The 72089-nt window shown below is 35.1% G+C and overlaps 1 protein-coding gene, 1 non-coding gene and 1 pseudogene across 2 annotated transcripts; 1 reads left to right on the forward strand and 2 right to left on the reverse strand.

The window, feature by feature from the left end:
* Nucleotides 1-9606: 9606 nt before the first annotated feature.
* Nucleotides 9607-17307, forward strand: LOC112702944 (terpene synthase 10). Its single transcript, XM_025754185.3, has 7 exons — nucleotides 9607-9978; nucleotides 10666-10927; nucleotides 11402-11798; nucleotides 14526-14744; nucleotides 14871-15009; nucleotides 15359-15598; nucleotides 16449-17307. The coding sequence occupies exons 1-7, from the start codon at nucleotides 9724-9726 to the stop codon at nucleotides 16773-16775; spliced, it is 1839 nt and encodes a 612-aa protein (XP_025609970.1). The 5' UTR covers nucleotides 9607-9723; the 3' UTR covers nucleotides 16776-17307.
* Nucleotides 17308-37696: 20389 nt separating this feature from the next.
* On the reverse strand, nucleotides 37697-37804 carry LOC112704398 (small nucleolar RNA R71). The gene has a single exon (XR_003155024.1). It is a non-coding gene; the product is annotated as a small nucleolar RNA R71 (small nucleolar RNA).
* A 12056-nt stretch (nucleotides 37805-49860) lies between these two features.
* LOC112701389 (uncharacterized) lies at nucleotides 49861-51459 on the reverse strand (annotated as a pseudogene).
* Nucleotides 51460-72089: the final 20630 nt, after the last annotated feature.

The raw sequence follows: 72089 nt of genomic DNA on the forward strand, positions 1-72089 counted from the left end.
CAAAAATCTGATTCAGAGACTAAAAAGGACTGCAGATGCTGTTGGATTCTGACCTCCCTGCACTCGAAGTGGATTTTCTGGAGCTACAGAAGCCCAATTGGCGCGCTCTCAACGGCGTTGGAAAGTAGACATCCTGGGCTTTCCAGCAATATATGATAGTCCATATTTTACCCAAGATTTGATGGCCCAAACCGGCGTTCAAAGTCACCCTCAGGAATCCCAGCGTTAATCGCTAGAACTGGCACCCAAATGGGAGTTAATCGCCCAAACTGGCACTAAAGCTGGCGTTTAACTCCAAGAAGAGTCTCTGCATGAAAATGCTTCATTGCTCAGCCCAAACACACACCAAGTGGGCCCGGAAGTGGATTTTTATGTCATTTACTCATTTCTGTAAACCTTAGGCTACTAGTTTTCTATAAGTAGGACCTTTTACTATTGTATTAGGGGGATCTGATCTTTGGAATCTTTGGATTATTTTAGATCCTTTGATCACTTTGGGAGGCTGGCCTCACGGCCATGCCTAGACCTTGTTCTTATGTATTTTCAACGGTGGAGCTTCTACACACCATAGATTAAGGTGTGGAGCTCTGCTGTACCTCGAGTATTAATGCAATTACTATTGTTCTTCCATTCAATTCCGCTTGTTCTTGTTCTAAGATATCACTTGTTCTTCAACTTGATGAATGTGATGATCCGTGACACTCATTACCATTCTCACCTATGAACGTGTGACTGACAACCACCTCCGTTCTACCTTCGATTGGGTGAATATCTCTTGGATTCCTGATTGCACGATGCATGGTTGATCGCCTGACAAACGAGCCAACCATTCCGTGAGATCAGAGTCTTCGTGGTATAGGCAAGAACTGATGGCGGCATTCAAGAGAATCCGGAAGGTCTAACCTTGTCTGTGGTATTCTGAGTAGGATTCAATGATTGAATGACTATGACGTGCTTCAAACTCCTAGCAGGCGGGGCGTTAGTGACAGACGCAAAAGAATCGATGGATTCTATTCCGGCCTGACCGAGAACCGACAGATGATTACCCATGCTGTGACAGAGCATAGGCAACGTTTTCACTAAAAGGATGGGAGGTAGCCATTGACAACGGTGAAACCCTACATGAGCTTGCCATGGAAAGGAATAAGAAGGATTGGATGAAGACAGTAGGAAAGCAGAGAGACGGAAGGGAAGGCATCTTCATGCGCTTATCTGAAGTTCCTACCAATGAATTACATAAGTACCTCTATTTTTATCTTTATGTTTATTTCATTCATCATCATACATCCATCTGAGTTTGCCTGACTAAGATTTACAAGATGACCATAGCTTGCTTCATACTAACAATCTCCGTGGGATCGACCCTTACTCGCGTAAGGTTTATTACTTGGACGACCCGGTGCACTTGCTGGTTAGTTGTGCGAAGTTGTGTAATGCCATGGTATTGAGCTACCAAGTTTTTGGGGTTCATGACCGGGGATTATGAGAGTTGTGAAAAGTATTGTTCACAATTTCGCGCACCAGTGCCACAAAACTCTGAATGTCACTCCTAAGGCCTCCTTCATACTTTATACACTTCCACTCAGCAAAGTCCTCAGGAACTCCCTGACAGATGCGTGAGAAGCGGCACAATTCCTCAAACTTACTGGTATACTCAGTGATGGTCATCTGTCCCTGTTTAAGCTGAAGTAGTTCGAGTTCTCAAGCATTTCTAACTGAGGTGAGGAAATATTTCTTATACAATTCCTCCCGAAACAACTCCCAAGAGATCACAATCCCATCAGGCTACAAAATGCGCCTCATGTCCTGCCACCAGTGCTGAGCTTCACCATACAACTGGTAGGTTCCAAATTCAACCCAATGTTTATCAGGAACCTGCTGAGCCTGTAACGCTCGCTCAATGGCCTGTATCAAGTTATCGGCATCGGTAGGATCCGATGTCCCTCTGAAAGTTGGAGGGTGAACCTTCAAGAAGGAACGCAGTGACATTGGACCATTCTCATCATTATTTCCATTATTTCCATTATTAATTTGGTTTCCCAGGGCTTCAGCTGTCGCTTGCATAGCTGCTGCCATATTGCCTAATGCAGCCATGAAGTCTATAGGGTTAGGAGTATTTCCTGATGCATCAAGCATAGCATTGCCTATTCGGCCTCTACCTGGCCCGCGTCTGTGTCCGCGAGTAGACATCTGATCTCTATATACACCAAACAGATGATATTAAGTTGATCAGTCTCAATATCTCAAGTTCAGTGCTTTAAGTCCCAAATGCATGTTCATGAACGTTTATGCCACATATATCAGTTAGATATCCTAATAGTACATAAACACATACATAGAGAATGTATAGAAGCACAATTAGTCTGTCCTCAGGCTCTATATGCATGAACTGCTCTGATACCATAATGTAACACCCTACTACACAGATTTTTATGCTTAAGTGGTAGAACAGAGGTAGTGTAGTGTTACAGACCTCTAAACAGCAGAATAAATACATAATAAAGAAGAGGATAATATACTAAGAGCCTTGAAACAAAACGGATAAAACAAAGATCGCAAAATAAAAAGCGCAACGCTCAGGAAAGGATTACTTGCATGCTAAGAAACCTAATAGGAACATGGTAAAGATAAGCAAATGAATAAATGAAAGCCAAAGAAACAACATAACTAGCCCCTGACCCAGCCTGCGAAGCTAAGGCTATATATATATATATATATATATATATATATATATATATATATATATATATTCCCCAAAACACACCAAAATACCAAAGTAAACTCATATCTCTCCTTCAACCTCTAAGAGGAGCAGCATACACAAGGTATTTGGGGAGTAAGCTAAATACATATATACATATATACAAACAGAAAACCAAAATACACCCAAGTACTACTTCGCTTTCCAAGATCCAGATGTCTAACGAGGAGCCTCTTGACCTGCATCTGAAAATAACAATACAATATGGAATGAGAACCGGAGGTTCTCAGTATGGTAAAAGTGCCACGCGTATAATAAATAAGGTTCTGAGAATGTCATAGGCAATCCTAGAACTCCGTTATTCAGTTATCCAACTTAAGGACTAAACAGAAGCTATAAAGAGGGATAGGTAATCTAAATCTACCTAACTCTTTCAATTTCAATCCTAATCTAACACCAAACCATTTTCTCCATTTCTTCCGTTCCTCCGTCATCCATATGCAACAGAAACAAGCAATCAAACAAGTTCACGCACAAATAATGAGCAGATAATACAATTAGCAAGTATAACAGGTAGCAAGTGATATATATCAATTAGGCAAACCCAGGAAATGCATAACAATTAAAAACAAACAAATGCATATGATGCATGCCTGTCCTATGGCTGATGGGGCCCATCTGTCAGTTATCCAGTCAACCTGACAAGTCCGAAAACTTTAGATTGTCCCCCGTCGCGCATCTCCAAGAGTCTATGCATAGAGTTCACATTCAATCATCATATAATCACTCAATAGGGGCTATCCATACCCGGAAATTTATATGTGCCCGGTCACCCTCACGACGTAGGGTCAACAGAGTATCGAGATTCAACCTGGAACACGTGGTGGCGAGCCACGACTCTTACCCAGGGAACTCGTATCTCTAATATCATCATTCATAAGCCATTTCATATTTATAATCGTTATGTCATCATTTATCAAGCCATGGCATTAAACTTCCTTTAACATTCTCATCTTCTTTATAAAACTCCTTATTTTACCTCTTACTTCAATCTCAAGTTATCTTATTTTCCTAGCTTCAGCTAGCTACTGGTCTTAGTACCATACCTTAAGCCTAAAAGGGAAGAAAATAGAGGTTTAGAAGTGAAAAATTGGTTTAAAAACAGTCAAAACCGGTTTGGTCACCCTGAACTCAAATTTAAACACTAAACTTGCAACGTCCATAACTTTCTCGACAAAATTCCATTTTCTACAAAGTTGATACCAATCAAAAGCTTTTGAAACCATCTTTTATTTGCAACAAACCACAACCCAATCCAAAATTTGAGGAGAATATTATGGACATCCAAAGTTCATCAAAATTTGGTTTTAACCACTTTCAACAAAACCTCTTTTTCTCCAACTTAAGTTTCTTACCATTTAAAACTTGCATTGTAAAACCATATCAACTCAATTCATCAACAACCATTACCAATATAAGCTTTAATCAACTCAACCAACCTTGATCATAAAAATTATCTACTTTTACCTCTTACATCAATAACCTTTCCTTTGTTCACATCAGTTCTTCACCTATACCAATTTTTATCATATATTTATCAACCTTCCATCAACATATACCAATTAAATGCCATTAACATAAATCAACTCTTCATACATGTTAATCCATCAACTTGACATAACAACTATTTATTAACAATTACCAACCATAATTCATCAATATCAACATCAATACAACCCATTATAAGCAAGTCCAAAAGCATGAAATTAATAACCTCAATACCTCATAATTCCAATCTATGTTCTTCAACAATTTGCTCCAACAACATTACAAACTACTCATTAAATGCAATTAACAATTAACTTATCATATGGTTCCTCTAACCTAAGTTTTCACAACACTGTAAATATTAAATGTGCGAAACTTAAACCATACCTTGGCCGATCACTTAGTTCACCCAAGGCAGCCTCACAACTCAAAAGTACAGCCCCTCCAAGCTCAATCAAACAGTCCAAATCAAGCTTGATCACCAACAAGTCTCCAACAAGCATCAACATTCACATACACACTACCTAAACCACAATTAACACATCTAAACATAACAACTCTATACACAAATGCCTAAATTCATAAATTTCATTAGGGTTTGAGATCTCTTACCTTTACCCACTGATCCTTGGGCAATACCCACAAGAAATCAAGTCTAGTGGACCCCCAAAACATGAAAATCATCAAGGAATTGAGTTTCTCAAATCTTAAACTCGAAATCCATATACCAGCAGAAATGGAGCTAGAAAAACGCAATTTACTTACTGTTTTGTTTAAGTAGAATTGAAGAGCTCGACAAACCCGACGCGGGGCCGTAAACGACTCGTCAATCGAAGCTCCGGATCAAAAGTTATCAAGGTTTGAAGATGAGGTTAGGATTTGCTTCTTCTTCTCCCCTCCCATGGCTGCATTCAGAATGTTTGATGATTAAGAGAGGAGAGAGGGGGTTCTTTTAGGTGTTTTATGCTGAGTTGGGTTGGGCTTTGGGCCCATTTTGGGTCCGGTTCAACCGGTTTGACCGATTTGGCCCAATCTCAGGCCAAATTCTTTAAAATTAGTGTCGAAATTCTCGTTTTGAAGAGGTCTATCCTATTTTAGTATTAGTTTTGCAATTTTAGGTTTCCTAATTAAAATTCAATTTATTAACTAATTATTTACCGATTTTAGCGGGGTTTACACACAACAAAGGAAAGTTTGGCAAAGTGTGCGTACGCACAGGAAGAACAAAAATTGTGAATGTAACACCTCGTTATCCTAAGCCTTATCTCGCGTCGTAAAGCAAAGGATAACAAAGTGTCACAATAGTTCTAAACCTCATATAATATTATATATATAGAAAGAAATAGTAATACTAGAAGCCCGATGAAGGAATAAAAGCCCAACTTGCATAATGCGAAATTTCGAAACGCGAAACGTTCACACACGATAACAAAACGTATATACGAACAAAACAAGACATAGTATATGAAAAACCTTGTAGACAGCTTTAAAATATTTAAACCGTTTTTACAAAAAATATTTAAACCTCAAATTTACCAAAACTCTCAATTCGAAACCAATTATTCACAACCCAACAATACTAACATCACTCAAGAAACCATACCAAACATTTCTCAACCATATAAATCATTCAATCATCTAAACCATCTAATACTCACTCCATCCAACTCTGAATTCAACCTAAATCACATCAAAACTCCTAAATTCCATCATTTTTCAACTATACAACATCCAAACCTTACTATCCCAACTTATCAACTCGTTCAACCCTTCTCATCCATTACCAACAACATCAATATTCATCATTAATCATCAACACCCACCATCATAATTCATCAAAGCCATCATACCCATTAATAATCATTATCTACCATCCTACATATATCATTACATACAAACTCATTCAACCCCCCTCCAAACCACCATCAAGCATAACATATACATACAAATAATCATGCAACCACATCATTCAAACCTATCTTAAAGGCTACTAATCTAAGTGTACCAAAACATTACATATTACATAAAGAAAATCGAAAGCATACCTTGGCCGATCCCTAATCTGCACAAAATACCAAAAGCTTGATTCCAACAAGATCAACAAGCCTCAAACATCAATACCACTTCCGAAACTCATCAACTATCAAACTATACACATATAACATAACAATAATCAACACTATGGCTAACCAAAACATCAAACCATAAGCGTTTGAAGAGACTTACCTTACCCAACGATATTAGGGACAAAATCCAACAATATTCCAATGCTAAATCACCCCTAAACAAACAAAATACAAAAATCTACTCAAGAACTAGAACAAAAAATGCACAAAAGCTAGGGTAGAAAACTGGAGCTTGAGTTTTATTTTTTTACCAACAAAACTTAGTTATAAATGACGGGCTCGGCAAGAGCGATGCGTAACCGCAAACAGCTCGTCAATCGGAACTCCGTAACTCAAGTTATGATCAAAACAAGGTTTGGGTGAATAGTAAAACCCCAAACCCTTCTCTTCTCTCTTCTCACCGTCCCTCGCTCTCTCTCTTATGAAAAATGAGGCTAAATGCCTCTTAGTTAGGGTATTTATATGTTGGACATGGGCCCAACTTGAGACTGGTCCAATCCGCTAAATATTTTTGGTCTGTTTGGTCTATTTTGGGGTAAAACCTTTAGAATTAGTATCCAGTTTTCAATTCTAAATTATTTTTGTTCTTTCAAAACAATAAATTCAATTTTCAAAATCTCATTTTTCAAAATACACGATATCGGATAGACTAGAGCCGGTACTACCGACTTAAGCACCTTTACACATTTTTACAAAAAATTTTCATAAAAACTACATTTTCCAACTCAGAAAAATTCATTAAATTCAAATTTCACCTTTTTATTTTCAAAATATAATTTCTACATTTTCAAACCTATTCCGGACAATTAAAAATTATTATTTTATTAAAGCGATTTTATGTAAAAAAACTTCGGTTCTTACAAGTGTCTTGATTTCCACATTTTGCACGCATCAAAGGCACCTCCGAAGTAACGCTTTTGAACTTGAGGCGTTACTAACGCTTTGCATGCATGCTTAATTTTACTCTTAGTTGTTACTGGCGTTGCTTGAAGTAACGCTTTGTGCTTTTGGGGTAACTAACGCCATGTAAGGTTGGAGAGCTTGAATCTTGGATAGTGTTGTGGCGCCTCTTTTGATAGTGCTTCCTCAAGGCTGCGTTACTAACGCCATGCAAAGGCTAGAGAGCTTGAATCTTGGAACTGGAAGCCTAGTTGCATGCGTTGTTGAAAGTGGCGCTTCAATAATGACGCGTTACTAACGCTTTGGTGTGTCTCTGGGGACTTTTTGCATGCGTGAATACACAATATAATCTTTAATGCCATTCTTTGTTCTAGACTAATTTCATCTTTGAACAACTTGAATCTCACACCATTCATCATCATTCTCCAAAAAATCATTAAATATAATTGTATCAAAGCTTCTTCTTAATCTCATGAATTAACACAAAATGAACTAATCTACATAAGTGCAACCAACTTAATTCTATTAGTCACAAAATCACCTAATATACACAAGTGCATTAATCTTAATTCTTATATTCATGAATGAACATAAATTCAACTAACGTTAATTGATTCTTTGCATGCAAATATAATTGAGAATTAACCACAAAAACACTTTATTAGTAAACAAGATTCATGATTTATTTGATGAAAAAGAGTCTTAAACTAACTAGTTAAGATGCACATGTATCACATACTCTAATCCAGGAACTAAAAGTAATGTAATTAATTTTTTTATTTATAAAAATTAAAGTATTAAATTTTAAAATCTCAATTATTTAAATTGATTCATATAAAATTCTTATTATTTTACAACTACAAAACTTTATAATTTGAATATAAAAAATTATCCATTATAAAATTGGCTAAAAATTTTAATTTAATTCAAACTCAATTTGTCCAAATTTAATTTAATTACTTTTAATAAAGTTATTTCTAAAATTAAAATCTTTAATGAATAAATAAATAAATTAAAATTTGCTCATAATAAGACTTTTTAAAAATTTTGGGTCTTACACACCACATGTTCGGGGCTTCGGGAGGTTTGCCGACCACTTCTACCAAGAAGTCGACTATTGCCTAGGTTTTGATGGAGAGATCGTTTAAAGTGAGGATCAGGACCTGAATGAGAGGATTGAGGTGAGGAATCGAACCTATGAGTCGTCGGTTGGTCAGCGGATGGAGCCACCTGCAAGAACACTTCCATGTTAAAGTAAGAGTCCATATGATGATGAAGCGGCTAATTGAGGTTGTAGTGGCGTACTTGAGAAGAGAATAATTCTCTCTCCTTTTATCCCAAATTATTTGGATGGACCCTCTTTCGCCAAGACCTAACCCCTCGAAAATATCCACTAGTTGTCAAGATCTCTTCAAGAGATCAAAACACGTGCGGGACGTCATGTTATACAGATGAAGAATGGGTTCATTTAATACTTTGGTAGACCCCATTTAGGGGTGACAATGAGTAGGGTAGGGTAGGGTTTGGATCCAACCCTAACCCTACCCGCAGGTTGAGATTTTTATATAAACCTTATTCTATTCGCAGGTTGAGAATATCCCAACCCTAACCCTACCCGCTCTTAACCCGCGGGTACCCAACTCTACCTGCGGGTTACAAAAAATATACAACATTATTATATAACTTAATGATAATTTAAAATAGAATTGATTTTTATGTAAAAAAAATTAAATTTATCAATTAATGATTTTTTTTAGTGACTAAGAATCTTTTGCATTTAATGAGAGGTCTTTGATTCAACATTTACTTAAAACATATTTTTATATAAGTATATAATATAAACATATATAGAGTGCGGATTGGTCGAGTAGGGTTAAAGCTCAACCCGCACCTCACTTGACCCGCACGAGAACCCTACCCGCACCTTATCCTATCCGCTGCGGATCGGATTGGTAATCCTACCCGAGCGAGTAGGATCGGATTGAGTACCCGCGGATAGGGTACATATTAACCCCATCTGTTGGGATGAGTCAAAACACATTTTTTATATATCATTTTAAACGTTTATTAAATATTTTTTATATATCTTATATTCATTAAAAATAGTAAACAGTAAATTGAATAATCAATATGAAAACGTTTAAAACGTTTACCACATACAAAAGAGAAGAGACCCACAAAATCTACATTGAGTTAATTTTGAAGTGATGTGATTGTAGTTAATCATTATATATACAGTGCGATTAACACGCCTGATAAACGAGGAACACGATATTATATATGAACATATAAAGAAAGTTCTGTTTGCATTCATCACCTATATAAATGGTTGATTATGCTGCCAAGTGCCAACATGCAAAACACACAATAATAATCCACTCACAAAGTAAAAAAAATCACACCGATATTCTACAATTTGAAAAAAAAAAAATATCTTATTCAGTTATAATGGATCTTTCACTTGTACTTGCTTCTTCAACTCCATCTATGTCCACCAAAATGTTGCTTCATCCTCCGAGGAGAAACTCATCGTCATTCCTAGCAAACAAGAAATTCAGAGTCCCTCCTCCAACTCAATGCAATATTAATGCATCAACTAAAGTTTCTGATAATAGCCAAGCAATTGTTCGTCGATCTGAGAACTTTTTTCAACCCTCTATTTGGCATTATGATTATATCCAGTCATTGAGCAGTGAATATAAGGTATGGTTTCATACTTCAAGAAATTAACGGTAATATTAGAGAAAAAAATAGTTAAATATTTAACTTAATACTCATAATTTTATATATATAATATTTATAATTATATATTTATTAATTTATAACTATATAATTATTTTAATAATAATTAATAAATATTAAGTAAGATAATTTTTTATTATTTAGACTATTTTTTATTGTCTTTTAAATATTATTAGAAATTAAATACATACATGATTTATTTTGTAATAAGACAGTTAAATATATATGTGCTTTGATTTTATATTTCATGTTCAATATTTTATATTTTTAAAACATGAAAATATGGAAATAAGATTTTATTACCTTCACACTATCTTTTACTTTTTAATTAAATTTAAAAATAAAAAACAGTTAAATAAATGGTCTATAATAACAGCTAGGAAATGTCTGCTCAAACACAGTATAGAATTATGTTTTATTTTTTAATTTTTTACCTAAATTATAAAAACAAAAGACAACTAAGCAGAAAATTAATATTTTTTCAATAAAATAAATTAAACCCTTAAACCAAAAAGGTCTATTTTATTAGGTTTTTTTTATGGTTTTTCCGTATATAGTTCTATTCTTCGAATTGTTGAGCCGGAAAAAGAAAATCAATTTTGCTATTGATTAAGCTAATTAATCAATGTGGTCAATTTATGAATGCAGGGAGATGTGTACGTAGAGAAAAGCCAAATGCTAAGGGAAAAAGTAAGAATGATGCTTTTCAAAGTGGAAAATAGTGTTGATCAACTTGAGCTTATTGATGTCTTGCAAAGACTTGGAGTGGCCTATCATTTTAATAATGAAATAAGGAACATGTTGGACAATATTTACAACATGATGGATAACTCAAAGAAGGATAATAATTTATATGCTACAGCACTTGGGTTCAGACTCTTAAGGCAACACGGTTATGATGTATCAACAGGTTCTTTTCTTTCTCTTTTTGTTAATAGTGATGGCTAGACACTCCCTTATCAATTTATACATACATTATATTCATGCTTTTAAATTGCAGACCATAATTAAAAATACAGAAAATATAAGAAATTAATTTCTAGTCCATATTAACTAATTTTTTAGTCAATATTTGAAACATTTAGAATCTAACATTGAGGGTTTAATTATGATGATTAAGGATCTAGAGTTTTGGATAAAATAATTTTTGAAAAGTTAATTGATATTGACAAAAAAATTTTAATTTTCTAAAATTATCTATATATTTGATTTATTAATATTCATAATTTTAGTCCCTTCAAAATTTGTGTGTAGTAGGATCAAAAACAAATTAATATCTTCAATTTTTCAAAGATCAAAACTAAAAAAATTATTTATAGCGTAAAAAAAAGTATATTTCTATATGAACTAAAAATTTATTTAATTTTTTTAATGGATATTGTAGATATGTTTCTGAGCTTTCAAGATGAAATGGGCAACTTTAGTCAACACTCATCAATTGATGTTGAGGGAATGCTATCACTTTATGAAGCTTCATTTCTTTCATTCGAAAATGAAACTATATTGGATGAAGCTAAAGATTTCACCTCAAAATATCTCAAAGAATATTTGAGCAAGAATAATGATGAAAGTAATGATCATCATGACCACTACTTATCACTCCTAATTAATCAAGCTTTGGAGCTTCCATTACATTGGAGAATTCCTAGATGGGAGGCTCAATGGTTCATTAACGCATATGAACAAAAGAAAAACATGAATCCACTTTTACTTCAGTTAGCTAAATTGGATTTCAACATTCTTCAGACAATATACCAAGAGGAACTCAAAGTCTCATCAAGGTATGATTAATATAGACTTCAATTTTTAGTATAAATTGATAACTAAAGATACATATTAACTAGAATTTGTGTATATTTATACATATGTCTTCGGATCAAGATCTTTTAAAATAAGGAAATTGATAAAATAGTAAATTAAAAAATTAATCATTCTTAAATTAAGATAATAAAACACACATTTCATAAAAAGTTATAACATTAATAATAATTAACCTTTTATTTTTTATTATTTTACAAATTTTTTCACTTTAAAAGATATAAATTATATGCATTCACATATTTACTAATTAAATAATCAACTACTAAAATTTTTCATGATAACATAATAAACTTACAATACATGAATAATCAAATTTGTTTGCATACACAGTAGCATAATAAAAATAAAAAACTATATATTAGATGTAACATTAAAAAATAATTATAAATTAATCATTATATTATTTATGTAAAAATATATTTATTTTATATATTATTAAAGTATATTTTATATTCTAATTTTTAATATATATATGCAGTGACGGACCCGAAAAATTTATGTTGAGGGGTAAAAATAATACATATTATTATCAAAATATATATTAATTTAAATTTAAAATATAAAGTGCACATTTTATCTCTGTCATTTAGATCATAATTTGAAATTTTGGGTCGTTGTCTAGGATCAGTTACTAGACTTTTCACATTGAATTCTAAGAACTTCTTTTTATTAGAAGAAACTAATGAAGTGACTTCAGATTCTAGTAGTAGCTTTCTTTTGAAATATTTTTCATTACTATTTCTAAAAATAAAAAATATATATTCTAAATTATAAGTAAATTAATCAATTCACTTTAAAAACTTATATACAACATAATTATATATAATAGAATAGAACGAAAGATAAACAAATAAATAATAAAAATCACTAAATTGAGAATAAAATAAAATATATAAATTCATGAAGAGAATTAAAAAATAGATTAATACCTAAATTATAATTGTTTGAATTAAAATTTGTAATTGAAAATATCAAAAAGAGAAACAATGAAATTGAAAAATACATAGAGTCATAGAGAGCTATATAAAACAAAATAGAGAATTTGAAATTTACTTTTTGATGAAGAGAAGATGACCACTAAATAAGGAATAGAAAAAGAAGATTAAAAATATGAAACTAAAAAAAGAGTTTAACAAAATAAATGAGTAACAGTTAGAATTTGAGAATAGAAGAAGACTAAATTTAATTAAGTTAATTAATAATTAGAATAATAGAAAAATAAAATAAATTTAGAGCTTTTAATAATTAGACTTAATTTATTTGTAGTTTATTTATAAAAAATCATTTAAAAAAATAAAATGGGAGTGGGGCAAGTGCTCCCTCGTTACTATGCATGGGTCCGAGCTTTTATATATATAATTTTTTATATATATTTGGTTTAAAAAAAATAAAATGGGAGTGGAGCAAGTGTCCCTTCATTATTACTATGCATGAATCCGAGCCTGTATATATATAGATGACTAATTTTTAAAATATACGCAGCAAAATTATAAAAAAAATTTTATGAGATGTCAAATATATATTTTTGTATACAATAGTTGATTATAGCCAATTTATAACGTATATGTAGTATAATTGATTTATGAGTATCATATAGTTTAAATTAATTCTTAGGGATAATACAAGAATAGAAAAAGAAAATCTACTAATTTAAAAAGGAGAGCAAAACTGATGAAATGATAGTTTTAGTGGAATGAAAATTATTTTAAAAATTAATAAAAAATATCAGAATTTATTATTTTTAATTAATAATTAATTACTAATATTTAAAAATATAGGATAAAATATATTATTAGGTTAATAAATTATAAAAATTGAGTTAATAATTAATTGATGATAAAAAATAATAAATTTTAATGATTTTTTAAAATTTTTTATTAAAATAATTAGTATTTCTTTCTCCCTGCTGGCAACCACTCTGCATCGTAGTCACTTCGTGCTTGTATATATAATAAGTGGTAATGACTAATGTTTGTGATGATCTTTTTCTAGCAAACTCAATCATTATTGCTGCATTTTTATTAGTTTATTTGAAAATATATTTGGTGCTTTAACACTGTTTAATCTTCAATCATTTTGTTCTATTATTAACTTATCTTTATCTCTAAAATTGATTTAGATAAGTGCTGTCCAGTATGGAAAAATTATTGTTGAATATTATATTACACAAGTAGAATTTTTCTTAAATAAGACAGAATAACTACTTTTCATGCTTTTATTAGAGGAGTGTGGAACAGTCTTTCGATAAAATATACATATTTTCTTTACATAGTGACAATTATTTTATATGAAAAAGTACATAAGGAGTGATTATTAGATCAAAAGGTGATAATTACAAACTAATAAAAGAATTGGCAAATTGGTTCTTAATATTTTAGAATATTAAACAAATTAATTTTAATAAAAAATAATAAAGAATTTAGTCTCTAATATTTTGTTTTTTGAAAAGTGGCAATACTTTTTTCTAAAGATAGTATGGATAACAGATTAAATTGTCTAAAATTATAAAAGATAAAGGAATAATTTGTCAAATATTCTAAAATATTAGGAACCAATTTATCATTCTTTTCATTAATTAAAAATTAATTTGTCCAAAACAAAAATTCTGAGAGAGACCAATTTAATAATATAAATTAAATATTCCAAAACTTCCTAATACTAATGCCAAAACCTTTGTTGTTTTAAAGATGGTGGAAGAACACTGGGCTTGGTGACAAGTTAAGCTTTGCAAGAGATAGGATGGTAGAGAATTACATTTGGACTGTTGGAAACAATTTTGAGCCACAGTTTGCGAATTTAAGAACGTTCATAACAAAGGTCAATGCCCTAATCACCACCATTGATGATGTTTATGATGTCTATGGAACCTTCGAAGAGTTGGAGCTTTTTACAGATGCAATTGAAAGGTTAGCAATGATTATTATTACTCAGTCATATCTTTTGGCGTAGCTACTAACAACCTTAGATTATTTGATTTGAAATTTTTACAATAGAAATTAAATAAAATGCTTATAACTTTGTTATTTTTTCAGATGGGATCCATTTACCATTGATAATCTCCCAGATTACATGAAATTGTGTTTCCTAGCACTTTATAACTTTGTGAATGAGTTGGCATATGAAATTTTCCAAGATCATGGGTACAATGTCACTCCATACCTACAGAAATCGGTAAGCTATTAATTAGTTATTACCATCCCTATTAGTTTTCTATTAGTTTCAAATTTTTGTTTTTCCAATTTGCTGAATTAAGTTTCAAAATGATTCTTAACATTAATTCCTAATAACGTAATGTATCACTTGAGGAAAAAGTCACACATCAGATATAAGTCATAAAACATAATGTGAATCCTATATATCATTCCTTCTTTTTTCTATTGGATGCTTTAACTTTTTACTGACTATATATATGTATAGTGACACCAAAAAGTAGCTCAAAGAATATTTCTAGAAATAAATATTGTACATAATTTATTCATAGTGTATGTGTTTGAACTAATTGAAATTTTAAAATTTTCAGTGGATAGATCTATGCAAATCATATTTTATTGAAGAAAAGTGGAATCATAGTGGATATACTCCAAGCTTCGAAGAATACATAGAGAATGCATGGGTCTCCATAAGTGCACCTGTTATACTTGTTCACACTTATGTTCTGATTCCACAATCATTTAGAGAAGACGAATTGCTTCAGTACTCTGACGTCATCAAATATTCATCAATGATTTTACGCCTTGCTAATGACCAGGGAACATATGAGGTATATCCTTAATTAATTCCTGCTATATATATCTCTCAATCATGTTCTTTACATAATTCTTAAACCGTGTCAAACAATAAGTGAACGTCTAAGACCAAATAGTTACGAAAACAAGATTAAAAAATAATATAAGTTAACACACACATGTCATTTATTCCCAAATAACATAGTATTTTTTTTTTCATTTTTCTTGGTGAAATCTATTGGTTTTTATTACCTAGCTCTTGAATTAATAACTGGACTAATTATTTGACTAGACCTAAAAATTAAAGTTCACAAGATAAGAGTTGTTTAGTTTCTCAAAAAGAAAAACTTTTGCAATTCATCTTATCTACATACACTATTAGAAAATAGATCCTCTTAAGTAAAAAAAAAAAAAATTTAAGAGAATAAAGTGTAATCTTTTATTTTTAATTGTATAAGTGGACCAAAATTAAATAGGTGAAAAAAATAATAAATAATTAAATTAAATAATTAACAGTATCCAATTTTTTTTACCGAAAGAGATCGCTCTCTACACTATTGTACTTTTTTTTTTGGGACAAATTATACCCTAACACACGGACCCTTTTTTTTCCTCCACATGTGTTTTATAACCATTTTTCATTCTCAATTAAGATTTAAATTACACCCTAACACACTATTGCATTTTAGTTTGCACATCGGGTTGGAAGTCCCCGAACTGCTGCCCATCGCGTACGAGCTCTTTTCTAATTGGACTTGACACACTCAATTTGCTATAACTTAAAAATAAAATTATTTTTATTTATTTTAAAAACAGATTAATTCGTTTTAGAAAAATTTCTTTTAAACTATTTCAATAAATTCTACGTTTTGTTTTCTTCGACAGCGTGAGAATGAGACTGGTGACTTCATTAAGTCAATTCAATGTTTGATGAACGAAAATGAAGTTTCTGAAACAGATGCACGTGAGCGCATAAAATCCATGTTAAGCATAGTATGGAAGAAGATGAACAAAGAAGCTCATGATTCTCCTTTGTCTAACCGTTTCAAAGAAATTGCTATGAACCTTGGAAGAATGGCACTATGCATGTACCAACATGGAGATGGCCATAGCATCCAATATTCTCAAATCAAGAATCGTATATTATCATTACTTATTCAACCCATTCAGGATAATATATATATGGAAAAGTATAGGGAGCCAATAGTCTAAGCGTACAATGTGTACAATGGAGGTTTAGGAAGTATTAGAGATATGACCATTAGTATTACATTGTCCTGTCAGCTTATGTTTTTGGGATGAGTGGGTTCATGACATGGTATTAAAATTTTAGATCCGAAAGATCAAGGGTTCGCTCCTTGGTGAACTCCAAAATCTAGGATGAGTGATTTTATGACATGAGATGTTTATTATCCTTGGTATTGAATAGTATGGGTGATGTTCATTTTATTCATGGACCAAAAATTTAATTCATTGTACACATTATACACTTAGGCCATTGGCTCCCTAACACTACCCTATATATATGTATGAAGGGCATGCAAAAAAGTAATTATATAAATCTCATAGGTGAATAATTATATAACATTATCTAGAATGACATTTTCTTTTCATTTCAAAATCTGAGTGCTATATATGTATATCCATTTGCTATTGAAATAAATAAAGAGACGAGCATTAGCAGTTGTTCTCTCCATCATATGTGGTATAATATAATTTGGCAATACAATTTCTTTTTCTATAATTTCTCCAAGTTAGTTAATGAGTTACATTCATATATGTAGGATTTTTTTATATAAATAAATTAAATATTTTATTTATTAAAGTATATAATTATAAAAAAATTATATTTTTACGGTTGATTATACTACAAGCCTGATAGATATATATATATCTCGTTTATACTTTAAACGAGATAATTAAAAAATTAATTGTTCACATTTTATTTGCAAACGAGATAGATAGAATTTAAAATAAATTTTGTTCTCACTATAAACGAAATATCTATATATTTATTGTAGTTGCATTATCGTTTGGATCAATTTAAGAGATATAATAAATCAACAATTCTATGTGCATACTAAAAACAACCACCATATCAGTCACTATCGGTAATGTTAGAAAGACAAAAAAAAAAACAACAGGTAGAACTTGTCTTATTTAGCATTTATTAATTATTGCGGCAGCAATTAATGAATGTTAAATAAGGTAAATTCTGGTTAATTTTGGCTAAATTTTTTTGTTACTAAATATTTTCGAGTTGCTATATATTTATCTATAAATATATGTGTAATTTAATTTACTTTTAATGTGTATTTTATACTAATTGCTTATTTTAGTGTATACCTTAACATGATTGATAATAAATATATATTATTATTATTATTATTTGAATTATATTATTTAAGGGTAAATAATCATGCTTTTAAATTGATTTGCTTCCAATATTACAAGATTATCTTATTTTAATTTTCATTTTCAAATTGTCTTTTTATATAAATTGATGTAACTTAAAACGATTTTAAGTTAAATTGATTTACAATATCCTACTAAATCGTTCTAACATAAATGGATTTATTAGGAAAACAACTTTATATAATAATTCAATTGATCTTAAATAATTGATTTACTAGGGCCAAAAAACGTGGATAAATTAATAATTTAACTTAAACCGATTTACTGAGTCACCACTTTTACATAGATCATTTTTACTTAAAACAATTTACAAGCAACAGTCGTCTATATAAATTAGTGAAATCGCATTGTGTATAATAAAAACAGAATTTTGCTATACTTATAAAGCGTGTCAAAAAGTACAAAAAAATATAGCGATAATTTTTTGTCATGTTTTTTGAGCTATCGGCACGCTTTTAAAAAGATCACATTTGCAAACGTGCCGGTTGTTCTATCGTTACGTTTTTGTTGATCTATTGGTACATTTTATATTTTGCCACACTTTTATCAATTGTCATGCTTATATATAACCCTATAGCCACGCTTTTAAAACGTGACTATTGGGTTAGTTTTGGCTACACTTTAAAAGCGTGCCAATAGAAAAAGATACAGCTATGCTTTCTTAAACGTACCTAAATTTGAATCTATTGCCATGCTTTTAAAGCGTAGCTATATCTTGATTAAAAAAAATTCTAGTATTTGCTTTTACATGTATTCTAATGTACTACAAAAACAATAAAAAATATTGACAAAAAATTGTGAATATCATTTAAAAAAATTAATCAATAAAAATTAGTATCGCATTAGCAAAATTCAAACCAAATTAGCCATATCAATCTCTTATAACCAAAGTAGTTATAAGCATGTAAAATTAATAAAATCCTCCAACATGTCTCTCCTATAAAGTGGTAAAAGAATAAAAGTTGAGTTATACATATTTTCCTGGACCATACTCCATAAATATCTTTATTTCCTCCTCCACTTCAAATATTACATATGTCATGTGAGAAACTGCCATCGTTGTCTTTCAACTCTGTATCTGTATTATGCTTCACTAAACACTCAGATATTACTTCTCGCTCACAGGCAACAGCGTAATGCAGTAGTGTTTGTTTATCATTATCCTTATAAAATTACAAAACACAAGACAATATAAGCAAATTTCAATTTCAGCATTCGGAAAATAACTAAAAATGCATAGAACGATTTTCTACTGCACATGCTAAACTAAGAGTTAGAGTTAAGCAACTATTGTAATAAGGAATAACAACTTAATTTAACATTCAAGCTAATTCCATTATGTTTCCATTCCAGAAAAATATTGTCAATACCTCTAAAACTCTAAAGCATATAAATTAGCTCAAATATCTTAAGTACTTAAATTGAAATGTTTTGAATTGCAATATATGAAATACCTTGGCATTAATATCAGCATTCCTGCTAACAAGCAACTCTGTGACATTAAAGTGGCCATGATTCACAGCCCAATGTAATGGTGTCCGACTTTCACTTCCTGTAACTACTTTCATTAATCAAATATTGAGAAAGAGAAAGTATAATAGCAAAATAAATGATTTGGTATAAGCATAATAGTAAACTAAATGATTTGATATAGTGTTAACATAGAAAAATGATCTAAAAGATCTTTTGTCTCTAGAAAACTGATGGTTAAATCACTGTGGATTTACCTTTAAGAGTGGAACTGGGGGTTTGTCTTCACCAGGCTGAGGATGCCATTCAAGAAGAACTTGTTTCTCGTTAATTGTGTCACGAATATATGGATACATATTCATTACAGTTCTTGAATGAAAATCTCCGCCGGCTTCAAAGGCTTCCAACAGCTTTTACAGTTAGCAAGATGTGCAAGGATCTTAAATTCCAACTAAAAAAAAAGAGAAAGAGAAACCTACATCAGCTTAATGAATTTTCTTCTTGCTTTGTTAAATTATAATGGGAACGTAAACTACTAACCTGACCGTAATCAACAACTATGAGAGAATTCCCAGGAGCAGCTATGAATGCTTGACGGATTTGGTAACGATCCTTTTCTAGAGTGGGTTAATTCTGATTACGAATTATATGTCAGTCGGATTAAACATGTTGCATTAAGAAAGCCAATGATCAAACTAGAGTCCATGAGATATCCATATTTGAATGTTGGTTCAAATATTCATAATGCATCTAACTAATTCTAAGCTCAAATTATTGTAATAAATTTGCTGAGAATGCAACAAAACCGAATAGGCGAACAACTAAGCTTTGTCTCACTAGGTGATATCATCAAACAATGCTAAAACGACCTATCATATATACAATATAAAACATTAAAAAAATCTTGTAAATCTAGGGAGTTAGAAGAATGTGCAAACTCGGCCTTCTTGCTGATAAGCATCCAGCCTCTGTATTGATATTTGTGGAACAATAAATATTGTGGTCCTTTCCTAATATATTGCTTCCCTGCCATGGAAAACAAATCAAGCTAAGGCAGAGAAGATATAGAAAATAAATAAAATTGTTCCAAAAGAATTAAAGATACACATACAATCTATGAAATGAGTATCATTAAAAATATAAATCCACCACTAAAACAAGCAGAACAGAACAGGCAAAGCAGTAGAAGTTTAGCACCACATAGTAACAGTTGAGCACTACCATAGCTGTAATAGAACAAAACCAAATATAAAAAATTTTAGAAAAAAAAACTAAATCAAATATCAGAATAGAGCAAAAAATAGCTTAGAAAAACCAGAAAAAATGAAGAACTAAGAAAATCAAAACAAAAAATCAAATTCAAAAACAAAAAATTATATCAAGGAAAAATTTGACCAAATAGTTGATGTAGAAAAAATCGTGAATATGCTTAAATTATGAAAAAATAAACTTGCTGATAGTTGACGTAGAAAACTAACAGAACGAAAGACATAAATCCAAATAAATTCATAAACATATTGCTATAGCACAAATCCAACAAGCAATAAAATTTTTGCTGCATTAATCAGATTCATAATCTTCCTCTTCTATTAGTAGGGGAGTTGGTGTAAATCTCACTTAATTAATGAATAATTAGCCAATAAATTAATTATTATTAAATTAGAAAATTAAATTTTCATAATTTAGAGAAGAAGAAATATTAAAAATATGAATTTCGGCACTAATTTTAAAGAATTTGGTTCAAAACCAGACCAACGGTTTGATCCTGTTGGACTGGATCCAAACCGGACCCAAGCCCAACATATAAAATCCATAACTCATCCTTTCTTTCCCCAAAATCACATTAAAGCACGCTGAAAGGGAAGGAGCAAGGAGGAAACCCCAAACCCTTTTCCCTTCAAAATTTCTATCTCACATATCTCTCAATCTGGAGGTCCGATCACTGCACCGTTTGCGGCCATGCAACCACTGCGTCAAGTTCTTCGAAACCATCCAAACGAAGTGGTAAGGAATTAGTTATTTTTCACCCAGTCACTTCTCCCTTCAAATTCAAAATTTTGGTTAGTGGGTATTGAAGATTTTGATGTTTTGATGTTCTAGGGTTGAATTAGCTTGAGAAAATTGTTGGGTTGTGTCAAATTGAAATGTGGGTAAGGTAAGAACCCTAAAATCCTCTGTGAATTATTGATTAGTGAGCCCTTGTATTGATTTTTGTGATGTCATGTGAATTAGAGTAAGTATCATGTTGATTTGAAGTCCAATTGGTGGCTGAGCTTGTTATATTAAACCTTGGAGGCTGGGGATCCAATTTGGTGTGGTCATGGAGAAGTGAAAACATGTGCACTGGTGGAATTTGAGATAGTCCGAGCATTAAGGAGAAATCGGCCAATGTATGGTTTTGGTTTCTCATAGATAATGTATAATGTAACCTAAAACTTAGGCTACTTGACCGTAGGATAGGTTGAATTATGTGAACTTGTTAAGGTTTAGTGATTTTTGGTAAAAATGTTAAGTTTTTAGGAGCTTGTGATGATCATTGATGAGGATGATGATTATGAGTTATGATATATATATATATATATATATATATATATATATATATATATATATATATATATATATATATGTTGATTGTGGATTGTTTGGAATGAAATTGATAAAATTGAGATTTGATATGTTGTGGAAGATATGGAAGGGATATGTAACTATTCTAAACATATTTAGTATTATTTTAGGGGTGTGAAACATTGGTTTAAATTGAGGTTTTGGTAAGAATAGAGGCTTGGTGATTTTGGTAAAAGTTTGATTTTTGACCAACTTCGGTGGTCATAACTTAGCTTATGAACTCTCAAATTTTGTCAAACTTATTTCAAATGAAAATTGAATCCGTGAAGTTTAATTTATGTCGTTTGAAGGGTGGATTAAAAATGACTTTTAATAAAAAACTTATGTGCGTTTGAAGTTTGGTGTGCAAAGTTGATTTTTGCAGACTTATCAGCTTTTCTGAAAAATGCAGGGCATGAGTACATGGACACATGCATGCATACGCGAGAATTCCTTTTGTTTCAACACATTCAAGTACGCGAGTTTGGAAAATTTTATAATCATGCATACGCATGATGCATGCGTATGCGAGAATGCCCAGTTTTGAACTTACACGGAAGGGTGGACGTGTACGCGAGCCTCCCCTTTGTTCTGAATACCCGCGTATGTGGGAGGTGCTTGCTTATGCAAGTAAGGAAAAAACTACATCCGTGTGTAACACCCTAACTTTTAGCACCTCATGATCGTACTAAAAGTTTAAGCATTACTTACCTCTAACCCTTTTTATTTTATACTATATTTAATATTAAGTCTTCGCGAATACGAATTGGAATTTTATCAAGAAAATGAAAGGTCTTTACTTTAAACTTTTAATCACAAAAACATATATACTCACATAACAATATATACATAGACTTATTCCAAGATTTTCAAATACAAGTCCTACCCCTCTAAAAAATCAAAGACAATAAATAGCAAGGGAAAAGTCTAAGGCTAAACCAACTACAGAAAATACGGATACATATTTACATATAGCTCTGATGTTCAGTCGCGGCTCTGCGCCAAGGATTCTTGAACCTGTTGCTGAAAGAGAAATCTGTAAGGGGTGAGAACGTCGTTCTCGCATGTTCTTAGTAGGGAAAGTGAATGCCGTAAAAGTAATGAACAAAATGCGAATAATTGACTTTACTCAGTAAAATTATTCTTTTATCAAGTCTTTGAAAATACTTTTTAATTTTACTTTAGACAATTAATTGCTTTCTTTAAAATTTCTAGACTTAAAAAGAAAACTCATTCAACATTAATTCTTAATCACTTTAATGCATAAACTAATAGTACTAGAGACCCAATTGAACAAACAAGCAAGACAAAATAAGCCAACCAGCACAATCACAGAGAAAATACAACAAGCAAAACACAACCAAAAGCAAATTCGCAAACAATATGATGCATGTCTATCCTAAGCAGGCCATGAGCTCACACGTCGGTTGTCTACCCGCAACCCGACGTTACTCGAAGCGAACCCTGAATATGGTTTCTTTACTATGTCAGTCAGGCACAATTATCATCATGGGTACGTCAGTTAGGATATCTTGGCATCACGGTAGAAACAGGCTATCAGTTAGGTGAATATTCCTGCATTAGCAATTTTAGGCTATTAGTTAGGCGGGTCTTTTCGCATTAGCAATTTGGCACAAGGCTCATTCACATTCCATATGCTATCAGTTAGGCGGACATTTCTACATTAGCAGTTTGGCACGAGGCCCATTCGACATGCACTTTTCATGATTATCTCTTTCATACATGGCTTCTTATTTTCTTTCTCTTTATTATGCCTCCTCATCACCAATTACATACACATACCTCCACATCACCTACATTATTAAACATACCTCCGCATCATCGCTTAATTACACATACTTCTGCATCACCAAATAATCAATCACTCTTACATCCACATCACCTCAAAGGTATACTTTCAGTCTTAGCATCAAAATCTTTAATTTTCAAATACCTGATGAGCGGATAATTTATACGCTTTTTGGCATTGTTTTCATATAGTTTTTAGTAAGTTTGAGCTACTTTTAGGGATGTTTTCATTAGTTTTTATGTTAAATTTACATTTCTGGACTTTACTATGAGTTTGTGTGTTTTTCTGTGATTTCAGGTAAATTCTGACTGAAATTGAGGGATTTGAGCAAAACTCTGAAGAAGGCTGACAAAAGGACTGCTGATGCTGTTGGATTCTGACCTCCCTGCACTCGAAATGGATTTTCTAGAGCTACAGAACTTCAATTGGCGCGCTCTCAACGGCGTTGGAAATTAGACATCCAGGGCTTTCCAGCAATATATAATAGTCCATACTTTATTCGAAGAATGACGACGTAACTTGGCGTTAAACGCCAAGTACACGCTGCTGTCTGGAGTTAAACGCCAGAAAAACGTCATGATCCGGAGTTAAACGCCCAAAACACGTCATAACTCAAAGTTTAACGCCAAGAAATGCCTTAGCTCGTGGAATGATCAAAGCTCAGCCCAAGCATACACCAAGTGGGCCCCGGAAGTGGATTTATGCATCAATTACTTACTCATGTAAACCCTAGTAGCTAGTCTAGTATATATAGGACATTATCTATTGTATTAGACATCCTGGATTGTATTTTGAATCCTGTGGAATCTGAGGCTCACCTAGAGACCATAGAGATTCCATTAAATCTCCTTCTGCCATTCATGAGCTCTGAAGAATATTCATCCTCTGAAGAGGATGAAGATGTGACTGGAGAGCAAGTTGCTCAATATTTAGGAGCTATCATGAAGCTGAATGCCAAGCTATTTGGTAATGAGACTTGGGAAAGTGAACCTCCCTTGCTCATTAGTGAATTAGATACTTGGATTCAGGAAACTCTACCTCAAAAGAAACAAAATCCTGGCAAGTTCTTAATACCTTGCACCATTGGCACCATGAGCTTTGAAAGAGCTCTATGTGATCTTGGGTCAGGGATAAATCTTATGCCACTCTCTGTAATGGAGAAGCTGGGGATCATTGAGGTACAACCTGCCTTATTTTCATTACAATTGGCAGACAAGTCCATGAGAGAAGCTCATGGGATAGTAGAGGATGTGCTAGTAAAGGTTGAAGGCCTTTACATCCCTACTGACTTCATAATCCTAGACACTAGGAAGGAAGATGATGAATGCATCATCCTAGGAAGACCCTTCCTAGCCACAGCAGGAGCTGTGATAGATGTCAATAGAGGAGAGTTAGTCCTTCAATTGAATGGAGAATATCTTGTGTTTCAAGCACATGGCAATCCCTCTGTGACAAAAGAGAGTAAACATGAAGAGCTTCTCTCAGTTCAAGGTCAAGAAGAGCCCACACAGTCAGACTCTAAGTTTGGTGTTGTGAAGCCACAACCAAACTCTAAGTTTGGTGTTCAAACCCCATATCCAAACTCTAAGTTTGGTGTTGGGACAAGACAACATTGACTTGATCACTCTGTGGCTCCATGAGAGCCACTGTCAAGCTATTGATATTAAAGAAGCGCTTGTTGGGAGGCAACCCAATTTTATTTATCTAATTTTATTTTATTTTGTTTTGGTGTTATTTTTGTGTTGAATTAGGTACATGATCATGAGGAGTCACGAAAAAAAATCAAAAAAATTAAAAACAGAGTCAAAAACAGAAGAAAAAAATTTTTACCCTGGAGGACGCACGGGCCGGCGTTCAACGCCCAGAAGATGCATCTGGCCGGCGTTCAACGCCAGAACAGAGCATCTTTCTGGCGCTGAACGCCCAAAACAAGCAACATCCTGGCGTTTAACGCCAGGATGCGCACACAGAGGACAATCTGGCGCTGAACGCCAGAAGCAAGCATGAAACTGGCGTTCAACGCCAGGAACAAGCATTACATGGGCGTTTAACGCCCAGAACATGCACCAATGGGCGTTTGAACGCCAGAATGGTGCATGGAGGCAATTTACACGCCTATAGGGTGAAGGAATGGTATTTCTTTTTCACCTCAGGATCTGTGGACCCCACAGGATCCCCACCTGAGGATCTGTGGACCCCACAGGATCCCCACCTACCCTATTCCCACCTTCCCTCTTAATCCTATTTTTGTGATTTGAATACCCCATGTCACAATTCCCAAAAACCTTCACCTATCACCTCAATTCCTCTTCCCAATTACCCCATTCACCATTCACATCAACCCACTCTTCCCCATAAACCCCACCTACCTCCACTACATTCAAAATTCAATTTCCCACCCATTCCCACCCAAAATGGCCGAAACCTCACCCTCCCCTCTCCCTATAAATACCTTTCCTTTCTTCTTCATTTTCACACAACACAAACCCCTTCTTCTCTAATATAGCCGAACCCCCTCTTCTCCTTCTCTACCAAAATTCTCTTCTTCTTCTTCTCCTCTTCTTTCCTTTTTGCTCGAGGACGAGCAAATTTTAAGTTTGGTGTGGTAAAAAGCCTAAGCTTTTTATTTTTCATTCACCATCAATGGCACCCAAGACCGGAGTTTCCTCAAGAAAAGGAAAAGGGAAGGCAAAAGCTTCCACTTCCGAGTCATGGGAGAAGGAGAGATTCATCTCCAAGAGCCACCAAGACCACTTCTATGATGTTGTGGCAATGAAGAAGGTGATCCCCGAGGTCCCTTTCAAGCTCAAAAAGAATGAGTATCCGGAAATCCGACATGAGATCCAAAGAAGAGGGTGGGAAGTCATAACCAACCCCATGCAACAAGTCGGAATATTGATGGTTCAAGAGTTCTATGCTAATGCATGGATCACTAGGAACCATGATCAAAGTATGAACCCGAATCCAAAGAACTATATCACAATGGTTCGGGGGAAATACTTAGATTTCAGTCCGGAAAATGTGAGGTTGGCGTTTCATCTACCCATGATGCAAGGTGATGAACACCCCTACACAAGAAGGGTCAACTTCAATCAAAGGTTGGACCAAGTCCTAATGGACATTTGTGTGGAAGGCGCCCAATGGAGAGTAGACTCCAAAGGCAAACCAGTCCAACTAAGAAGACTGGACCTCAAGCCTGTAGCTAGAGGATGGTTGGAGTTCATCCAAAGATCCATCATCCCTACAAGCAACCGATCTGAAGTTACTGTGGATCGGGCCATCATGATTCATAGCATCATGATTGGAGAGGAAGTGGAAGTTCATGAAGTCATATCCAATGAACTCTACAAAATAGCCGACAAGCCTTCATACATGGCACGGCTAGCCTTCCCCCACCTCATATGCCATCTATGTTATTCAGCCGGAGTTATCATAGATGGAGATGTCTCCATTGAAGAAGACAAGCCCATCACCAAGAAAAGGATGGAGCAAACAAGGGAAGTTCCTCACGGCCCTCAAGAAGAACATGAGGAAGTTCATCATCAACAAATGCCTCAAGGAATGCACTTTCCTCCCAACAACTATTGGGAGCAACTTAGTACCTCTTTGGAAGACTTGAGCCATAATGTTGAACAATTAAGGGTGGAACACCATGAACACGCCCTCACTCTCCAAGAAATAAGAGAAGATCAAAGAGCAATGAGGGAGGAGCAACAAAGGCAAGGAAGGGACATAGAAGAGTTGAAGAACATCATTGGTCCTTCAAGAAGAAGACGCCACTAGAGGTGGATTCATTCGTTGTTCTTTATTTTCTTTCTGTTTTCGGTTTTTAAATATTGTGTTTATCTATGTTTTTGTGTCTCTACTTCATGATCATTAGTGTGTAACCATGCCTTAAAGCTATGAATAAAATCCATTAGTCTTTCACCTCTCTTAAAAGAAAAATGTTTTAATTCAAAAGAACAAGAAGTACATAATTTTCGAATTTATTAGTGAATTTAATTTAATTATATTGATGTGGTGGCAATAATTTTTGTTTTCTGAATGAATGAATGAACAGTGCATATTTTTGATCTTGTTGTTTATGAGTGTTAAAATTGTTGGTGCTTGAAAGAATGATGAACAAAGAGAAATGTTATTGATGATCTGAAAAACATCATGAAATTGATTCTTGAAGCAAGAAAAAGCAGTGAAAAAAAAAGTGGCGAAAATTTTAAAGCAAGGATCCAAGGCTTTGAGCATTAATGGATAGGAAGGCCCAAGGAGATTAAAATCCAGGCCTAAGCGGCTAAATCAAGCTGTCCCTAACCATGTGCTTGTGTCATGAAGGTCCAAGTGAAAAGCTTGAGACTGAATGGTTAAAGTCGTGATCCAAAGCTAAAGAGTGTGCTTAAGAGCTCTGGACACCACTAACTGGGGACTTTAGCAAAGCTGAGTCACAATCTGAAAAGGTTCACCCAGTTATGTGTCTGTGGCATTTGTGTATCCGGTGGTAATACTGGAAGACAAAGTGCTTAGGGCCACAACCAAGACTCATAAAGTAGCTGTGTTCAAGAATCAACATGCCTAACTAGGAAAGTCAATAACACTATCTGAAATTCTAAGTTCCTAGAGACACCAATCACTCTGAACTACAAAGGAAAAAGTGAGATGCCAAAACTGTTCAGAAGCAAAAAGCTACAAGTCCCGCTCATCTAATTAAATTAATATTCATTGATATTTTGGACTTTATAGTATATTCTCTTCTTTTTATCCTATTTGATTTTCAGTTGCTTGGGGACAAGCAACAATTTAAGTTTGGTGTTGTGATGAGCGGATAATTTATACGCTTTTTGGCATTGTTTTCATATAGTTTTTAGTAAGTTTGAGCTACTTTTAGGGATGTTTTCATTAGTTTTTATGTTAAATTCACATTTTTGGACTTTACTATGAGTTTGTGTGTTTTTCTGTGATTTCAGGTAAATTCTGACTGAAATTGAGGGATTTGAGCAAAACTCTGAAGAAGGCTGACAAAAGGACTGCTGATGCTGTTGGATTCTGACCTCCCTGCACTCGAAATGGATTTTCTGGAGCTACAGAACTCCAATTGGCGCGCTCTCAACGGCGTTGGAAAGTAGACATCTAGGGCTTTCCAGAAATATATAATAGTCCATACTTTATTCGAAGAATGACGACGTAACTTGGCGTTAAACGCCAAGTACACGCTGTTGTCTGGAGTTAAACGCCAGAAAAACGTCATGATCCGGAGTTAAACGCCCAAAACACGTCATAACTCAAAGTTTAACGCCAAGAAATGCCTTAGCTCGTGGAATGATCAAAGCTCAGCCCAAGCATACACCAAGTGGGCCCCGGAAGTGGATTTATGCATCAATTACTTACTCATGTAAACCCTAGTAGCTAGTCTAGTATATATAGGACATTTATCTATTGTATTAGACATCCTGGATTGTATTTTGAATCCTGTGATCACGTTAGAGAGGGCTGGCCATTCGGCCATGCCTGAACTCTTTGCTTATGTATTTTCAACGGTGGAGTTTCTGCACACCATAGATTAAGGGTGTGGAGCTCTGCTGTACCTCAAGTATTAATGAAATTCTATTTTCTCTTATTCGGTTTCTATCTTATTCTTATTCCAAGATATTCATTCGTACCCAAGAACATGATGAATATAATGAGTTCAATTACCCTCATTATTATTCTCACTTATGAATGTACGTGATTGACAACCACTTCCGTTCTACATGCAACAGAGCTTGAATGTATATCTCTTAGATTCCCCAACAGAATCTTCGTGGTATAAGCTAGATAGATGGCGGCATTTATGAGGATCCGGAAAGTCTCACCTTGTCTGTGGTATTCCGAGTAGGATCCTGGGAATCCGGAAAGTCTCACCTTGTCTGTGGTATTCCGAGTAGGATTCCGGTAATGAATGACTGTGACGTGCTTCAAACTTTAACCTGCTGGGCGTTAGTGATAGACGCAAAAGAGGGATTCTATTCCAGTAGGAGCGGGAACCAACCGGTGATTAGCCGTACTGTGACAGAGTGCGTGAGCATTAGTTTTCACTGCGAGGATGGGATGTAGCCATCAACCATGGGTGATGCCTCCAGACTGGTTAGCTGTGCGAGTGACAGCCGCACAGGATATTTCCCCGAGAGGATGAAAGTAGCCACAGTTGATGGTGAACCCCTATACAAAGCTTGCCATGGAAAGGAGTAAGAAGGATTGAATAGAAGCAGTAGGAGAGCAGGCGTCCCTGGGCTCTACAGCATCTCCATCCGCTTATCTGAAATTCCTACCAATGAATCTGCATAAGTATCTATCCCTTTTATTATTCCTTTTTATTTCTTTATTCCAATAATTACAATTCCCCTTTAATCTCCCTAACTGAGATTTACAAGGTGACCATAGCTTGCTTCATACCAACAATCTCTGTGGATTCGACCCTTACTCACGTAAGGTTTATTACTTGGACGACCCAGTACACTTGCTGGTTAGTTGAACGGAGTTGTGAGAATAAACAGTGCCCTAAGAGTAAATATATGCTAAAGCTCAAAAGATAGAAATCACAATTTCGTCCACCAATACCCAAACTTCTTTAGCTTTTAATCAAGATAAAAGTTACTTTCTTAATAAACCGAACTCAATTCCTAAGTTAAAACAAAATCTTTTCTTAATAGATTGAACTTAAAATATTATACATTTTTTAATAAACCGAAATCAATTAATATGATTCTTAAATCAAATTTTCTTTTAAATAATGCTTTAAACAAGCTTAAGAGTTTTATAAAAATTTCTACAGCATTTTCTCTAAAATTCGGGTTTTACCACTCTTCAAGGGTTTCTGCCAAACCATCTTCAATTCTCAAAAACCCCTTCTTGATAATTCGAACAACTCAAATTCAATATTGTAAATCCATTTTCAATTCTCAAAGATCATTTTCAATAAGTCAAATTTTTAATACAAAAACCCTTTTCTTAATTATGAGTAAATATGTAAACCAAATCTTTTTCTAATATAGAGTCATTTTCAAAATAAGCTTGTAAATCAGGTTTCCAAAATAAAATCACTTTTTTGTATATTTTACAAGAACTTGGGAGAACCTCTCCTTAAAATAGACTTCACCATCCTCGCGGCCTCCTTCACTTTCATCATTCCTTAACTTATCTCCATCCATACACTATTCTTAATTCTTACATCATTTTACCAAAAGATACACATAATTTATTAACAGATACAGTTTCGATAACTCTCATTACAACCAGCTATAAATCAGAATCTTTAGCATTCTCAAACACTCAAAAATTTAAACACATATTCATTAAATTTAATTATTTTTACAGTTACAAATCCAACATAAATTCGTCATTCAACCAACCTAGACAATCATAAATTATTTGTAATTACTCATTAAACTTTTGAGCATTTATGAATTAAAAACTTATAATTTTAAAACGAACTTCTTACCTCTATACGAAATTAAAGTCAACAAAAATTCTGAAAAAACTTTTTGATTGAGCTGTTATAAAACGTCAAAAATCGTCTATGCCTTTTAGAATTCTAATTGGCCGAACTCTTAGAAAAGAAAAAATTACGTTACTGTCAATTTTTATCGAACAAAAAATGACACTAACACATAAAAAAAAGATATAAACATTTTTATCAAATTAAAATTTTTATTAAAATTACAAATCGCAAGAAATGAGAGTCGGAAGCTCAGGGGTTTCATGGTTCTCTCCCGCACCTTCGGTCACTCTTGTTTTCTTTTCTTTCAATTTTGGTTCTTGTTCCAAGAAAGCGAACTGAAGATTAGATGGTGATTATAAATATGATGAAAAATGATTAGGTGTCATGATTATTAATGAAAGGAACATGTGTAACTATTAGACATATGTATAACAAGCCACGTTAACACTTTCTTTTCCCTTTTGTTTTGTATGATTCGGGAGTGATAATGATGAATAATTAGTAAGCTTATATATATTTAATAAGTGAATGTTATATATATAAAAGCTACCTCTTTCATTTCTTACTTTTCATTTCTTTAGTGGCTTTGGCCAAATAAATTAAATGAAACAAAGATAATAATAATAATAATAATAATAATAATAATAATAATAATAATAATAATAATAATTATTATTATTATTATTATTATTATTATTATTATTATTATTATTATTATTATTTTGAATTATTTTATTATAATAAAAATTATTTAAAAATTCTAATAAAATTTAAATTTAAAATATCATAAAATTTAATTTAATTATTTTTAAAATAAAATAATAAATCATAATTAATTCATTATTTAATTTTCAAAAATTCGGAATGTAATACCATACGTACACATCTCATGTATACGCATTACTACCCTATTTTAAAAAAGTTATATTTTTGTGATCTAAACATGTTTCTAGCTTCTAAAGCTCTATAATTACTTTCTATAGTTTCAAATTTAGTTCATAACCATAGGAAAAGGGATAAACTTAGAGAGGGGAGTAACTTAATGGTGAAGAAAAATTATGAAATGATGATTTATGTTTGAGAAGTGTAGAAATACAAAATATGAAATGAATAGAATTTGTATTGATGATGCTTGACTGAGATTGAATTATATGGCTTGTTACACTTCTATTATCTAAGATACGAGCTTCCCTGGGTAGATGCAGTGGCTTGTCACCACTTGCTCCAGGTTGAGACTCGATATTCTTTTAACCCTACGTTGTAAGATGTGGCCGAAAATTTTAACTCCCCGGAAATTTCCCCAATGAGATGATAATTGAATGATTGAGATTATATGCATAGACTCTTGGGGATACGCACATAAAGGAATTGTCCAAGGTTAGCTACCGGACATGGCAGGTATGGCTATATAACAGACAAATGAGACTCATCAACCATAGGGCAGGCATACATCATATGCATTTGTCTGTTTTGCTTGAGTGTGCATTATTTGGTTTGCCTAATTGATTTGCCATGCTATCTGCTATTTGTTCTACTTGTTGTAACAACTTTCTATCTGTGTTTTCTTTGCCTATTTGTATGTCTTTGCAACTGAGAGATCCTTTGTTTGGCAGAGGCGTGATGAGGGTAGTTCCATTGGTGTTTCGGAGGGTTAGAAGAGGCAAAAAGTAAAGTGTAAAGTTAAAGTAGAACTTAGAACCTGAACACCTTAGATAAGTAACCTAATTTCGGATCTAGTTTACTACTTTACATTTAAATTTAAGTGTCAGAGTTTTAGGATTGCCTCTGACTTTTCTGTGACCTTATATACTACCTATGTTAGCATCATTACCATGCTGGGAACCCCCGATTCTCATTCCATAAATATATTGTTGCTTTTCAAATGCAAGTTGAGAGGTACCTTGCTGAGCGTCTGGAGTTCTGTGCAAGCAAAGTTTGGCCCTTGGGATGCTGTATTTTATATTTATGTAATGTAGCACTCTTACTATTAGAATGTCATGCTTCTAACTGTGCCACTTTGATAGCGAGAATATTATGACGACTTTCATATATTTAATAATAAGATATGAGCATTTCATTCGAAACCGTATTGCTGTTTTCTTTGAAAACCCAGAAATACCTTTTATTTCAATCAAACATGCATATATAACCCAATTCAAATCATTATCCTTATATATATATATAAAACTTCTTATACAAGTAACTTACAAATATACATACATATATATATCATTTACATATCATTACAACTCCTATCCCTTTTACAAATATAATAATAAAGGCGAGGGAAAACTACAACTGTATATACAATAATATAGAATACAATCCGCCGATGCTCGAAAGAAACTTCTTAAACTCTTCATCCGTCTTGAAAAGGGAAATCTGTAAGGGGTGAGAACATCGTCCTCACTGGTTCTCAGTAGAGGATTTTTAAGAATTGTCATAAGAGGATATGTATAGCCAAACCCAACATGCTCGGTAGCGAACTGATGAGCGGATAATATGTACGCTTTTTGGCATTATTTTTAGTATGTTTTTAGTAGTTTGAGTTGAGTTTTTAGTATATTTTTTATTAGTTTTTAGTTAAAATTCACTTTTCTGGACTTTACTATGAGTTTGTGTGTTTTTCTGTGATTTCAGGTATTTTCTGGTTGAAATCGAAGGTTCTGAGCAAAAATCTGATTCAGAGACTGAAAAGGACTGCAGATGCTGTTGGATTCTGACCTCCCTGCACTCGAAGTGGATTTTCTGGAGCTACAGAAGCCCAATTGGCGCGCTCTCAACGGCGTTGGAAAGTAGACATCCTGGGCTTTCCAGCAATATATGATAGTCCATACTTTGCCCAAGATTTGATGGCCCAAACCGGCGTTCAAAGTCACCTACAGAAATTCTAGCGTTAAACGCCGGAACTGGCACCTAAATGGGAGTTAAACGCCCAAACTGGCATAAAAGCAGGCGTTTAACTCCAAGAAGAGTCTCTACACGAAAATGCTTCATTGCTCAGCCCAAGCACACACCAAGTGGGCCCGGAAGTGGATTTTTATGTCATTTACTCATCTTTGTACACCTTAGGCTACTAGTTTCTATAAGTAGGACCTTTTGCTATGGTATTTATCATCTTTGGACATTTTTAGTTCTTAGATCATTGGGAGGCTGGCCATTCGGCCATGCCTAGACCTTATGCTTATGTATTTTCAACGGTGGAGTTTCTACACACCATAGATTAAGGTGTGGAGCTCCGCTGTACCTCGAGTATTAATGCAATTACTATTGTTCTTCCATTCAATTCCGCTTGTTCTTATTCCAAGATATCACTTGTTCTTCAACTTGATGGAGGTGATGATTGACGCCCATCACCATTCTCACCCATGAACAAAGTGACTGAAAACCACTCTTGTTCTACAAGCATTTGAGGCTTGGTGAATATCTCTTGGATTCCTGATTGCACGATGCATGGTTGATCGCCTGACAACCGAGTGCTCGCCTGACAAACGAGCCAGCCATTCCGTGAGGTCAGAGTCTTCGTGGTATAGGCAAGAATTGATGGCAGCATTCAAGAGAATCCGGAAGGTCTAACCTTGTCTGTGGTATTCTGAGTAGGATTCAATGACTGAATGACTGTGACGTGCTTCAAACCTGTAACCTACTGGGCGTTAGTGACAGACGCAAAAGAATCACTGGATTCTATTCCGGTAGGGGAGGGAACCACACCGGTGATTGGCAGCACTGTGACAGAGTGTGTGCATTAGCTTTCACTGCGAGGATGGGAGGTAGCTGCTGACAACAGTGAAACCCTACACGAGCTTGCCATGGAAAGGAGGAAGAAGGATTGGATGAAGGCAGTAGGAAAACAGAGAGACGGAAGGGAAGGCATCTTCATGCGCTTATCTGAAGTTCCTACCAATGATATACATAAGTACCTCTATCTTTATCTTTGTGTTTTATGCGTTTATCACTATACCCATTTGAGTCTGCCTGACTGAGATCTACAAGGTGACCATAGCTTGCTTCATACCACCAATCTCCGTGGGATCGACCCTTACTCGCGTAAGGTTTATGACTTGGACGACCCAGTGCACTTGCTGGTTAGTTGTGCGAAGTTGTGTAATGCCATGGTATTGAGCTACCACGTTTTTGGAGCCATTACCGGGGATTATGAGAGTTGTGAAAAAGTATTGTTCACAATTTCGCCCACCAAGTTTTTGGCGCCGTTGCCGGGGATTGTTCAAGTTTTGAGCAAGCTTTGGTAACATCAGTGCCAAGATCCGGCAACAACATCAAGTTTTTGGTGTTATTGCCCGGGATTGTTCTTGTGTATGGACAACTGACGGTTCATCTTGTTGCTTAGATTAGGTATTTTTCTTCAGAGTTCTTAAGAATGAATTCTAGTGTTTCAAGGTGATGTTCTTATCATCACCAAAGCTGATTGATCCTCATCAATTTAGCTCTTGAATGCAATGTCCTGCTGAAGCTTGGCCGGCCATGTCTAATTTCTTTAGACTAAAGCTTTAGACTAACATTGCATGATTCCTGGAATTCTCATTAAGAATTTTGATACCTTTATTTTTCTTTTACACTTAATTTTCGAAAAAGCACAAAAAAAATTACAAAATCATAAAATCCAAAAATATGTCTTGTTTGAGTCTGGAGTCTCAACTTAAGTTTAGTATCAATTGCATGTTTCTGTTCTTATTGCATTCATGCATGTGTCTTCATTAATCTTCAAGTTGTTCTTGATGATTTCCTTGTTTTGATCTTTGAATTCTCTTGACTTGAGTGTTTATGTGTCTCATATGCATTCTCATTAGTGTCAGTAGTATGCAAACTGCTAAGTTTGGTGTCTTGCATGCATTGTTATTTGATTTTAGTTGCATTTTTATTATTAAAAATCCAAAAATATTTTTAATTTGTGTCTTTTCAAGTCAATAATACAGAGAATTGAAGATTCAGAACATACTGCAGAGGAATCACACAGAAAAAGCTGGGCATTCAAAAATGCCCAGTGAAGAAGATAGACTGGCGTTTAAACGCCAGCCAGGGTGCCTGGCTGGGCGTTTAACGCCCAAAAAGGTAGTAGTTTGGGCGTTAAACGCCAGAATGTGCACATTCTGGGCGTTTAACGCCAGGATGGCAAAGGGGGAAGATTTTGTTTTCAAAATCAATTTTTTTTCAAGTTTTCAAAGTTTTTCAAAATCAAATCTTTTTCAAATCATATCTTTTCAATCAAATGTTTTCAAAATCAATTTCTTTCCTTTTTCAAAGATACTTACTAACAATTAATGATTTGATTGAACATTTTTTGCCTTTTCTGTTGAGGAAGGTTTTATGTTTGAATCATATCTTTTCTTGTTAGGCAAGTCATTAATTTTTAAAATCATATCTTTTCAAATTGTTTTCAAATCATATCTTTTAAAATTGTTTTCAAATCATATTTTCTCAATCACATTTTTTTTAAACCAATCATATCTTCTTAATCACATCTTTTTCAAAATAGTTTTCAATCAAATCTTTTTAACTTCTAATTTCAAAATCTTTTTCAAAAATCACTTGATTTCTTTCCCACTCTTATTTTCGAAAATCAATTAGTGTTTTTCAAAAATTTTTCAAAATCTTTTACTTAATTTTCGAAAATTACTTCCCTTCTTCTCATATCCTTCTGTTTATGGACTAACACTATTCCTTAATGCAAAATTCGAACTCCATCTTCTTTGATAAGTTCGAATTTTCTACCTCTGTCTTCCATTTTTCTTCCTCTGACACCTCAAGGAATCTCTATACTGTGACATAGAGGATTCCATATTTTCTTGTTCTCTTCTCTTTCATATGAGCAGGAACAAAGACAAAGGCATTCTTGTTGAAGCTGACCCTGAACCTGAAAGGACCTTGAAGCGAAAACTAAGAGAAGCCAAAGCACAACTCTCTTTAGAGGACCTGACCGAATTCTTCAAGGAAGAAGAACACATGGCAGCCGAAAACAACAACAATGCCAACAATGCAAGGAAGGTGCTGGGTGACTTTACTGCACCTACTCCCGACTTCTATGGGAGAAGCATCTCTATCCCTGCCATTGGAGCAAACAACTTTGAGCTTAAGCCTCAATTAGTTTCTCTAATGCAACAGAATTGCAAGTTCCATGGACTTCCAATGGAAGATCCTCATCAGTTCTTAGCTGAATTCTTGCAAATCTGTGACACAGTCAAGACTAATGGGGTAGACCCTGAGGTCTATAGACTGATGCTATTCCCTTTTGCTGTAAGAGACAGAGCTAGGACATGGTTGGACTCACAACCTAAAGAAAGCCTGGACTCTTGGGAAAAGCTAGTCAACGCCTTCTTGGCAAAGTTCTTTCCACCTCAAAAATTGAGTAAGCTTAGAGTGGAAGTCCAAACCTTCAGACAGAAGGATGGAGAATCCCTCTATGAAGCTTGGGAAAGATACAAACAATTGATCAGAAAATGTCCTTCTGACATGCTTTCTGAATGGAGCATCATAGGTATTTTCTATGATGGTCTCTCTGAACTATCCAAGATGTCCTTGGATAGCTCTGCTGGAGGATCTCTTCATCTGAAGAAGACGCCTACAGAGGCTCAAGAGCTAATTGAAATGGTTGCAAATAACCAATTCATGTATACTTCTGAAAGAAATCCTGTGAACAATGGGACTAGTCAGAAGAAAGGAGTTCTTGAGATTGATACTCTGAATGCCATATTGGCTCAGAATAAAATATTGACTCAACAAGTCAATTTAATTTCTCAAAGTCTGTCTGGAATGCAAAATGCACCAAGCAGTACTAAGGATGCTTCATCTGAAGAAGAAGCTTATGATCCTGAGAACCCTTCAATGGAAGAGGTGAATTACCTAGGAGAACCCTATGGAAACACCTATAATTCTTCATGGAGAAATCACCCAAATCTCTCATGGAAGAATCAAGAGAGACCTCAACAAGGTTTCAACAATAATGGTGGAAGAAACAGGTTTAGCAATGGCAAGCCTTTTCCATCATCTTCTCAGCAACAGACAGAGAACTCTAAGCAGAACCCCTCTGACTTAGCAACCATGGTCTCTGATCTAATTAAAACCACTCAAAGTTTCATGAATGAAACAAGGTCCTCCATTAGAAATTTGGAGGCACAAGTGGGACAGCTGAGTAAGAAAATCACTGAACTCCCTCCAAGTACTCTCCCAAGCAATACAGAAGAAAATCCAAAAGGAGAGTGCAAAGCCATAAACATGGCCGAATTTGGAGAGGAAGGAGAGCAAGTGAACGCCACTGAGGAAGGCCTCAATGGGCGTGCACTGACCTCCACTGAGTTCCCTAATGAGGAACCATGGGAATCTGAGGCTCAAAATGAGACCATAGAGATTCCATTGGAATTACTTCTGCCATTCATAAGCTCTGACGAGTATTCTTCCTCTGAAGAGGATGAGTATGTCACTGAAGAGCAAGTTGCTAAATACCTTGGAGCAATCATGAAGCTAAATGACAAGTTATTTGGAAATGAGACTTGGGAGGATGAACCCCCCTTGCTCACCAAAGAACTGGATGACTTGTCTAGGCAGAAATTACCTCAAAAGAGACAAGATCCTGGGAAATTTTCCATACCTTGTACCATAGGCACCATGACCTTCAAGAAGGCTCTGTGTGACTTAGGGTCAAGTGTAAACCTCATGCCTCTCTCTGTAATGGAGAAGCTAGGGATCTTTGAGGTACAAGCTGCAAGAATCTCACTAGAGATGGCAGACAATTCAAAAAAACAAGCTTATGGACTTGTAGAGAATGTTTTGGTGAAAATTGAAGACCATTACATCCCTACTGATTTCATAGTCCTAGAGACTGGGAAGTGCATGGATGAATCCATCATCCTTGGCAGACCCTTCCTAGCCACAGCAAAGGCTGTGATTGATGTTGATAGAGGTGAACTGTTCATTCTCGTGAATGAAGAATCCTTTGTGTTTAAGGCTCAAGGATATCCCTCTATCATCATGGAGAGGAAGCATGAAGAGCTTCTCTCAAACAGAGCCAAACAGAGCCCCCACAGTCAAACTCTAAGTTTGGTGTTGGGAGGCCACAACCAAACTCTAAGTTTGGTGTTGAACCCCCACACTCAAACTCTAAGTTTGGTGTTGGGAGGTTCCAACACGGTTCTGAGCATTTCTGAGGCTCCATGAGAGTCCTCTGTCAAGCTAGTGACAATAAAGAAGCGCTTGTTGGGAGGCAACCCAATGTTCTATACTTAATTATTTTCTTTTGTTATTTTATCTTTTTTGTAGGTTGATGATCATAAGGAGTCACAAAATCAATGAAAAAAGCAAAAACAGAATGAAAAACAGGAAGAAAAACAGCACACCCTGGAGGAAGAACTCACTGGCGTTTAAACGCCAGTGAGGCTAGCAGTTGGGCGTTTAACGCCCAGTCTGGCACCATTCTGGGCGTTTAACGCCAGAAAGGGGCACCAGACTGGCGTTAAACGCCAGGAAAGGGGAAGAACCTGGCGTTAAACGCCAGAAAGGGGCACCAGCCCGGCGTTTAACGCCAGAATTGGCTCAAAACGTGTTTTTGAATGCCATTTGGTGCAGGGATGACTTTTCCTTGACACCTAAGGATCTGTGGACCCCACAGGATCCCCACCAAACCCTACCACACTCTCTTCTTCTTCACCCATTCCCCAATCACCTCTACCACTCTCCCTCTCCTCCATTTCTTCTTCTTCTACTCTCTTCTTTCTTCTTTTGCTCGAGGACGAGCAAACCTTTTAAGTTTGGTGTGGTAAAAGCATTGCTTTTTGTTTTTCCATAACCATTTATGGCATCCAAGGCCGGAGAAACCTCTAGAAAGAGGAAAGGGAAGGCAAAAGCTTTCACCTTCGAGTCATGGGAGATGGAGAGATTCATCTCAAGGGATGCACTTTCCTCCACAAGACTATTGGGAGCAACTAAACACCTCCCTAGGAGAATTGAGTTCCAACATGGGACAACTAAGGGTGGAGCATCAGGAACACTCCATCATCCTTCATGAGATTAGAGAAGATCAAAGAATCATGAGGGAGGAGCAACAAAGACAAGGAAGAGACATTGAGAAGCTCAAGCACTCCATAGGATCTTCAAGAGCAAGAAAGAGCCGCCATCACTAAGGTGGACCCGTTCCTTGATTTCCTTGTTATTTATTCTTCTGTTTTTCGAATTTTATGCTTATGTTTATCCATGTTTGTGTCTTGTGATCATTAGTGTCTTAGTGTCTATGCCAAAAAGTTATATGAATCCATCACCTTTCTTAAATGAAAACTGTTTTTATCACAAAAGAACAAGAAGTACAGGATTTCAAATTCATCTTTAAAACTAGCTTAATTAGATTGATGTGGTGACAATACTTTTTGTTTTCTGAATGTATGCTTAAACAGTGCATATGTCTTTTGAATTTGTGGTTCATGAATGTTAAAATTGTTGGCTCTTGAAAGAATGATGAAAAAGGAGACATGTTACTGAGGATCTGAAAAATCATAAAAATGATTCTTGAAGCAAGAAAAAGCAGTGAAAAAAAAAGAGAAAAGAAGAGAGAAGGAGAAAAACGAAAAAAAAGGGGAGAAAAAGAAAAGAAAGAAATAAAGTTGTGATCCAAGGCAATAAGAGTGTGCTTAAGAACCCTGGACACCTCTAATTGGGGACTTTAGCAAAGCTGAGTCACAATCTGAAAAGGTTCACCCAATTATGTGTCTGTGGCATGTATGTATCCGGTGGTAATACTGGAAGACAGAGTGCTTTGGGCCACAGCCAAGACTCAATAAGTAGCTATGTTCAAGAATCATCATACTTAACTAGGAGAATCAATGACACTATCTAGATTCCGAGTTCCTAAAGAAGCCAATCATTCTGAATTTCAAAGGATAAAGTGAGATGCCAAAACTGTTCGGAGGCAAAAAGCTACTAGTCCCGCTCATCTAATTTGGAGCTTAGTTTCATTGATAATTTGGAGTCTATAGTATATTCTCTTCTTTTCATCTTATTTGATTTTCAGTTGCTTGGGGACAAGCAACAATTTAAGTTTGGTGTTGTGATGAGCGGATAATATGTACGCTTTTTGGCATTATTTTTAGTATGTTTTTAGTAGTTTGAGTTGAGTTTTTAGTATATTTTTTATTAGTTTTTAGTTAAAATTCACTTTTCTGGACTTTACTATGAGTTTGTGTGTTTTTCTGTGATTTCAGGTATTTTCTGGCTGAAATCGAAGGTTCTGAGCAAAAATCTGATTCAGAGACTGAAAAGGACTGCAGATGCTGTTGGATTCTGACCTCCCTGCACTCGAAGTGGATTTTCTGGAGCTACAGAAGCCCAATTGGCGCGCTCTCAACGGCGTTGGAAAGTAGACATCCTGGGCTTTCCAGCAATATATGATAGTCCATACTTTGCCCAAGATTTGATGGCCCAAACCGGCGTTCAAAGTCACCTACAGAAATTCCAGCGTTAAACGCCGGAACTGGCACCTAAATGGGAGTTAAACGCCCAAACTGGCATAAAAGCAGGCGTTTAACTCCAAGAAGAGTCTCTACACGAAAATGCTTCATTGCTCAGCCCAAGCACACACCAAGTGGGCCCGGAAGTGGATTTTTATGTCATTTACTCATCTTTGTACACCTTAGGCTACTAGTTTCTATAAGTAGGACCTTTTGCTATGGTATTTATCATCTTTGGACATTTTTAGTTCTTAGATCATTGGGAGGCTGGCCATTCGGCCATGCCTAGACCTTATGCTTATGTATTTTCAACGGTGGAGTTTCTACACACCATAGATTAAGGTGTGGAGCTCCGCTGTACCTCGAGTATTAATGCAATTACTATTGTTCTTCCATTCAATTCCGCTTGTTCTTATTCCAAGATATCACTTGTTCTTCAACTTGATGGAGGTGATGATTGACGCCCATCACCATTCTCACCCATGAACAAAGTGACTGACAACCACTCTTGTTCTACAAGCATTTGAGGCTTGGTGAATATCTCTTGGATTCCTGATTGCACGATGCATGGTTGATCGCCTGACAACCGAGTGCTCGCCTGACAAACGAGCCAGCCATTCCGTGAGGTCAGAGTCTTCGTGGTATAGGCAAGAATTGATGGCAGCATTCAAGAGAATCCGGAAGGTCTAACCTTGTCTGTGGTATTCTGAGTAGGATTCAATGACTGAATGACTGTGACGTGCTTCAAACCTGTAACCTACTGGGCGTTAGTGACAGACGCAAAAGAATCACTGGATTCTATTCCGGTAGGGGAGGGAACCACACCGGTGATTGGCAGCACTGTGACAGAGTGTGTGCATTAGCTTTCACTGCGAGGATGGGAGGTAGCTGCTGACAACAGTGAAACCCTACACGAGCTTGCCATGGAAAGGAGGAAGAAGGATTGGATGAAGGCAGTAGGAAAGCAGAGAGACGGAAGGGAAGGCATCTTCATGCGCTTATCTGAAGTTCCTACCAATGATATACATAAGTACCTCTATCTTTATCTTTGTGTTTTATGCGTTTATCACTATACCCATTTGAGTCTGCCTGACTGAGATCTACAAGGTGACCATAGCTTGCTTCATACCACCAATCTCCGTGGGATCGACCCTTACTCGCGTAAGGTTTTAAGATGAAAAAGGACTGCTGATGCTGTTGGATTCTAACCTCCCTGCACTCGAAATGGAATTTTTGGAGCTACAGAAGTCCAATTGGTGCGCTCTCAATTGCGTTGGAAAGTAGACATCCAGGACTTTCCAGCAATATGTAATAGTCCATACTTTGCCAGAGTTTAGACGACGCAAACTGGCGTTCAATGCCAGCTTTCTGCCCTATTCTGGCATTAAACGCCAGAAACAAGTTATAAACTGGCGTTTAACTCCAAAGAAGTTCTCTACATGTGAAAGCTTTAATGCTTAGCCCAAGCACACACCAAGTGGGCCTGGAAGTAGATTTCTGCATCATTTACTTATTTCTGTAACTCTAGTAACTAGTTTAGTATAAATATAACTTTTTACTATTGTACTCACATCTTTTGATCATCCTTGATCTTGGGATCAGATCTTTTTCCATATTTTCGAATTCATATGCCATTTGGGGAGGCTGGCCATTCGGCCATGCCTAAACCTTGTACTTATGTATTTTCAACGGTGGAGTTTCTACACACCATAGATTAAGGTGTGGAGCTTTGCTGTTCTTCGAGTATTAATGCAAAGTACTGTTGTTCTTCTATTCAATTCATGCTTATTCTTATTCTAAGATATCAATTCGCACACAAGAATATGATGAATGTGATGATTATGTGACACTCATCACCATTCTCACTTATGAACGCGTGATTGACAACCATTTCCGTTCTACATGAAAACAAGCTTGAAGGTATATCTCTTGTGTTTCTAATCAACGATTCACATCGACTCCCCTATGACAATGGGGCATCTGAATCTGAGATTAGAACCTTTGTGGTATAGGCTAGAATCAATTGGCAGCATTCTTGATATCCAGAAAGTTTAAACCTTGTCTGTGGTATTCCGAGTAGGATCTGGGATGGGATGACTGTGACGAGCTTCAAAATCGCGACTGTAGGGCATGGTGACAAACGCAAAAGGATAGTAAATCCTATTCCTACAGGATCGAGAACCAACAGCTGATTAGCCATACGATATCTGTGCATGATATTTTTAATCCGAGACGAGAAATCCGACAGTTGATTAGCCGTACAGAAACCGTAGAGGACCATTTTCACTGAGAGGACGGGAAGTAGCCATTGACAACGGTAAAACCCAACATACAGCTTGCCATAGAAAGGAGTATGAAGGATTGGATGAAGGCAAAAGGATAGCAGAGATTCAGAAGGAACAACGCATTTCCATACGCTTATCTGAAATTTCCACCAATGAATTACATAAGTATCTCTATCTTTATTTTATGTTTATTTATCTTTTAATTATCAAAATTCTATAACCATTTGAATCTGTCTAACTGAGATTTACAAGATGACCATAGCTTGCTTCAAGCTGACAATCTCCGTGGGATCGACCCTTACTCACGTAAGGTTTATTACTTGGACGACCCAGTGCACTTGCTGGTTAGTTGTGCGAAGTTGTGAAAAAGAGTTGAGATTACAATTATGCATACCAAGTTGTTGGCGCCATTGAGATCACAATTTCGTGCACCAATTAACCCTACGACATCTGCATCTCAAAATCCCTAAGAACAGATAACCAGAACAACAACAACAATAACAAGAGTTTCGATGCGGGAACAACTTACTGTAACAAGAAAGAATGACGGAATGGAGTAGCAGCTCCGACAGCAGCGCTGACAGCTACGGCTCCCTACAGTGTGACTACCCAAACAGCGACGACGGCGAGGGAGCAACGGCAGCGGCGGCATCGCTGTGACCACCTACCACTGTCATGTCTTCTCCTTCTTCGCGGACTCCCTCTTTCTTTGTGAATTTATATCAACGACGGCGACAGTGATAGACTTCAACGATCGCAACGAAACGGCGACGACAATGGGCTCTGCGGGCGGTGACACAACGCGACAGTGACGACTCCTTCCTTGCGGCCTCTGGCTCGCATATCCTTCTCTCTCGCACGGGATCCTCGGTTACGGCCTTAGCAGTGGCAACGCTCCCCAACGGCGGCTCTCTCCCTCTGTCTAAATGGCGCTTTCTCTCTCCTTCCCCCTTCTTCCGTTTCTCACTTTCTTCTTTTTTCTTTCTTCTCTCTTCTGTGTATGTGTGTATCCGTTGGTGAGGGTAAGGGGCTAGTAGGTGTCAGTGGTGGCTAGGTTTAGGTAGTAGGGGAGTTAAGATTAGGTAAAATTAGGGTTTGGGTAGAGTATTAATTAAAAACTAAATTTAACCTAATACAATTAACTTTAAAAATACTAATTATTTTTTTAAATTTACAAATTATTTTTCATTAAGTATTTTAATTTAAAATTAGAGATAAATAAATAATTTTATTTTAGTTCATAAAATTAATCAAAACTCTCAATTATTCCATTTAAATTGTATAAAACTCTCATTATTTTCGATTACTAAAACGTTAAATCCCTAATATGAAAATATTGAATTATTTAGAAGATTTTATAAATCCTAATGTATTTTAAACCCAAAGTATCTTAAAATTTAATTTAATTACTTTTAAGAAAAATAATTTTCTTTAAATAAAATTATCAACAAATATTATAAATTATAAATAACTTACTATTTTATTTTCAAAAATCGGAAGTATTACACTTGTGACAGAGATCTCTTTAATTAATACATTTTTTTTATTCTGCTCACTTGTGGCAGAAGTTCGTTAGAATCTTTTAGTCTTTACTCTCTGCTCTCTTGTGGTAGAGATCTTTTTAATTAATATATTCTTTTCTTTTTTTGTTTTTGCTCTCCTGGGATAGAGATTCATTAGATTCTTTTAGTTTATACTCTCTACTCTCTTGTGATAGAAATCTAATCTAATGTGATAAATATCCCTTTAATCCTTTTCTTTCTTCTTTTTTTTCTTTTCTATTTATCATTCTTTTATTTTTCTTGTTTTAATACCACAAATCGTCTTCACAATCTTCCTTCATCTCTCCCTAGACGTTTTATGAAAAGTGAATCATAGGATTCTCAGTTTAGGTTCGATTTTCTACAACTTTTAAGTAAGTTTTATTTAACTCTTCTATTCTGTCATAATACAAATTACTAATATATAATATTTTAAAAATACATAGATAATAATCTTAGTATTGGAGTAAGGATAGTATTTTTTTTATTACCAAAAACTTATTAACTTGAACTTTAAATAATCTTATTACTCAAAACTTATTAACTTAAGCTTTATTATTAAGTTTTTATAAATTATTCTATATATCTGAGGCATTTAAAACATTTATATTTTTATCCCAACATAGTTTATAAATTACTAAAATATCCTTATATATAATATAATTATCAAAATAACTTTGTATCTTTTATAAAATACTCATTTTACTCTTAAACTTCTTAATTATTATCCAAAATACCCCAAATAAACTTGCATAATTACAAAACTAACTTCGATTTTTATTAAATTACTATTTTCATCACTAAAATAAATTTTTATTTCCATGATTATAACTTTACCAAAGGAGCGAACCCCATTCCCAAAATTCTTCAAGTTTTCTATTTGATTTTTAAGTCTGTTTTTAGTTTTACGATTACGAATTTTTTTTAATGTTCAATTCTAATTTTCAACTACCAAATCATATGAATTTCATTATGTTTCAAACTTAGAGTCACCTATTTTTGACATAAATCAGTTTGGTCTTTTTAGCTTTCCAAAAGACCGAAATTACAAGCTATAAAACATCAAAATTTTACACAAAACAATCATATAATCACTTGAAGCTTTCACAACCAGCCACCATTTCAATAAACATAAACACATTCAAATCACAATAAAATATACCAAATCTTACCTTTGTATGATACTATGATAGATACCAAACTAAAACACCAAGAAAACTTTTTGAATAAAAAATAAAAAAAAGTCAAAATCAGTTACTTTACCTTCGGGACTCCCACTTGGTCAAACTATGCATGGAAGATCAACGGCACCATTGTTGATTTTTCCCAAACAAAAGTGATGTTAACATGAAGAGGAGAAAGATATAAATACTTTAATCGAATTAGATTTTTTATTAGAATTATGAAACTCAAGAAATTGAAGCTGGAAGTTCATGGAGGGGTTACGGTTCTCTTTCTCTCCCTCGGCTCTTTGCTTTCTTTTTTCTTAAACAAATAAACCAGTATGATGATGATTAATCGGATAATTATTATTTTGAATAGTGATGTGACACGTAGGGGGTTGGGTGTCAAACATAGAAGCGACTTAGTCAACAAAATTATAAATATCTTAAATGGATAATTATAAAAGTTAGATATATTAAAACACAAGTAATATATATTACTAATATAAATAACATTAGTAACATAATAATAAAAGATTTATGATAAAGTATTAGCAAAACTAAGTTTACCGAAAAATACCAATGGTTATTCATACTGGCAAATTTTAAACTTGAAGTATTAATTACCAAAATTAAATTATAAAATATTCGTTATTAATAGATTACTAAACTTATAATTTCAATTATGTAAAATATCTTATGATAGCAAAATTATATAATAATCTTAATTAATATAAATTCAAGTTATCATAAAAATTAATTTAAATACCTTTAACAAAGTTTCTAAAAATAAAAGCTCCAATATAAATTATTCATAATTAATAATTTAAAATATGATGTTTAGTAACATATCAATCACTTAATCAATTTGGGTTGGTCGAGTGGTCAGTTCACTCGTCCGCTTAAGCAAGTATCGGGGGTGGGTTCGAATCCCGTCTTGTGCATGCAGCAACCCATTGGCCAGCGGCAGACCCTTAAATGAAGCTTAGATTCGCGATGAATTAATCCTTAACCTGTCGGGTAGGGGAATACTGTCGGGTAGGCGAATACTGTGGGCAAGAAAGCGCCCCGATGAAATAGCAAAAGAAAAAAAAATCAATCACTTAAAAATTAAATCATATAATTTTTACCATTCATAAATTACCGAAATTCTAGTCTCAATTATGAAAAATATCACATTTAATAAAATTATGTATATAATAATCCTAGTCAATTTAAACTTCAATAATCATAAAATTAAATTAATTATATCTAATTAAATGATTTCCAAATAAATGGTTAAATTTAATAAAATAGGTCACAAATAATAGAAATTTCAGAAATACGGGTTGTTACAAGAACTACTACTCTTGCGTACTACCTAGACGGATGTTTACAAACTCAATCCGAAGCGAGTGAAACAAACTACAACCACCACAAGTGCATTCAGGTCCACAAATACAGCTCGGAATGGGACAGAAACTTTCCAGTTCTCCGCATGTCGTCTTCAATTTGGTGATATAGGAGGTAACAGTGAGATCCCCTTGCTTAATACTAAACAAATTTTCTTCCAACTCAGCTATCCTGAAAATGTCATCCTGATGATATCTATGTTTTAGATCTCTCCATAGGTTAGAAGCATTTTCAATTCCACATAACCACAGTGAGAAATTTCACTACTCAGGGAAAGAAGGATCCATGCGACAACATAGGAATTACATTTATCCTAGGCTAAAAAATTTGAATCACTAATAGCAGGTCTCAGAAGAGAACCATCCACAAAACCAATCTTATTTTTAGTTTTCAAAGCACGCAGCATAGCACCGAACCAAGCATGATAATTGGAAGGAGTTAACACAACATTAATGATAGAAATACCAGAGTTCTCACTAGGATGCAAGTAGTAACGGCTAGTAGGATCAGTAATGGAACTTACAAGTAGGCGATTTGGAATGGGAGAAATGAGGCTCTGAAGTTGAGACAATTGATTCAGCAACCGTGTGAGATTCTGCACGTCGTTCTAGCAGAAGGATGGATTCTCCATGGAAGATCTGGATTCACCATATGATCCTCATTCGCAATAGATGGGCTGAATCGGCTACCAGTGATGAGAATCACAAAATTTCTCAATGCTTTTCAACTGCAAAGGCTACAACCCGCTGTTGCAGAGCCAATTTAACTCATCAATGAAATAATGGTGAATCACAATAATACAAGTTAACAATGAGCCTGCATATATACACTTAGCTCCAATAAATTGAGATCTAAACTAACCTATTGTAGTGTGGCATTGTACAATGCTAACAAACTATCATGCCAAAAATGCTGTAAACTCATCCAACTAACTACTAGTATATACAAATGCTAATTACAATTATTGAACTAATCTGTTACCTAATACAAGTTTATATCTTCGATTCGATTCAGAGCCACATCTCATTGTTCTTATCCATATTCTTTTGATTTAAGAATTGATGCTATTTAATCTATAATGATGTCTTACCTTGCTCTTATATGAGTCAATATTCCTTCTCTTCACTTCACTAAAATCCATCTTGTACTGAGCTTACAATTAGGCTTACTCAATTTTGATCAATAGAACCAACTCAGAAGCAACATCACCAATGTTTAGACCCTAGTTTAAAGAATCCAGTGGTGAAGTGTTCAAGTGTGGTCGTAAATGCATACCATTACACCATAACAGAATGCACGAACAACTCCAGCAGTAGAAGTAAAAAACAAAGAAGAAAAACTTGAAATGTTATAATTCTAGCAAAATCACCATATAAAATTACCAATTTGAAGTTAACTTAAACTTGTATAAAGGCTCTTGCAAAAGTCAATCTTACGAACAAGCATACAAAATTTGTTTGCATTAGAGAAACACGTTTCAATGGTTAACATGCCAACCAAAATTGCAATTCTGAAATACAAAATATCTACCAATATAGGAATCATATACTAATTCACTGAAAAAGCCTCCATTCTCTAAGTCTCCATATACCAATGGGAGGTACAAATATATAGCTAGCAAACCAAAACATAGTATACAAGTGTGCAACTAACATTAAGTTAAGTTAAAAGGTAACAACAGCTAAGCATAAACGAATGAAATTATGCATCAGCACCATCGGAAGTTTTTGCCGCAAAAGGGTCATGAGTTGGGCCAACATCCTGCCCAATGTGGCACTGCACGAGCCGCTGCAGATCAGCCATAACCTTGTGCTCCCTCTTGGCCTTTTCCTCATAGTTAAACATAGCCAAAGCACGCTTATCCTCAGCACTATAAACCTGGTTCTCCTTCCTAATACGAATGGCATTCATTCTCTGATGCCTGCTACCACTCATGACATAACCAAGGCTCTCAAACTTCTGAATCTCCTCAGCTGAAAGACTGACTTCACCTCTTCGTGGGATACGCTTCCCCTGCTGCACATATTGCATGATTGCATCACCTTCTCCCGGTCTAAGGGCACCACCATAACTTATGTGACCCTCTGCCTTTGGCAAGGGCATTGGCCCTACTGCAGGTTCGTTATCTAAAGCTGGTGTCTTCTGAGATTCAAAGAGTTCCTTCAATTTCAAAGCCTCGGGGTTCACCTCTGTTTTCATCACCTCTTCCACTGTTGCTTTGTTCTTTGCATCAGCAGAATCCTTTTCCTCTTCTGACTCAGAACCCTCGCTTTCTGATTCAGATTTTTTGCTTCTTTGTCTTCTGCTTACTTTCGACAGCGAAGAATGCTTCTTCTTTCTCCTGCTGCTACCATCAGAAGAATAATTGCTTTCACTCTCTTCACTCTCATCAAATTCGCTATAGTTTCTCATCTTTCTGCTCCCTTTTCTCTTACCACTCTTCCTCTTACGCTTCCTATTTTTGCGCTCCTCTTCTTCAGTATCGCTTTCCTCCGATTCAACGTCACTATCAACTTTTCTCCTTCTCCTTCTCCTTCTCCGACCCTTCGACTTGGAACTCCTTCTTCTCTTCCTCCTTGAAATTGAATTGTCAGATTCAGATTCACTCGCATCAGATTCGTTATCGCTATTCGACTTTCGTCTACTGCGCTTGGAACCAGAACTCTTTCTTCTCCTTCTCCTCGAGCGCGAACCGTCGGATTCTGATTCAGACTCCAAAGAACTCTCCGAATTGGATTCAGATTTTTATTTTTCGTAATGTTTGATCTCTTTGTCGCTCGAATCGTTATTTTCAATACCATATTTTTCATTATTCTCTTCTACTTTTTCTTCCTCTGATTCTTGTTCGTTCTCGCGCCTAGGAGGGCTCGGCGTGATGTTCCAGATACAGTGCCTCAGTGACTTCCGGATCTTCTGCCTCTTCAGCCTCCGATACTCTTCGAACGGCAATCCCTTCAGTTCCTCGTCGGACTCGGAATCGAAGCATCGTCGCCAGTCACCATTGCGACGGTCGCGGTTGTGAAACAAGCCACCGTTCTGGCGGCCGAAGTTCTTTGGAAGTGCGTCGCCATTAGGATGTCCTTCGTTGGTGGTGACGCGCTTGGGGCTTCTACGTTCAGACGACTCGGGTCGGTGGCGATCACGGCGGCGGTCTCTACTGCGGTCGTATGAGTCATAGCTGGGGCTTCGGCGGCGGTGACGATAAACGTCGGAGAGGTCGGAATCCGGGGTGGTGCGACGTTCCCGCTCGAAAGGGCGTCGTTCATTAGGGATTTTGATTGTGGAAGGTATCCTTCCCATCGCGGAAAATGAAGGGTTGGGATTTGTTTTTTTGTTTGGGGGGGGGGGTGTTGAAGGAAATTTGGATTTTCTGAAGCGAGAAAAGTATGATTTCTTATTATTTATTTTATAGGTGGGGTTAAGAATAAATATGAGAGAAAAACTATTTAAAAGTAGAAGATTATACTTTATCATCTAAAGTAAAAATTCAAAATTTAGAAGATCCAATCCAAATACATTAGTACATATTTTACCTATTTTTGTCTTTTTCTGGTAGAGTTTCTATTTTGGGTCGCATCATTATTCTACGGTGAAAATTCAGGTGAAGTTGATTTTTTGTGAAATTGATATTTGAGAGCCGTTAAATAAAAATTTAGTCAAATTAGTCAAATTATCTAATGGTTCTCAAATATCAACTTCACGTGAAGTCAACTGCACATGAGTTTCCACCTAATTTTATACTAGAATTAGATATTAAAATTAACGATTTTATTAAATAAACAATAATTTTTTTAAATAATGTGAATAATAGACTCCAAGTAACGTTTGTTTTGAGGTAAAATGATACAATATCATGTTTGTTGGTTTAGAAATTGATACTAAAATTTCTATCTGTGTCTCCAAAATTTCAGTATTTCAGTACCTTTAAAAAGTAAGAACATAAGGGACTAAAATTTTTAGATTTGAAAATTGAAACTTTAATAAAATTTTATACCTAAAATATTCTCATTTCAATTAATTAATTTTAATTTTACTCTTTGTACAAATTAAATTAGAGTTTCATTTTTATTTCAATTTTTGTCTCCCATTTTGTACCAAATAGAATACTGAGATTTATTTCAATCTCTGTCTCTTAGTCTCTGTCTCTCCACCAAACGCTACCTAAGATAGCATTTGTTTTGAAGTACTGGAATGGAAACTGGAAGACTGGAATTCAGTATCATATTTGTTAGTGCAAATACTGATACTAAAATTTTAGTCTCTATCCCCAAAATTTCAGTATTTCAGTATCTTCAAAAAGCAGGGACACAAGAGATTGAAATTTTTGGAGATAGAGACTGAAATTTTAATAACATTTTATACCTAAAATACCCTCATTTCAATTAGTGAATTCTAATTTTACCCTTTGTGCAAATTAAATTAGAGCTTCTTTCTTATTTCAATCTTTATCTCCCATTTTACACCAAACATAATATTGAGATTTATTTCAATCTCTGTCTATCAGTCTCTGTCTCTCTGTCTCAGTCTCAATCTCACAGTCTCTAACTCTCTACCAAACGCTACCTAAGATTGACCCAATAAAGTAAATAAATACTCCATCCTCAAATTACCTTTTAAACATTAATATTAGGATAACCATCCGCACACCTAATGAATTGAACATCCAGCCATTGTTGATTATACATGAGTAAATCGAATAAACAAAAATAACCATCAAATTAAAAATAATCAACCTAACCATCTACATACCTATTGAATTGAACATTCGACATATCTATTGTTCACATTATTTAGTATTCTCACTGTCTCCCTATACTTTTCCTAAAATTAATTATTAGTGTAAAATATATATTAAAATATAAATTTATATTACAAATAAAAATTTAATTATTTTATAAATTTTTATAATTTTATTAAATTTTAATTAAGTTTTAGTATTTTTTAATTAAATTTTTATACTATTTTTAATTTTATAATTAAATTTTTGTTATATTAAAAATATTAAAATTAATAAAATATTTTTTAAATACATACCGTCAAAAATCTATTTATATTTTTTATTATGAATACCTTAAATTTGTAAAAAAAGTATTCAATTAATTTTAATATTTTTCATACTAAAAATGACGTAATTATAAAATTGAAAGTTAGAGACTCAATTAAAAGAATAAAAGTATAAAGATCTAATAATTTTGAAGTATATCTCATCTTAGAAAGAATCGAACTTGTCTCTTTATCTCTAAAGGATGTATACTTCAACAAGAAAGAAAAATACGGAGAGTTGATACTACAAAAGACACTCTAATATTCAAGTTAATATGAAAAGTATATAAGAACAGTAAAATAAATCAGATATTAGAACTTACCCTTTTTTTATACCAAATATAAGGAGATTTGAACGCACAACCTCTTAGAATTTTATCCTTATTAAAAAATAAAAGATAACTTATATAAAAATTAAACAGGTCTGCTACACATACAAGCCTTTTTGGCTTACAAGTTATACAAGTTGGCCCAAACCCAACAAAAAGCGCGCGCACTACACTCCTCTACAATCGAGCGTAAACACACACGCCTTAATCAACCGTTTTGTTTTTCCAAAGCGCACTCATTATGAAAGACTCTTCCTCTTCTTCCTCAATCAATACCCAAATCGTCGAGATTCAAGCCACATTCGAAACCAACTGCAATTCTGAAGAAACCTTCCAACTCCTCGTGAAAAGTAGAAGAAATCAAGAAGAAAACATACAAATCTCCATCAAAAAACACCAAAAAGAACGCACAAACATTATTCAAAGTACTGTTTTACTGTTCTACTAGGTTTTTCACATTTCTATTTCTGATTTCGAAATCGAAGCACTATATCGTCCGTATTTCTCTCTCTATTTCACTGTTCTTGGTTTAGATCTTATATTACTGCTTTGATGAAACTGTTCTTCGTTTACACTATTTTACGTTCTTCTAGTGAATGCCTTAACGTGTATTTTGATCTATTTTGGTACATGTTTTGTGCATGTTTACATATTTTTTAAGTAGATTTGTATACTTTGTATTGTGAATCTTTACATAAAAGACTATTCCTCTTCTAAATAATTTTTGGGTGTATATGGCGGATTTTTGGGTGTATATGTCGGACTTGGAATGTGACTGTTGCTTCTAGTGGCATTTTGAACTTAAATATCTTTCTGAACTCATATAATGTCATTTACTCCAAAAAAATGTAGAGGTGTATGGGATTGATATATATATTAGGAGTATTGAAGTCTAACTGGTACTGTTCTAATTGTGCTTGACCTTATATTGTCATTTTATGCATGTTTGGTTGAGTTGAATATGATTTTGAACTCATTTAATTTTGTTTAATTGAAAAAACAAAATGTTTATAGGACTGGATTTGGGTGTATGTGGCTAATAATTGGGTGTATCTAACTGATAGTTGGGTGTATGTCTCTGATATTTGCGTGTATTTTTTATCTATTGATAGTATCTCTTTTTCATTGTAGTAAAAATGGCAACCAAGAACTAATGTGAAAAAAATACAATGTAAGCACAAATATATGTCTTAGAACAAGTCAATTTTTCCTAATACAAATATATGTTATTTAAATGACACTAATTTTGCTTTTTTACATCAAACCAAAGACATTTTTAGTGTGCAACCAGATTATTGAGTGAAAAATTTGAAAATATGGGCGAGGCAAAGAAAGCGATTGTTCGGAAATTAGGTTTTGGTGGACTCATGCACATCCCGCCAATGAGGGTGCATCACAAACTATTAAAGGAGTTGGCTAACTGCTTTAAATTGGACAAAATCTCACTCGAAACAAGCTATAGTTCCTTCAAAGTTAAACCCAGCACAATAGGGGCTGCCCTTGGTCTCAATGCATTAGGTAACTGATTATAGAAAACCTCTATACTTCCATTCTTCGTAATATCTTATTCTGATATCATGTAATGAAGAAATAAATATAGGTGTATATTAGTGATATTTGAGTGTATTTCAAGTATTTTGGAGTGTAAATTATTTTCTTTTTTGTAGGAGAAAGTGAGTTATAAGGAACTTTCTAAAGAGAACAAATAGATTTTTAGAAGGTTCTAGGGGAAGACTCTAAAGAATTTGACCAATGAGATGATGAGTATTGGTATTGAAAACGAACAAGATCGCCTGATGTTCAAGAGGTTTTTCATCCTCTATATTTAGATGGCGTTCTTGTTGCCAACAATAATAAACAAAATCTCTCCTATGCGCCTAGCTCCATTTTTAAGATTGACAAAATAACATAGGGCAATTGGGGAGCCTATGTGATGAATTTTATCATCAAAGGCAAAACTAATTATCGTCTGAAAAAGATAAAATCAATCGACGGCTGCCTCTTTGCCTTAATGATAATCTATTTCCATCTGGCAAAAAACAAATACAAGAAAGGAGAAGAAAAACCTGGACTGTTCTGGGTAATAGAGAGCAGTTGGTTGCAAGGATGAGAGTAGAAATAGATGGACATATGGTAAGTGAACAGAATACCTTCTCTAATTTGGGTGTATTTTATTTATGTAGATGTTGTAAACTAATATTTCTACTGTTTCAGGGTATCGTAAAGAAAGCAAAAACAAAAAAGAAATTAAAACAAATGAAGGAAAAAGAAAAGAAAGAAAAAAGCAAAAAAACAAAAAAAAGGAAAGTTCATCATCATCTGAGAGTGATACATCTGATACTGTAGCTGATGCTTCCTATGAGTCTAAGTTTGAAGAAGACTCAGAGGAACCAAAAAGGAAACAACCAACTAGAATGGCCCAAAAGTAAGTAATATTTTTGGGTGTGTTTTCTCACTTTTAGAGTGTTTTTTACAAATGATTGTTTGCATGCCTTTCAGAATGGAATCCAAAAAAAGGAAGCAGATTCTGGAGGATTCCAATTCAGAAATTGAATCGAATGATGAGTAAGATTCTAAAATTATCATCGCTTTCTTTTACGTTTATTTTTAAAATTTGATGTACTAATGGTCTAATAGAGTGTTTCTCATTAAATTTCAGAAGTGAAGAATCATCACCAATAAAAAAACAAAAAACAAAGAAAAAAATTCAGACTACACCCAAAAAGTAAGCACTACTTTAGATAGTATTTTATCATCAATTTTATTTTGTTTCTCTAATTCATACTTTTTTTTCCAAGGGCACAATCCAAAAAGAGAAAGCACGTTATTGAGGATTTTTCCCTTGAACAAACTCAATCCTATGATGGGTAACATACTTTGTAAAGTTATATTACCGTTTATCATCAAAATTATATTTGTTAACATGTTATTTTATGCATGTACTGTTAGATTTGAACTTGGAACTGAAGTATTACAAGAATTCTTAAGAGAATAAAAAAAAGAAAACCAATGAAAAAGATGCTTCACAGGGGTTTGTTATATTTGGGTGTATATTACCGATTTTAAGGTGTTTTAGTTGCTGATAATTGTTTTTGGTTTCCCAAGAAGAAGGGAGCTCCGCTGCGATCGACAGAAGGTCACTATGACTCATCCGAAACTTAAGAACCTTTATTTGATAAAATCTTGTTATCCTGATTTAATTGTATAGTATTTTTACTGAATGATGTTTATTCTATGCTTAGAATGCCGGAGGTGAACATAATATGTGAGAATGATCTTTTGTCTCAAGGATAAACAGATCAAAGCAGCAAAAACAAACCAGCGGATAACATGTAATTTCTATTTCTAATACCGGTTGCTTTTATCTTTTTTTTACCTTATGCTTCTAATTCTGTATATATTTTTTTTAGAAAAAAAAGCCCTTAAATGTTTTATTCAAGAAAAAAAAAGGCAGGAAAAAAACAAAAACTGCAACTACGTAAGTTCTCAAAAAACAAAGCCTGTGTTTATTTTCAATGCTTCAGGTGTATTTTTACTTTATTTGGTTGTATTTTAGGTTGAGTCTGGTAGAAGAATCAGCCAATGACCCAGCTCAACAGAACATAATAGTTGTGCGGATGGAGACACATTCACAAATTGAAGCGCTTTCAATGTGAGTTTTACAACTAAATTTCAACCTTATAATCATGAATTTTCACGGGCTTTCTTAACTTTTTATTTTTGTCTTGTTTAGAGTTCTATTCAAGTTTATGTCCCTCTATCGCAGACAATCCCTGTGCCAGAAATTGAACCATCCCCTGTAAAGTCTCTGAGAGAGAAAATTATTGAAGAAAGAACAAAAAGGTAAGGAATAATATTCGGCTGTATTTGGTATTATTTGGGTGTATATTGTTCTTATTTGGGTGTACATTTTTCTTACTTCGTTTTTGGGTGTATTTGATTATTATTTGGGTGTATATTTTTCTTATTTGGGTGTATATCTTCACAATTGATCTGTAACTGATTTTTTTATAATATGATTCGTTTTATCTAACCCTGCAGCACTTTACAACCCCCGAAACCTGATGAAAGCCCACCCACAGTTCCACCAGCTCCATCTAAAATGTAAGTTCAACACAATAAAATTTGGTTTTCAATATCATTCGTCTATTCTTATTCTTATAGTACGTTATATGTCATCACGCAGTTATCCAGCCCCAGAAGACGCTACTGCACTGATAATGATGGCCTGAACAGCATCCTACATACCTAAAGGAGGCCTGATGCCATCATTCAGCCTTGGCTTGACTGATTCAAGCCAAGAAGAAGCACCGACGTAAGATGGGTAGAGGCAAAAGGTTCTAAAACACCAAAACTAATCGACCAATTAGAGGAACTGGTGAAAAAAATTGCAAACAGTGGGGTGAAGACATCATTGGATTATGCAAAAGGTAAAAGTCCACCAATTGAAAAGCAGTGTGCCGAAGAAATTTTTGAAAAGTATGAAACTCCTGTGAAGAGCAACGAGATGTCGGCTGAAATAAAAGAGAAATGCTACGTCTGGGCCACACGTGTGAAGACATACGGAGATGGAAACATTAATGAGTATGACCCAGTGTGCACCCTCAAAGCCCAAGATCAATTCATTTTGTCAAAAGTCCACTTTGCATCTCTGAAAGCTGCTACACATATAAAAGCTGAGGTAATATTAGAATAACATTAATGATTTTATCATGAAATGTAACTGCAATGTTGATTGATGTAAATTGATTTGGGGTTTTTTTCTAGATTGTCACTGCCATATGCCTGATCCTTAATATACTGTCTCCCTTCTGATATTGTGGTAAGGTGTACTTCAATGAAATTTGTGTGTATTTCTGTAATCTTTTTAGTGCATTAAATATTTCATTTGGTGTTTTACAAATGTTGCAGAACATGGCCATTGGAAATCATCCAGATGGGGAATTCTTACAGCCTAAAACCAAAAAGCCATTTAGGGTCGAAGACTACCCAATGTTTATATCCTTTTTGGACCTCAAAAAATTAGCATCACATCCATATGTAAGTTTTCGTTTCTAAAACTTATCACAATTCTTTGCTTATGTGTCAATTAAATGAAAACACTATTCAATGTGGACATGCTTAAGATTTTTGCACCTATTTGCTATTTAGAGCATTGGTGGATATGGGCGGCTGATGTAAGAAAGAGAAAATTTTATATACTTGACCCATATCACAAGACGTGTCCCTCCGAAGCCAAAATGAAGCTAAATAAATTCATTGTAAGTTGTTTCTGTGTTTTGTATTTTAATATTTGGGTGTATTTCTGTTCAAAATAAGGTGAAGTTTGTGATCCTTTGGGTGTATTTCTTTGTTAAATTTATTCTTATATTTTGCTTTGTGATGAGTGGATATTTTATACGCTTTTTGACATCATTTTCATATAGTTTTTAGTAGTTTTTATTTAGTTTTTATTGAGTTTTTATATGTTTTAGTGTTAAATTCATATTTTTGGATTCTACTATGAGCTTTTGTGTTTTTGTACAATTTCAGATATTTTTTTGCTGAAATTAAGGAGCTGGAGCAGAAGTCTGATTCAAAGACAGGGAAAGCTCTATAGATGTTGTCCGGATCTAACCTTCCTATGTTCAGAAGAACTTTTCTGGAGCTACAGAAGTCCAAATCTCAATGGCTATGGAAATCTGACTTCCAAAGCTTTCCAGCAATATATAATAGTCTATACTTTGCTTTGGATTAAAAGGCCCAAAATTGACGTCCAACGCCAGCTTCCTACCCCCTTCCAGGCTTCTAGCCTCTAAAGAGCAGAGACCAATGTACAAATACGCAAAGAGGACCCCCTAGCTGGCATTCCACGCCCAAGAGACCTCATGTCACGTGGATCTTATTAAAGCTCAGCCCAAATACTCACCAAATGGGCCCCAGAAGTGGTTTTTAGCACTAAATAGACTGTTTTATCCTTACTAGTCATCTGTTTAGTATTTAAGGGATTTCACTTATGTAATTTAGATCATCTTCGAACCTTTTACAGATTATTCACATTTTACATTCTGTTTTCACTTCAGTATAAGTTTCTAAACCACCTAGGTTGAGGGGAGGAACTCTGCTAAGTCCTATGAATTAATAAAAGTACTACAGTTTCTCTTCGATCCGTGTTTGATTAATTCTAAGATGTATATTCATACTTCATTGTGGTGAACAGGATGATTTGACAAATTAGCTCTGTTCATCACATTAAGACGAACTTGCATGACAAACACCCACGTCTACTTGGGTTTAGAATGCGTCTTTCACCGGACAAGGATGAACCAACAGCTTGAATATACATCTCTCAGACGGCTAATCCACAACTTCGTTGGAAACTTCTCGAGAAATCAGTTCAACTAATTTTCGGGGAGGTTAGGGTCTCTGTGGTAGAGGCTATAACCCAAGGTGCAGCATTCTTTGATCCAGAATATCTGACCTTGTCTGTGGTATTTTGAGTAGGATAATTAAGGAGAATGGATTGTACGAGCTTCACCCTCAATCAGAATGGATCCACACTAAACCTGGGATTCAGATCTGGAGGAGTATTGCCAGCTGCTCAAACTAGTGTCAATCACATACAGCCTGCCATTGAAAAAATCACTCACAAGCAAAGGAAACAGTAATACCAGATTTAATTCAGAAAGATTAAGTAACTCCAACCCTTAACTATTCTCTTTTCATAGTTTACACGACTTTTGAGTTCTAATTACCCTGTTTATTTATTCCCTTTATTTTTATGCAATTAAAATTAACATACCAACATCTCCTACTCTTTTATCTGCCTGACTAAGACTTGCAAGATAACCATAGATTGCTTCAAACCACTATCCTCGTGGGATCGACCCTGACTCGCTTAGGTATTACTTGGACAACCCAATGCACTTGCCGATACAACAGTACGAAGGTGTGGTGATTCATGCTATCAAAATTTTGGCACCGTTGCCTGGGATTGTTGAGTTTGGACAAACTGACGGATTGTCTTGCTCCCTAGATCAGGTATTGTCTTTGCTTTTTGGCAAGAGTATAACTTTCTTTTTTGATTTGAGTCTTTTAATTTTTGTTTTCTTCTTTCTTATTTTTTTTTGAAAATTCTAAAAATTTTTTCCAAAAAAACCTTTTTCAAAAAGTTTATTTTTGATGAGCGGATAATTTATACGCTTTTTGGCATTGTTTTTATATAGTTTTTAGTAAGTTTAAGCTACTTTTAGGGATGTTTTCATTAGTTTTTATGTTAAATTCACATTTCTGGACTTTACTATGAGTTTGTATGTTTTTCTGTGATTTCAGGTAAATTCTGACTGAAATTGAGGGATTTGAGCAAAACTCTGAAGAAGGCTGACAAAAGGACTGCTGATGCTGTTGGAATCTGACCTCCCTGCACTCGAAATGGATTTTCTAGAGCTACAGAACTCCAATTGGCGCTCTCTCAACGGCTTTGGAAAGTAGACATCCAGGGCTTTCCAGCAATATATAATAGTCCATACTTTATTCGAAGAATGACGACGTAACTTGGCGTTGAACGCCAAGTACACGCTGCTGTCTGGAGTTAAACGCCAGAAAAACGTCATGATCCGGAGTTGAACGCCCAAAACACGTCATAACCTAAAGTTTGATGCTAAGAAATGCCTTAGCTCGTGGAATGAACAAGCTCAGCCCAAGCATACACCAAGTGGGCCCCAGAAGTGGATTTATGCATCAATTACTTACTCATGTAAACCCTAGTAGCTAGTCTAGTATATATAGGACATTTATCTATTGTATTAGACATCCTGGATTGTATTTTGAATCCTGTGATCACGTTAGGGGGGCTGGCCATTCGGCCATGCCTGAACCTTTTGCTTATGTATTTTCAACGGTGGAGTTTCTGCACACCTTAGATTAAGGGTGTGGAGCTCTGCTGTACCTCAAGTATTAATGAAATTCTATCTTCTTTTATTCAAATCTCTCTTATTCTTATTCCAAGATATTCATTCGTACCCAAGAACATGATGAATGTTATGAGTCAAATTACCCTCATTATCATTCTCACTTATGAACGCGCGTGATTGACAACCACTTCCGTTCTACATGAAACAGAGATTGAATGCGTATCTCTTAGATTCCCCAACAGAATCTTCGTGGTATAAGCTAGATGGATGGCGGCATTTATGAGGATCCGGAAAGTCTCACCTTGTCTGTGGTATTCCGAGTAGGATCCTGGGAATCCGGAAAGTCTAACCTTGTCTATGGTATTCCGAGTAGGATTCCGGTAATGAATGACTGTGACGTGCTTCAAACTTGTAACCTGCTGGGCGTTAGTGACAGACGCAAAAGAGGGATTCTATTCCAGTAGGGGAGGGAACCAACCGGTGATTATCCGTACTGTGACAGAGTGCGTGAGCATTAGTTTTCACTGCGAGGATGGGATGTAGCCATCAACCATGGGTGATGCCTCCAGACTGGTTAGCTCTGCGAGTGACAGCTGCATAGGATATTTCCCCGAGAGGATTGAAAGTAGCCACAGTTGATGGTGAACCCCTATACAAAGCTTGCCATGGAAAGGAGTAAGAAGGATTGAGTAGAAGCGGTAGGAGAGCAGGCGTCCTTGAGCTCTACAGCATCTCCATCCGCTTATCTGAAATTCCTACCAGTGAATCTGCATAAGTATTCTATCCCTTTTATTATTCCTTTTTATTATTTATTCCAATAATCACAATTACCCTTTAATCTCCCTAACTGAGATTTACAAGGTGACCATAGCTTGCTTCATACCAACAATCTCTGTGGGATCGACCCTTACTCACGTAAGGTTTATTACTTGGACGACCCAGTACACTTGCTGGTTAGTTGAACGGAGTTGTGTCCACTCGTGCCAATTTCTAAAATCCAATTACAATGAATAAGATCACAATTTCGTCCACCAAGTTTTTGGCGCCGTTGCCGGGGATTGTTCGAGTATGGACAACTGACGGTTCATCTTGTTTCTCAGATTAGGTAATTTTCTTTTCAAAAATCTTTTTCAAAAATTTTTCTTTTTATTTTCGTTTTTCTAAAGTATATTTTCAAAAAAAATAAAATAAAAATACAAAAAATTTAGAAAATCATAAAAATCAAAAATATTTTGTGTTTCTTGTTTGAGTCTTGTGTTAATTTTTAAGTTTGGTGTCAATTGCATGCTTTTAAAAATTTTTCTTGCATTTTTCGAAAACTCCATGCATTCATAGTGTTCTTCATGATCTTCAAGTTGTTCTTGACAAGTCTTCTTGTTTGATCTTGATGATTTCTTGTTTTGTGTCTTTTGTTGTTTTTCATGTGCATTTTTGCATTCATATTTTCCATGCATTAAAGATTTCTAAGTTTGGTGTCTTGCATACTTTCTTTGCATCAAAAATTTTTCAAAATTATGTCTTGATGTTCATCATGATCTTCAAAGTGTTCTTGGTGTTCATCTTGACATTCATAGCATTCTTGCATGCATCTTGTGTCTTGATCCAAAATTTTCATGTTTTGGGTCATTTTTGTGTTTTTCTTTAAAAATTCAAAAATCAAAAAATATCTTTTCCTTATTTTCCTCCAAATTTTCGAAATTTTGGGTTGACTTGGTCAAAAATTTTTAAAATTAGTTGTTTCTTACAAGTCAAGTCAAAATTTCAATTTTAAAAATCTTATCTTTTCAAAATCTTTTTCAAAAATCATATCTTTTTCATTTTTATATAATTTTCGAAAATTTCAAAAATTATTTTTCAAAATATTTTCAAAAATCTTTTTCTTATCTTTTTATCTAATTTTCGAAAATTAGCTAACAATTAATGTGATTGGTTCAAAAATTTGAAGTTTGTTACTTTCTTGTTAAGAAAGGTTCAATCTTTAAGTTCTAGAATCTTATCTTGTAGTTTCTTGTTAGTTAAGTAATTTTAAAAAAATTAAATCTTTTTCAAAATATCTTTTGCAAATATATCTTTTTATCTTTTATCTTATCTTTTTCAAAAAATTTTTTCTTTTTCAAAATTTGATTTCAAAATATCTTATCTAACTTCTTATCTTCTTATCTTTTTCAAATTTTGATTTCAAATCTTTTTCAATCAACTAACTAACTTTTTGTTTGTTTCTTATCTTTTTCAAAACCATCTAACTACTTCCCCCTCTCTAATTTTCGAAAATTCTCCCTCTCTTTCTCAAAAATTCTTTTTGTTTTAAATTTTAATTATATTTTGTCTTTAATTTTCGAAAATTACTAACCTCTTTTTCAAAAATTATTTTCGAAAATTCTATTCTCTTCTCTTCTTCTATTTTAATTATTAATTACTAACACTTCTTCTCACCTCTCTTCATCTAAGAATCCAAACCTCTTATATCCCTTGTATTTGGATTCTTCACCCCTTTCTTCTTCTACTAACATAAGGGAATCTCTATACTGTGACATAGAGGATTCCTTTTTCTTTTCTTGTTTTCTTCTCTTTCATATGAGCAGGAACAGGGAAAAAGGCACTCTTGTTGAAGTTGATCCAGAACCTGAAAGGACTCCGAAGAGAAAATTAAGAGAAGCTAAATTACAACAATCCAGAAATAACCTTTCAGAAATTTTCGAACAAGAGAAGGAGATGGCAGCCGAAAATAATAATAATAATAATGCAAGGAGAATGCTTGGTGACTTCACAAAGCCAATGTCCAAGTTTGATGGAAGAAGCATCTCCATTCCTGCCATTGGAGCCAATAACTTTGAGCTTAAGCCTCAACTAGTTGCATTAATGCAACAAAACTGCAAGTTTTCTGGACTTCCATCTGAAGATCCTTATCAGTTCTTAACTGAGTTCTTGCAGGTCTGTGATACTGTAAAGACGAATGGAGTTAATCCTGAAGTCTACAGACTTATGCTTTTCCCTTTTGCTGTAAGAGACAGAGCTAGAATATGGTTGGACTCACAACCTAAGGATAGCCTGGACTCCTGGGATAAGCTGGTCACTGCCTTTCTGGATAAATTCTTTCCTCCTCAAATGCTGAGCAAGCTGAGAGTGGATGTTCAAACCTTCAAGCAAAAAGATGGTGAATCCCTCTATGATGCTTGGGAAAGATACAAGCAGCTGACCAAAAGATGTCCATCTGACATGTTTTCAGAATGGACCCTATTAGATATATTCTATTATGGTCTCTCTGAATTTTCGAAAATGTCATTGGACCATTCTGCAGGTGGATCTATTCATCTGAAGAAAACGCCTGAAGAGGCTCAAGAACTCATTGACATGGTTGCAAACAACCAGTTCATGTATACCTCTGAGAGGAATTCCGTGAACAATGGGATACCTCAGAAGAAAGGAGTTCTTGAAATTGATGCTCTGAATGCCATACTGGCTCAGAACAAAGTGTTGACTCAACAGGTCAACATGATCTCTCAAAATCTGAATGGATTGCAACATGCATCCAACAGTACTAGAGAGGCAGCTTCTGAAGAAGCTTATGATCCTGAAAACCCTGCCGTGGCAGATGTTAATTACATGGGTGAACCATATGGAAACACCTATAACCCATCATGGAGAAATCATCCAAATTTCTCCTGGAAGGATCAACAAAAGCCTCAACAAGGCTTTAATAATGGTGGACGCAATAGGCTGAACAATAGTAAGCCATATCCATCATCTTCTCAGCAACAGACAGAGAATTCTGAACAAAACACTTCTAATTTAGCCAATATAGTCTCTGATCTGTCAAAGGCCACTTTCAGTTTCATGAATGAAACCAGATCTTCCATCAGAAATCTGGAAGCACAAGTGGGCCAGCTGAGTAAGAAAGTCATTGAAACTCCTCCCAGTGTTCTCCCAAGCAATACAGAAGAGAATCCAAAAGGAGAGTGCAAGGCCATTGATTTAATCAAAGTGGCCGAATGCATAGGGGAGGAGGAGGACGAAAATCCTAGTGAGGAAGACCTCCTGGGATGTCCTTCAAGCAAGAAGGAGTTTCCTATTAAGGATCCTGAGGAATCTGAGGCTCATACAGAGACCATAGAGATTCCATTAAATCTCCTTCTGCCATTCATGAGCTCTGAAGAATATTCATCCTCTGAAGAGGATGAAGATGTGACTGGAGAGCAAGTTGCTCAATACTTAGGAGCTATCATGAAGCTGAATGCCAAGCTGTTTGGTAATGAGACTTGGGAAAGTGAACCTCCCTTGCTCATTAGTGAACTGGATACTTGGATTCAGAAAACTCTACCTCAAAAGAAACAAGATCCCGGCAAGTTCTTAATACCTTGCACCATTGGCACTATGAGCTTTGAAAAAGCTCTATGTGATCTTGGGTCAGGGATAAATCTGATGCCACTCTCTGTAATGGAGAAGCTGGGAATCATTGAGGTACAACCTGCCTTGTTCGCATTACAATTAGCAGATAAGTCAATAAGACAAGCTTATGGAATAGTAGAGGACGTGTTAGTGAAGGTTGAAGGCCTTTACATCCCTGCTGATTTCATAATCCTAGACACTAGGAAGGAAGATGATGAATCCATCATCCTAGGAAGACCTTTCCTAGCCACAGCAGAAGCTGTGATAGATGTCAACAGAGGTGAGTTAGTCCTTCAATTGAATGGGGACTACCTTGTGTTTAAGGCACATGGCCATCCCTCTGTGACAAAGGAGAGTAAGCATGAAGAGCTTCTCTCAGTTCAAGGTCAAGAAGAGCCCACACAGTCAACCTCTAAGTTTGATGTTGTGAGGCCACAACCAAACTCTAAGTTTGGAGTTCAAATTCCATATCCAAACTCTAAGTTTGGTGTGGAGACAACACACTAAATTGATCTGATCATCTTGTGGCTCCATGAGAGCCACTGTCAAGCTATTGACATTAAAGAAGCGCTTGTTGGGAGGCAACCCAATTTTATTTATCTAATTTTATTTTATTTTGTTTTAGTGTTATTTTTGTGTTGAATTAGGTACATGATCATGAGGAGTCACGAAAAAATCAAAGAAATTAAAAACAGAGTCAAAAACAGAAGAAAAAAATTTTTCACCCTGGAGGTAGCGCAGACTGGCGTTCAACGCCAGTAAGATGCATCTGGCTGGCGTTCAACGCCAGAACAGAGCATCTTTCTGGTGCTGAACGCCCAAAACAAGCAACAACCTGGCGTTTAATGCCAGGACGTGCACACAGAGGACAATCTGGCGCTGAACGCCAGAAACAAGCATGAAACTGGCGTTCAACGCCAGAAACATGCATTACATGGGCGTTTAACGCCCAGAACATGCACCAATGGGCGTTTGAACGCCAGAATGATGCATGAAGGCAATTTACACGCCTATAGGGTGAAGGAATGGTATTTCTTTTCACCTCAGGATCTGTGGACCCCACAGGATCCCTTACCTCAGGATCTGTGGACCCCACAGGATCCCCACCTACCTTTTCTTTTAATCCTAATCACACTCTCCTAATCCAAATCTCATTTTCAATGTCACACTTTCCCAAAAACCTTCACCAATCACCTCAATTCCTCTTCCCAATTACCCCATTCACCATTCACATCAACCCACTCTTCCCCATAAACCCCACCTACCTCCATTACATTCAAATTCAATTTCCCACCCTTTCCCACCCAAAATGGCCGAACTCCCACCCTCCCTCTCCCTATAAATACCCTTCTTTTCTTCTTCATTTTCACACAACACAAACACCTTCTTCTCCTACATAGCCGAACCCAATCTCTCCCTCTCTACTCCATTCTCTTCTTCTTCTTCTTCTACTCTTCTTTTCCTTTTTTTTGCTCGAGGACGAGCAAATTTTAAGTTTGGTGTGGTAAAAAGCCTAAGCTTTTTATTTTTCATTCACCATCAATGGCACCTAAGACCAGAGTATCCTCAAGAAAAGGAAAAGGGAAGGCAAAAGCTTCCACCTCCGAGTCATGGGAGAAGGAGAGATTCATCTCCAAAATCCATCAAGACCACTTCTATGATGTTGTGGCAAAGAAGAAGGTGATCCCCGAGGTCCCTTTCAAGCTCAAAAAGAATGAGTATCCAGAAATCCGACATGAGATCCAAAGAAGAGGGTGGGAAGTCATAACCAACCCCATGCAACAAGTTGGAATATTGATGGTTCAAGAGTTCTATGCTAATGCATGGATCACTAGGAACCATGATCAAAGTATGAACCCGAATCCAAAGAACTATCTCACAATGGTTTGGGGGAAATACTTAGATTTCAGTCCGGAAAATGTGAGGTTGGAATTTCATCTACCCATGATGCAAGGTGATGAACGCCCCTACACAAGAAGGGTCAACTTTAATCAAAGGTTGGACGAAGTCCTAATGGACATTTGTGTGGAAGGCGCCCAATGGAGAGTAGACTCCAAAGGCAAACCAGTCCAACTAAGAAGACTGGACCTCAAGCCTGTAGCTAGAGGATGGTTGGAGTTCATCCAAAGATCCATCATCCCTACAAGCAACCGATCTGAAGTTACTGTGGATTGGGCCATCATGATTCATAGCATCATGATTGGAGAGGAAGTGGAAGTTCATGAAGTCATCTCCAATGAACTCTACAAAATAGCTGACAAGCCTTCATACATGGCACGGCTAGCCTTCCCCTACCTCATATGCCATTTATGCTACTCAGCTGGAGTTATCATAGATGGAGATGTCTCCATTGAAGAAGACAAGCCCATCACCAAGAAAAGGATGGAGCAAACAAGAGAAGTTCCTCACGGCCCCCAAGAAGAACATGAGGAAGTTCATCATCAACAAATGCCTCAAGGAATGCACTTCCCTCCCAACAACTATTGGGAGCAACTCAGTACCTCTTTAGAGGATTTGAGCCATAATGTTGAACAACTAAGGGTGGAACACCATGAACACGCCCTCACTCTCCAAGAAATAAGAGAAGATCAAAGAGCAATGAGAGAGGAGCAACAAAGGCAAGGAAGGGACATAGAAGAGTTGAAGAACATCATTGGTCCTTCAAGAAGAAGACGCCACTAGAGGTGGATTCATTCCTTGTTCTTTATTTTCTTTCTGTTTTTGGTTTTTAAGTATTATGTTTATCTATGTTTTGTGTCTCTACTTCATGATCATTAGTGTGCAACCATGCCTTAAAGTTATGAATAATTCCATGAATCCTTCACCTCTCTTAAATGAAAAATGCTTTAATTCAAAAGAACAAGAAGTACATAAATTTCGAAATTATTATTGAATTTAATTTAATTATATTGATGTGGTGGCAATAATTTTTGTTTTCTGAATGAATGCTTGAACAGTGCATATTTTTGATCTTGTTGTTTATGAGTGTTAAAATTGTTGGCTCTTGAAAGAATGATGAACAAAGAGAAATGTTATTGATGAACTGAAAAATTCATGAATTGATTCTTGAAGCAAGAAAAAGCAGTAGCTTGTGCGAAAAAAAAAAGACTAAAAAAAATGTGGCGAAAAAAATAGAAAGAAAAAGCAAGCAGAAAAAGCCAATAGCCCTTAAAACCAAAAGGCAAGGGTAGCAAGGATCCAAGGCTTTGAGCATCAATGGATAGGAGGGCCCAAGGAAGTTAAATCCAGGCCTAAGCGGCTAAATCAAGTTGTCCCTAACCATGTGCTTGTGTCATGAAGGTCCAAGTGAAAAGCTTGAGACTGAGTGGTTAAAGTCGTGATCCAAAAGAGTGTGCTTAAGAGCTCTGGACACCACTAACTGGGGACTCTAGCAAAGCTGAGTCACAATCTGAAAAGGTTCACCCAGTTATGTGTCTGTGGCATTTGTGTATCCGGTGGTAATACTGGAAGACAAAGTGCTTAGGGCCACAGCCAAGACTCATAAGTAGCTGTGTTCAAGAATCAAACATGCTCAACTAGGAAAGTCAATAACACTATCCGAAATTCTAAGTTCCTAGAGAAGCCAATCACTCTAAACTTCAAAGGAAAAAGTGAGATGCCAAAACTATTCAGAAGCAAAAAGCTACAAGTCCCGCTCATCTAATTAAATTAATATTCATTGATATTTTGGACTTTATAGTATATTCTCTTCTTTTTTTATCCTATTTGATTTTTAGTTGCTTGGGGACAAGCAACAATTTAAGTTTGGTGTTGTGATGAGCGGATAATTTATATGCTTTTTGGCATTGTTTTTATATAGTTTTTAGTAAGTTTAAGCTACTTTTAGGGATGTTTTCATTAGTTTTTATGTTAAATTCACATTTCTGGACTTTACTATGAGTTTGTATGTTTTTCTGTGATTTCAGGTAAATTCTGACTGAAATTGAGGGATTTGAGCAAAACTCTGAAGAAGGCTGACAAAAGGACTGCTGATGCTGTTGGAATCTGACCTCCCTGCACTCGAAATGGATTTTCTGGAGCTATAGAACTCCAATTGGCGCGATCTCAACGGCGTTGGAAATTAGACATCCAGGGCTTTCCAGAAATATATAATAGTCCATACTTTATTCGAAGAATGACGACGTAACTTGGCGTTGAACGCCAAGTACACGCTGCTGTCTGGAGTTAAACGCCAGAAAAACGTCATGATCCGGAGTTGAACGCCCAAAACACGTCATAACCTGAAGTTTGACGCCAAGAAATGCCTTAGCTCGTGGAATGATCAAGCTCAGCCCAAGCATACACCAAGTGGGCCCCAGAAGTGGATTTATGCATCAATTACTTACTCATGTAAACCCTAGTAGCTAGTCTAGTATATATAGGACATTTATCTATTGTATTAGACATCCTGGATTGTATTTTGAATCCTGTGATCACGTTAGGGGGGCTGGCCATTCGGCCATGCCTGAACCTTTTGCTTATGTATTTTCAACGGTGGAGTTTCTGCACACCTTAGATTAAGGGTGTGGAGCTCTGCTGTACCTCAAGTATTAATGAAATTCTATCTTCTTTTATTCAAATCTCTCTTATTCTTATTCCAAGATATTCATTCGTACCCAAGAACATGATGAATGTTATGAGTCAAATTACCCTCATTATCATTCTCACTTATGAACACGCGTGATTGACAACCACTTCCGTTCTACATGAAACAGAGATTGAATGCGTATCTCTTAGATTCCCCAACAGAATCTTCGTGGTATAAGCTAGATGGATGGCGGCATTTATGAGGATCCGGAAAGTCTCACCTTGTCTCTGGTATTCCGAGTAGGATCCTGGGAATCCGGAAAGTCTAACCTTGTCTGTGGTATTCCGAGTAGGATTCCGGTAATGAATGACTGTGACGTGCTTCAAACTTGTAACCTGCTGGGCGTTAGTGACAGACGCAAAAGAGGGATTCTATTCCAGTAGGGGAGGGAACCAACCGGTGATTAGCCGTACTGTGACAGAGTGCGTGAGCATTAGTTTTCACTGCGAGGATAGGATGTAGCCATCAACCATGGGTGATGCCTCCAGACTGGTTAGCTGTGCGGGTGACAGCCGCATAGGATATTTCCCCGAGAGGATTGAAAGTAGCCACAGTTGATGGTGAACCCCTATACAAAGCTTGCCATGGAAAGGAGTAAGAAGGATTGAGTAGAAGCGGTAGGAGAGCAGGCGTCCTTGAGCTCTACAGCATCTCCATCCGCTTATCTGAAATTCCTACCAGTGAATCTGCATAAGTATTCTATCCCTTTTATTATTCCTTTTTATTATTTATTCCAATAATCACAATTACCCTTTAATCTCCCTAACTGAGATTTACAAGGTGACCATAGCTTGCTTCATACCAACAATCTCTGTGGGATCGACCCTTACTCACGTAAGGTTTATTACTTGGACGACCCAGTACACTTGCTGGTTAGTTGAACGGAGTTGTGTCCACTCGTGCCAATTTCTAAAATCCAATTACAATGAATAAGATCACAATTTCGTCCACCAATTTTCAAGCATCTTTAGCTTCCTGTTTGAGAGTCTTTATTTGTGTTTTTGTTGAGTCTTTTATTTTTATTTTCTGTTTCTCTATTTTTTGTTTCGAAAAAATTAAAACTTTTTCAAAAATATTTTTCTTTTCTTTGTTTAAATTTTGTTCTTGGTTTGAGTCTTTGTGTTTATGTTCTTGGTAAATTTTCGTTTCTTTGAGTCTTTATTTTTATTCCTTACAGCGATTTCGAGTTTTTGGTATCTTCCTTTCAAAAAGTTTTCAAAAATAATTTTTCTTTGGTTAAATCTTGTGTCAAATCTTTAAGTTTGGTGTCTTCTTGTTTATTTTCTTTTAATTTTTGAAAATTGTGTTTTGGTTATCTAAAAATTTTATGTTTAGTGTTCTTTTTATGTTCTTGTGTTCTTTGAGTCTTTGAGTTTTGTTCTTTGTGTTCTTGTTAGTCTTCAAAGTATTTTTGAGTCTTTTTTGTGCTTTGATTTTAAAATTTTTAAGTTTGGTGTCTATTGGTGTTTCCCTAAAAAATTTTCGAAAATTAAGGGTGCTAGATTTAAAAATTTTAAGTTTTGTGTCTTTTACTTGTTTTTCTCTTTCCTCATTAATTTCAAAAATAAAAAAATCTTTTCTACTTTTCTTTTTACTATATTTTCGAAAGTTTTCATAAAAAATTCAGATTTCAATTTTAAAATCTTTTTTATCTTATCTTATCTTAATTTTAAATTTCAAAAATCAAATCTT

Source organism: Arachis hypogaea, chromosome 7 (assembly GCF_003086295.3).
Source record: "Arachis hypogaea cultivar Tifrunner chromosome 7, arahy.Tifrunner.gnm2.J5K5, whole genome shotgun sequence".
NCBI classification, from domain to species: Eukaryota; Viridiplantae; Streptophyta; class Magnoliopsida; order Fabales; family Fabaceae; genus Arachis; species Arachis hypogaea.

Bases quoted from the DNA above. Each gene is read 5' to 3' on its own strand.
- LOC112702944 (XM_025754185.3), top strand. From the start codon at position 9,724: ATGGATCTTTCACTTGTACTTGCTTCTTCAACTCCATCTATGTCCACC. The intron at 11,799-14,525 runs GTATGATTAATA...GTTGTTTTAAAG, and splicing joins GAACTCAAAGTCTCATCAAG to ATGGTGGAAGAACACTGGGC. The intron at 15,010-15,358 runs GTAAGCTATTAA...TAAAATTTTCAG, and splicing joins CTCCATACCTACAGAAATCG to TGGATAGATCTATGCAAATC.